Source organism: Pinus tabuliformis, chromosome 8, assembly GCF_031772625.1.
Source record: "Pinus tabuliformis cultivar Carrire ecotype Pingquan chromosome 8, CPIR1, whole genome shotgun sequence".
In the NCBI taxonomy this organism is placed as follows: domain Eukaryota; kingdom Viridiplantae; phylum Streptophyta; class Pinopsida; order Pinales; family Pinaceae; genus Pinus; species Pinus tabuliformis.
Genome location: NC_142294.1, coordinates 1313417898 through 1313489986, shown reverse-complemented (window position 1 = coordinate 1313489986; position 72089 = coordinate 1313417898). Strand labels below are relative to the sequence as shown.

General features: G+C 38.1%; 1 pseudogene; it reads right to left on the bottom strand.

Moving 5' to 3' along the window:
• Positions 1-48573: 48573 nt before the first annotated feature.
• LOC149240303 (mitogen-activated protein kinase homolog D5-like) lies at positions 48574-63301 on the bottom strand (annotated as a pseudogene).
• Between the last annotated feature and the right edge of the window lie 8788 nt (positions 63302-72089).

The following is a 72089-nucleotide window of genomic DNA, read 5'->3' as shown; positions in this document are numbered from 1 at the left end:
TCGCTAGATGTTTCCACATTGGAATCATCTATTTCTCCAGATCTCCAAAAAGTCCTGGACAATCATTCCAAGGTATTTGAGACTCCCAAAGGTCTCCCACCTATGCGTGATCATGATCATGCTATTCATCTGATTCCAGGAAGTGTTCCTCCAAACATCAGGCCGTACAGATATCCCTATGTCCAAAAAAGTGAAATTGAACGTATGGTTGCAGAAATGCTAGAGGCTGGTATAATTCAACCGAGTCAAAGTTCTTTCTCTGCTCCAGTAGTATTGGTGCACAAGAAGGATGGATCATGGCGCATGTGTCCGGATTATAGGGAGCTCAACAAGCTCACTATTAAAGATAAGTTCCCCATTCCTGTCATTGATGAATTACTGGATGAATTGCATGGATCAATTTACTTCACCAAGTTGGATCTTCGTTCGGGATATCATCAAATCAGAATGAAGATTGAAGACATTCCGAAAACGGCATTTAGAACTCATGAGGGTCATTATGAATTTTTGGTCATGCCTTTTGGCCTTACCAATGCACCTTCAACATTTCAAGGTTTGATGAATTCAATTTTCAAACCATTCCTTAGAAAATTTGTGTTAGTATTTTTTGATGATATACTAATCTACAGCAAGTCTTGGAAGGATCATGTTGAACATGTTGACAGGGTGCTACAACTATTGGAGGAGAAACAATTATATGCAAAAAGATCCAAATGTTTCTTTGGAGTCCAGGAGGTGGAATATTTGGGTCATATTGTATCTCATGAAGGAGTTAAGGTAGACCCTAGCAAAATTAAAGCCATTAAGGAATGGAAAATCCCCACATCCATAAAGCATCTGCGAGGATTTCTTGGGTTGACAGGGTATTATCGCAAGTTTGTTAAGAATTATGGGAGAATAGCAGCACCTCTAACAACATTATTGAAGAAAGATGCATTTTCATGGACTCCGGAAGCAACAAAGGCCTTTGAACATCTTAAAGAGGCAATGTGCCAAGCACCGGTCTTAGCTACACCGGACTTCACAAAAACCTTTATTGTGGAATGTGATGCTTCAGGAAATGGAATTGGTGCTGTTCTAATGCAAGATGAAAGACCCATTGCTTTTGAAAGTCGTCCAATCAAGGGAAAGTTTTTAAGCAAAGCTATTTATGAGAAGGAAATGTTGGCAATACTCCATGCACTTAAGAAATGGCGACCCTACCTAATGGGAAGACACTTCAAGGTAAAAACGGATCATGATAGCCTTAAATACTTTTTAGAACAAAGATTATCCTCTGAAGAGCAACAAAAGTGGGTCACAAAGATGTTGGGTTATGACTTTGAAATCATCTACAAAAAAGGGAAGCAAAATGTGGTGGCAGATGCACTCTCAAGAAAGGATGAGGATGTGGAAGCATTGTTGTGTGCCATTTCTATTATCCAACCAGATTGGATAAACGAAGCAAGGGAGGAATGGAAGAATGACGAAGAAGTGTGGGCACTTATTCGAAAGCTACAACAAGATTCCAGTACGTCTGATACATTTAGCTGGAAAAATGATTCGTTATGGTACAAAGATCGCTTATACCTCTGTAAGAATTCCCAGCTAAAACAAAAGATTCTTATGGAATTGCACACTTCTCCCTTAGGAGGGCACTCAGGATTTTTAAAAACTTACCACAGGGTTAAGAAGGAATTTTTTTGGGATGGCCTTAAATCAGATATTCAAAAGTTTGTGGCGGAATGTTTGGTTTGCCAACAAAATAAAGTTGAAACAATTAAGACACCAGGTCTATTACAACCTTTATCCATTCCAAGCCAACGTTGGGAGGAGGTTTCAATGGATTTTATCACAGGTTTACCCAAGTCTGAGGGAAAGAGTGTCATCATGGTGGTAGTTGACAGACTTACCAAGTATGCACACTTTTGTGCATTATCACATCCATTTAAAGCCAGTACAGTTTCTACTGCATTTATGGAAACAATTCAAAAGCTACATGGAAACCCAAAGATTATTGTAAGTGACAGAGATCCCATTTTCACTGGAAATTTTTGGACAGAATTATTTTCTTGTCTTGGTACTCAGTTAGCTCATAGCTCATCTTATCATCCTCAATCTGATGGGCAAACTGAGATAGTAAACAAATGTTTGGAAGGATATCTTCGTTGCTTTGTATCTGATAAACAGACACAATGGGTCAAATGGTTGCCTCTGGCTGAATGGTGGTATAACACTTCCTTCCATACAGCAACAAAAATGACCCCATTTATGGCACTTTATGGGTATCAACCACCATCCATCACATCATATTTAAGAGAAAATTCTAAGGTTCAGGCAGTGGAACATCACATCGAACATCAACAAGTCCTCCAACTCTTAAAGGATAACCTCGTGTTGGCACAAAATAGAATGAAACAACAGGCAGATCAACATCGCAGTGAAAGAAGTTTTGATGTAGGTGATTGGGTATTCCTACGGCTACAACCATATAAGCAAATGTCCCTAAAGCAAGCTAAGAAGGATAATAAATTATCACCAAAGTATTATGGTCCGTACAAGGTGTTGCAAAAGATTGGTACTATGGCATACAAATTGGAGCTTCCTGCAGCTTCTCGATTGCACCCAGTTTTCCATGTTTCATGTTTAAAGAAGGTTATAGGCGACAAGCTCCCAGTTCAAACAATATTGCCAGAACTTGACGAGGAAGGAAAAATTATATTGGAACCGGAAGCAGTCACAGAAACAAGAACTCGACAGCTACGAAATCGATCAATTTCAGAGTATCTTATCAAGTGGAAGAACTTATCCGCTGAAGATTCCACATGGGAGGATGAGAATTTTATGCAGAAGTATCCAGAACTACTCAAGCGTTGAGGACAACACTTTTTTGAAGGAGAGGGGCATGTTGGGTCCCTATAATACTAGTGATTACCCCATTACTATTGTAGTTATACCCCTTATTTATATTGTTGTGCCCCTATTACCCCCATATTGTTATTTCTGTGCCCCATAGAATCCCTCTATTGTTATTTTTGTGGCTTTATATTATTATTGTTAGGTCGGCTGGATTATATTGTGACTCCTTAGACTCCTATATATAGAAAGGAGGTTTTGTCATTTGTATCATCCAAGAATTGTTCATTTATGTAATGTAAAGGAGGTTTCCCCCTTGAAGAGGCTGAATTCTAAGGCGTTGATCTATCTTTTCTATCTTTTCTTGAGCTGGTTTCATAACACTTCGAGATCTCACATAGAATCAGTTTGGACATTTGACGTTCAGGCTTACTAGATGATTTCTTTACTGTGGGATTTCTTCCTCCATACAATCCTCCAATCACAAATCCGTTGGGCCCACTCTTGGTTCTTGTTGCATATGTACCTCCTTTATCTTCAGTTGGAACACTTCCACCCATCCCGTCGATGACTAACGGGTCGTGGGACTTTTTGGACACTTTTGGTCCCCCACCACTTCCCCAGTCGACAGTCAATACCACATCTTTGATGGTGAACCCTGCTATCCCATTTGTCCCAAGTTCAACCCCTAACATGACACCCTCCACGAGTGGAACCCATTCTATTTCAGGTTCAACCACTTTAGTGTCAAACTCTATACCTTTGACAAGTGCTATATACAACACTCCTTATAATGCTCAATATAACATAGTTAGCGTGGGTTCCTTCAACCAACAATATGGTTGGCATCCATTGAAAAGTTCTAACCCGGGCACTCCCAATACGCATATACCAGTTGGGAACGTAACAGTTCCCCCTCCATTTTCAGGCATGCATGGTCAGTCACTGATTGACATGAACACTCCTTATGCTAGTCAAGGACTTATGGTTAGTTCTGTGGTGAGCGGGAATCCTCAAGGAGGTCCCAATCAATCCATGGGGGCACCCTACTCACAACCTCAAATGAGTCAAGGGGGCATTTCTTATCCTAGGGGAAACTCTATACCCTAGCCTAACAATCCCTATGGAAATCCACATTACAATACCATACCCCAAGGCACCTACTATACCACACAACCTGTGTATAATATTGGGAATCACACGATGGGAGGACCGCAAGGATCCTCAAGTCATATGTCATTGCCTTGGTCCGATTCGGGGGCATCACACACTCTGCCTTTTTTGGCAACACTTGATATCCCCAACTTGTACAAACTTACAAATGACCCCATCTATCATAACTCACTCTGGTCGCTAATCCCACATAAAATACCAACAAACATCCCTAAGTTTGAAGGGAAACAAGGGGAGGATCTGGGTACACATATCACCACCTATCATTTTTGGTGTGTTTCTAACTCCATGGTGGATGATATTATTTGGTTAAGTCTTTTTCCTCACACCCTTAGTGGCAACGCAATCAAGTGGTACATCGAGTTACCACGTGCGTTAGTTAATACCTTTGACACTCTAGCGATGGAATTCTTAAAGCACTTCTAGCTACACATCTGCTATGAAACTGGGACGAAAATCCTCACTTCATTATGTCAGGATACCTCCACCCACATCTATGACCATATACATGAATGGATATGTAGGCAGAGGTTAGTCAAAGCTCCCCTCCCAGAATATCTCTTAGCGAATTGGTTCTACAAGTCTCTACTCCCCCAAATTGATAAGGATGTCACTTTAGGTGGTGCGGTCACAGAAGACCAATCCAGACATTGTGCGTAGCACTTAGATCTGATATATTCGCATTCAGACACTCTATACGATTTAATTCCCAATTTCCGTCGCAAATCCATTGCTCCTGCTACTCAACAACATGGAGTGCACGCCGATGGGATTATCGGTGCAACCTCCGGGGCTGTTGTAAAACAACTCAGTGGTCACATTGCCTAGATATCAGTGGACCCCTCTACCAAATCAACTACTCTCCCTACCACCGCGATCAAATCTGTTGATTCTACTCAAAAACCTGGTGGTAAGAACAAGAAGAATAAGAAAAATACCGCTCCTTCTAAAGAGAAGTCAACAAAGAATCAAAACCCAAAGCAGAAGGTTGTTGTGCCCCCTACGATGGAAAGGATAAACCCACCAAATTCCCTTGGAAAATCTATTTCAAAGACCACATGACCTATCACTACCTGTGTCTTCAAGAATGCATAGATTTCATTGCTAAAAAGGATACTGGTAGGACCCCTGCTATCCTGAATAATCCTTTCCCCGCTCAGCAGCAGCAACACCTTATTGTAAACCAACCCCAACCCCCACAAGGGGGAAATGGTGTTTCACATCATCCTTTAGTTGGTGAAGGACCCTCTACTATTTATACCTTTGAAATGGTATATCTACAGACCAGAGCCAAATCTTATGGATCTCCTGTCACTAATGTAAAGGAACCCTCCTTAAGTTAAAACCCACCACCACCCAACGATCTTCATATCGAAAGGCCATTTGTTGACCTTATGATTCTCCCCCAAAAAGGGGCACTTCGACACACAACACACAATACATCTACACGTGCTGCCCAAAACTACAACATTGTAGAAGACTTGGCACAAGCTCCGTCGGCTATGTCGGCGGTCAAAGTATTACACACATGTCTAGCAAAAAGGAAATCTTGCATTTGAAACATGTCACCATAGAAAAGTGTAAACCTCCCTTTCTCACCAGCTTGCATTTCAGGTGCAAATGTTTCCAAAAGGTAAAGGTATACATAGAATTGTCATCGACCAAGGTGCTTCTACCTGCATAATGTCAGCTTCATGTTGGCTCACTTTGGGTTCTCCAACCCTATCCCTGCCATCGAACTCCATTAAATCTTTTGATGGCCACACTTTCATCCCAAAAGGTTACTTGGCTAGCTACCCCATCACCATGTATGGGAAAACGGTAATGGTGGACATCGAAGTCGTAGATAAAAAGCTCGGCTATAATATCTTGCTGGGCCGCAGTTGGACTTATGCCATGATGGCCATTGTGTCTACTGTCTTTCACATCATCCCATTTCCATTGGATGGAAAGGTAGTCACATTGGACCAGTTGTCCTTTTCCACCCTTGATTATTCCCTGTTACTATTACATGGAAAAGTGTCTATGCAGAACTGCGCATCCCACTAAGGTGTGGTAGCTACCTTAGAAACAAACAAAGTAAAGACTACTTTCATTTTCCTTTATGAAAGATAGATGAGAGAAGAATAAAGGAGACCAACCTCTGTCTTGCGCTTGGTTCCTTGCTCGGTTCCTCTCTCTTCTGATAGTCCTTTGCTACTTGCTCCCTCGTATACCCAGCTTCACAGAGTACCTGTAGAATCAAAGCAGCATAAAACTATACAAGAACATGGATCTATTATCATAAACAATCTAGGATCAGATGTAAATTGACCATACAAATGCACAAAATATAGATTACACAAGAGTATGGAGGAAAACTTGAATAGCTTTATTGATAATCAAGAAAGAGCCAAGAGAGTTACAACTAGTTGTTCTGACCCAGCATCATCCTCTCAGCAAGTAAGCCCTTCTTCACCTCATGCAAAGCTTAGATCATCCAACACTATGATGTTACCTCAAGAAACTAACAGCAATTCCTTACAAGATGCAAAATTCCAGCCTCTGGATATCTGGGAGGAGGGATCCATATATAGATATCTATAAGGGAGATGAGTCAGCTTGTGATTTGATTAGTGTCTTCCCTCTGATAGTTCTTGCTTCCACTTGGATATTGATGATCTCTTACTCATCCTTGGTCGAATTCAGAGAGGCAAGTGTCACAGGAGAAGTTCCTGGAAGATTCCATGCTTCTCCACCTTGCGGATTGACACTACCATTTGTCTCTTCTCACCCATCACACCCCGTAGAAGGGATTTTTGAAATGCAACGCACCCACTGAGTGTATCTAGGTGAGATGTATTGCACTTTTCCTATGGAGAAGGTGAAATGATCCTGTTTTGACTAGTTTTGAGTAGTTTTTCATGGGGAACTTCTGGGAGAAGTTGTAATCTGTTGACCTTGTTCCTTTAGGGGTTGGAACAACACTTTTAGGGACTTAGGAGCCCTCGGTTTATGGACATTTTATGCTTGGGGTTGCAGGGCCCAAAAATGTCTATAACAGTTGCCCCCTAAAGCATGAGGTCGTTAATCTTTTTGATGTCGGGTGAAATGCTTTATCATGAGGATCCGAATTTCTTTCAAGCTGGGAGGAGACTTGTAATAAGATACAATACAATACATTATCTTCATAATATTTTCATGACCTAGCTGAGGCGGGCATTCCCATGTTCAGCTTTATAAATTCATTTTTATGTACATAGGACAGATAATCGTCTGAGTGTATACTGATGATTCTGGTAGAGCCATCATCCCTTTGATTGGATGATTATCTGTGCAACAATGATGTACATTTGATGTCTTTATTTTCCTGAATATATATCGCAGCCTGGATGGATGAAACTAGATCCGGGGTCTTCAATCTCGTTCGATCTTCACTCAAATTACAAGTCAATCCATGTGAGAGATGTTCTGGAGTCAAACATGGAAAGACATCACCTGATTACCAGCCAATGATGTAAGTTGTTAACAGGTGCGAAAGGAATCACCGATAATGATAATGACCCTCAAGGTACTGCAGTACAATTCACGTGGCGTGAATAAAGGACTTGGCGTCGAACACCACGTGAAATATTTCGGTCGAAGGCCATTGATGTAAACCTTTCGCTGGAAGTGAGAAACTTGCCATTGAGGCATGCAAGCTTCAAAGTACTGAAGGGGTGTTCCTAGATCGACTTCTTGGATAATGAGCTGATGTCAACAAGAAGCGATCCATCATAGGAGGGCCTTAATGAATCCCACATCGATGACACGGAATGGAGCAAATGATTTTAATGGAGGTGAAAATGGTCTGGTGATATATGGTTCAGGGTGGCGGTCATGAAAGAATGGAGCATAAATGTATTGCAGCGGGTGAGACACAGGTGAATTCTCTGAGTGACTTCTCTTGAACATATCGGCGACACTAACGTGATGGATTGGTAGCATTAACCCCAAATGTGGATGGTGTGACGTGACCATGGTGATGTGACGGGTGAATGAAACAACCCAACCCGACTTAGATGCGGAGTGAAAGTGTAATGTTCAAGAGCGACTTGCTACCAACAAAGTTTCTTCAAGTTTTCTTCCCAATTTTTCCCCAGTCATTTCTGACCAATACCTCTTTATTTTTGTCAAGCTTGAGGAGGATAACATATGCTTGTTCTGCAACTCGCCCTTCGAGCAAACCCATCGCTATGTTTTAACGAGCCTAGCGATAGTGAAACTCGTTCTTGTCTGCTATGGACAAGTTTGTCGCTATTAGGTTTTTTAACGAGTTTAACGACAAAGATAACTCGGTCCTTTTCAATTTTAGAGAGTCTGAAAAGGGACGTAAAGGAAACTCCAAAACTCTTTTTCGTCATCTAATCCCTTAAGTCCGAAAAAGTATAAAACAATACAAAAGGGATGAATTTTAGATACTTTTAACGAGCCGAACAAAACAAGCGCTCGACCTTTTTGTGTAATAATCCTTCAGGTCCAAAAAGATTAAAATCTAAAGGAGGGATAGCATTTCCGGTCACTTTAACGAGCTGGAGAGGCCAATGGCTCAGAAATCTTTTCATATTTTACAAGTCAGTTGAAAAGAGCTTAAAGGAGACTCGTCTTTGAGGAACGAGTGATAAAATTGGGTAGCAACTGATTCCAGGTAAGGTTTGGAATTTTCCAATCACGGCAGTGTTACAAGGATGGCTAATAGGATCACTCTTCGCAGCTGTTCCTCAAAAGGGGTAAACAATCAAATGGAGGTGAATGATCGGCCAATGCAGAGTGGAGGTGATGGTGAGAACACGACCAAGGCTTTAAAGGCTGAAGTACTACATTCACGATGGTTATTTACCTGTTCATTTTTTAATGAGCTTAAACGCAGGAAGAAACATTTGCTCATGACTTATGTTTATTTTTTAACGAGCTTGAACTATGTGCTAAAACTGCTCGATACAATGGTCGCTTCTTGACTTTACCATAAATAGCTTTGTTCTTTCAAAGATTGTACTGCATGCTCAATTGCTTCATCAAACTAGTTAGAAATGAACAATATATGCTTCAAAAATGAGTTAGGACACTAATATTTTACTCGATATACGTAAAAGTAATTTAAAAGTGTTTTTACCTCTCATTTTACCATTTCATTTGAACTTTGGCTTGTTGGAGCTTTGGAGGTGTCTTCCCCCCTTGATTTTCATCAACTAATTCCAGGAGATCCTATGGACAATTTTCAGCGCCGTCTGGACCAGGTAGGAGCTAAACCTAAGCTCTTTCATTTCATCCTTTCCATTTTGCATTCTGAGCCTGATTTCTAGTTTTTCTAAGCCTCTGAGGTTTGAAAAACTCGCCCTGGCTCCATCGCACCCTTTATGTATTGAAAGGTGCGTTGGATGTTAGCCTGTCCACTAGCTAATTGACATGCAATGCACCCAGAACACTATTGTAGGTGCGATGAGCGTAGGGAAGAAAATTTATGCACAGTTTTCAATGGAAATTTTTGCTTGTTTCTCACCAATCAGGATCTAACTCTTCTCTTGTTTGTTTTCAGAGATTCATTGGATCAAGATGACCATTACATGGTGAGCACATGAGCATGAAGAAGATAACATGCTTTCCTTACATGATCCAGTTACTGTAAATGCATTACGGAACTGCGGCTTGTTGAAGTTTTTCTGCATTTCTAGCATGAGACAACAAATCAACTTGCTGCAGTATTTGCTCGATGCTTGGGATCCTACCAGCTAGGTGTTCCAGATTAGGGGCAAATCCATCCCCTTAACTATAGTGGACATCTATTTTTTGACCGGCTTATCGAGGCGAGGTTCCCCTATCTCTTTATCTGGTTCGGCCGGTGGAGGTGAATCTGTGAGAGATTATGTTCATAGGTATTGCAGAGAGGGATCTTAGCTGAGTAAAGAAGGCAAGATCATCATCTGAGATGTCACTGACAGGTATTTGAGGACTATTCTGTTCACTTTTGGTAGGATGGTTGGTGGTGCGGCTCTTCATGTGGCCAACTGATCTTATATGCAGTATGCCTTGGAATGTCTCGAACCGAAGGTGTTCAATTGGTGTGATGCAGTACTCCTTGTGATGAAAGAACAGTTGACCAAGGTGAAAAGTGGGAGATTGGAGAACTTTGGATATGGTTCTATTTTGACTTCCTTCACCTTGGAAAAGATACCACTGATGTAGCCACAGTATATTGCATTTGGTTTACCTCTACCGACTGAACCACGTATGCAGAGATGGGTTGACCATATGTCTAGGCATGCTGGTCAGTCTCAGATTTCCTTTTCGGATACCTTCTTTGGGTGGTTTGATCATCAAGAGATGGTTTATTCCGAGTATCCATATGCTAGTATGGACTTCCGGGTTGACCCAGATTTGGTACTGTCAGCTGGCGAACATTGGGGTGCCATTGGTAAATTCTTTGACCATATTCCTGTTTATGTTTCTCTTTTATAATGTCCTTGTGCTTCATTCTATCAAAACTAATCAGAACTCATGTGCTCGTGTATATGTTGGTCCCATTCGGCCAGTAGTACACCTGAGAGTGCCAGCTGCCACCCCAGCAGGAGAGGCTGTTGGAAGGGCTATCCTTCGCAACCTTGATGTGGCCGAGACTCTTTCAGCATTACAGGATTAGGTCGAGGGCCTCACTCTCGGTATTCCAGATGTGAGGACTGACGAGCTACCTTTGAGGTTGCAACGACATACTACTGGCGTGCCAAGTCGATGGACTAGGATTTTACGCATGATTGCGCAGGCGATGACTTGTTATCACGAGCATCATTAGACTAGGGTGCTCCCTAGCGTTTTGAGTTTTGGGTCATTTGACCGATTTTGTGTTGGTTACAGAACATTATGTGTAAACCATAAATAGTTATATATATTTTTGATTTTCGAAGTTTTATTTTGGTTAAGTTACATGATCCAGATGCAAATATTGATGAAATGCTTCTTTTATAAATGTCGCAAATGTCTATCTAACACATAATTTGCCAATGAGTCGGTTAACATGTTTAAGTTTATGGAAATATGCTGATATTGAATAAAATCAAATTTCCTTTCCAAAATCTTGACCCTTAGGAACATGCGATAAATAGCTGGATTCCAGACAGAGTAGATACTAGTGAGTTGTAGTATGACGAGTTGTGAGTCTAGCCTGACAATCAGTCGGCGTATGCCATGTGTGATGGCATCAGAGAGAAGTTCTATCAACGCGCTATATTCAGTGATATTATTCGTTGATCGACCAATACATACCCCTCTGAAACTTACTAACTTGCCGCTTGGATCAAAAATGGCCCAGGTCGCAGAAGATAGGTTCCTCGAACTATGACTCGCTCCGTCGGCATATCCAACCCATGACTCCAATAGGTTTGACATCTGCAATAAATGTAAAAGGTGGATTACTTGACCAAAACAAATACTTTAGTGAAAACAAAAACGTAACAAAAACATATAGGTTACTGTGCTGAATCACGCATAGTAATGCTTAAGGTACAACCTGTTACGAGGTTGTGCCAGTGGAATCCCGTCATAATCCATTAACTCGTAGGCTCATTTTTCTAACACTCGCTTAACAATATAGGGGCCCATCCATAAAGACTTGAATTTACCTGCTCCCAATTTACCAGATTCTTGGTCATAAAGCAAGACCAAGTCACCTTCTGAGAAGACACGGGGTTTGACATTCTTGTCAAACTACGCCTTGACTCGCTTCTTATGGGCTTCGTTACCCAAAGCGGCATCATGACGGGTTTCATCCAATTGGATTAGTTCCAAGAAACGAGCCTCCTCTTCTGAAGTTCCGGGGAGAAGGTCGATTGTGAGTTTGAGGGACGAGATTTCACACTTAATTGGTAAGATTGCTTCTAGGCCATACACCAGTTGGAAAGGTGTAAACCCTGTTGCATTCCTTACTGTTGTCCGATATGCCCACAAGGCTGAGTACAGGATCAGGTGCCAACTCCATTTGTGAACTCCAATCATCCTTTGCAGTATGCATTTCAGGACTTTTTTGATTGCTTCAACTTGTCCGTTGGCTTGCGGGTAATATGGAGTAGAGTTGTCATGCGACAACCCTAATTTGGAAGCTAATTCGACCATCATGTGATTGCAAAAATGCTATCCATGATCTGTGACTATAGCCTGTGGGACACCGAATCTGGCGACTACATGATTGAAAATTGAAAAAGGGCAGCTGTTTCACCAGTGTTATCTAATGTAGGCATCGCCTCGGCCCATTTGGTAAAATAGTCAACTGCGACTATGATAGAGAAAGAAAAAGGGCAGCTGTTTCACCAGTGTTATCTAATGTAGGCATTGCCTCGGCCCATTTGGTAAAATAGTCAACTGTGACTATGATATACCCATGCCCCATGGTCAAGGTGGGGTTACATGTCATGAAATCGATGCCCCATTTGGTGAATGGCCCAACAACAACTATTGGTTACAGAGTTGCGGGTAGTCTTCTGGTTTTGCTACCAAAAATTTGACAGGCATGGAAACTTCTGACTGCGGTTATGCAATCTTTAAACATTGTTGGCCAGAAGTATCTTGTTTGTAAAAATTTTTGCGATGTAGCGTAACCTGATTGATGCCCCCCACACGCGCCTAAATGGCAATCATTCAGGACTTTTTTGGCCTCCTCATGAGTGAGGCACCTCCTCAGAACGGTATTGACACCACGATGGTAAAGTGTATCACCGATGATCATGTAGTCTTTTGATTGGTATCGAATACGTTTTTGTTCACTTCGTGAGGTATTAGACCTATATTTTTTGGTTTGGAGGTAGATGATTATATCTCCATACCACAAATTGCTTGAAGATATCAGAAATAAATATTCATCCACGATTGTTTCTTCGGATGTTTCATCGTTGGACGACGATGGGAGATCGCATAATAATTCTGCGAAAACAAGGGCTTTATTTGATTTGGATTTTACAAATTCCAGATCAAACTCTTGTAGAATTGCTATCCATTTCGAATATTTTCCCCCCAGCAACTGTTGCGACAATATATAAGTCATGGGGTTGCAATCTGACAGAATGGTAGTTTTTCGAAAGAGGACATAGTGTCGAAATCTCTGTATCGCTTGAACTATTGCTAGTGCTAGCTTTTCAACATAATAATATTTGATTTCTGTATCATTTAAGTTCTTACTCAAATAATATATAGGATGTTCAATTCCGTTGTCTTCTTGAACTAAAACCATTGTGATGGTTGTATCCGCTGCAGCCAGATATAGGTTAAAGTCTTTTTGATAATTGGGAGCATACATTAATGATGCTTTCATTAGAGATTCTTTCAAAGCATCAAAGGAAGCTTGCGCAACTTGATCCCAGACGAAGGGCACTTGCTTTTTCAATAGACGCGTTTAACCTTTAGCAAGTTCGGCGTAATTTGGAATGAACCTCCTCAGAAAGTTTGCTTTCCCTTGGAGTTTCTGAATCTGAAGCAAATTCGAAGGTGGAGGCAAATTTATGATTGCTTGAACCTTACATGGGTCAAGACGAATCCCGTCCTTTGAGACTACAAAGCCAAGTAAACGACTAGAACTGACACAGAACACACATTTGTGTGGATTGAGTCGTATCTTGTAGTGTCGACAACGTAGAAAAATCGCTCTTAAATGCTGCGGATGATCAGTCTGTTTTCGTGAATGAGCCGGAAGGTCATCGAGATATGGTTTAATGATGTTTTTGATGTCATGGAAGGCATAATTCATTGCCCTATGAAACGTTGCCCCTGCATTCTTTAAACCAAAGGGTAATTTTCGATATGCAAATGTGCCCCACGGACAAATAAATGCAGTTTTTGACTGGTCCTGTGGGTGGATATTTATTTGATTATACCCGGAGAATCCATCCATAAATGAAAAGATTTCACATCCGGTGCATTCATTAATTATCTGGTCGATAAAGGGTGTAGGCCAGTTGTCTTTTGGACAAGCTTGATTTACATCCTTATAATCGACACACACTCTAATCGTTCCTTGTTTTTTCATCACAAGAACAATGTTCGATACCCAATCGGTTAGAGGAACCGGGTAAATGAAACCAGCATGGAGAAGCTTTTCAACTTCTGCCTTTATGGCAGCGGCTTTCTTGGGGTGAATCTACCTTAGCCGTTGTTGTACTGGTTTGACATATGGATACACCTTAATTTCGTGTTCAACAATACTCGAGTCAATGCCTGGCATTTCATTATATGACCAGGCAAAGACATCTCTGAATTCGCGAAAAAGAGCATTATATTTTTCCAGTTCTGAAGGAGAACAACATTTGCCAACATAAATATTCTCTACAACATTTGTTTTGGTTGAGATATTTATGGTGATAGCCTCTTCAATGTTGGACAAGTTTCGCTCGGAATCCACCGTGTTTACAGTATTTAATAGGAAATCAAAAACTAAGGGACGATGAAGGTCATCAGGAATATCTTCTTCACAATCCGGAAGAAGGGAACGATGGTGGTAATCTTCCCATGGTGCCCCTTCAATTAGCATTGATTGAACAATTCCTTCGTCGGTGTAATGCACTCGCGACCAAGGATCTGAAGGGGTGCCATATTCCTTAGACCTATCTATCCAAATGCTTGATGAGCATTGCTTTGGGTTTGCCTCCCACGCTAGAAACATTGATTGCTACAATATTTCTATTGGGCTTGGAGGCAATACTTGCGTATGATCCATGTTCATATCGTTTTCTAAGATCTTTTGTATTGAAGATATCATATTGCAGGTTCCTACCGATGCTACTTCTTCCAAATTGATGGGCGGTGGAAGTGCAAAAGTCCCCATTAATATAGGGTCTTTTAGTAGGCCTACTCCGATATTTTGAAGTGAATGTGGGCTTCCATGGATCATTGGAATGCTTCCCGTAACTTGTGAACTATTGGGGAGAAATGTTCGTTGGTCGACGATTGTAATTCCTCCTTGAAAGGGAAATGCAATCTTCCTGAAGTAAGTCGACACAACTGCGGCCATGGCATATATCTAGGGCCTTCCCAGTAGGATGTTGTAATCGAGGTTTCCGTTGATTACTTCAACATCAATTTCTACTGTTTTGCCCCCTAGTTCAACTTGCAAGTTATTTAAAATCCCGTATGGAGTGTATGATCGCCCATCAAATGCTTTTAACATTGTTGACGATCGCGAAAAGGGTGGTGAGCCTAAATTTTTCCAGAAACTCATCGACATAATACATGTAGATGCCCCCTCATCAATAATTGTTCGGTGAACAGTTTTGTTGAGGGCTTTCACTTGAATGAGGAAAGCTAGTTGGGCTGGTAACTGTGGATCGTATCCTTTATGATTAAAGGATACAAGATTGGAATCCTTTGGGTCTATCCCACCGATGGCTAATAATAAAGCCTGCTTTTGGGATGGGCAATTTTGCAGTACCTCAAGTGTCGACATAGCAGATGGTGATTGGGCCAGATCTTCCACTATATTATAATGTTGTGCTGCTCTGGAACGAGGATTAAATGTCGATTTGTGTACTACTCCCTTTGGCGGTTTTATTGTCAGTTCTGGAATGATGGGTGGTGCAGCTTCTGTCGAAGTTGTTGTCGAACTACTAGGTTGATCTTTATCCTTGTTGTTCGACAGCTGTGGTTTTCGATAATCTTTGTTCCTTGTCGATATCAAGGCATCATTTTTCTGTTTGGAAACCGACAACATCAGCACATGACACAGGGAAGCATTTCCACTGTCAACCAGATTTGTTCCTAGGTTCGGAAACGGATCAGTTAATACTGCTGAGGTCTTTGAATTCTTGAATATTTTTTTAAGCTCAGCTCTGTGTGGACAATCTGCTGTCCAATGATCTTCATCGCATATAAAGCATGGACTTTTTGGTTTCCTATTCCCAGAAGGGTTTGTAGAAGATTTTTCAGGTGATGATTCTTCCTGTTTTTTCTTCTTCCCTTTGCTTTTCTTCTTGCCTCCTGGTTGCTTGGTTTCTTTGCCTTTATCTGTCGAGACGGCATTTACTTCCGAGGCGAGAAGTTATTATTTTGCATTTTGACTGGAAATCTTACGGGCCTTTTTAGATGTAGCCCTTGTCAACTTCGTGTCTGTCGTGCCAATCACGTCGTTGCCGACATGAGAGTCATTGTTCGATTTAGGAGGAGGGGGGACCGAAAATTCTAGTCTGGGATCGTCAGGTATTTTATCGTAGAGCGTGCCAGACTGAGTATAAATAAAGTCTAAATATTGTGCATGAGCAATAACCTGCTCTTCGGTGATGACTCCCCCTTTTTCCACATCTTCTGTGATGGAAGGCAACAAAGACTTAATAAACCATTCAGCTAAAAGTTGATCAGGAACATATGTTTTTACCATTCTACGACGACGTCGCCACTCATGAATATGATCAAATATGTGAGTGGCCGTTGTTTGTTTGAAATTGGTAAGAAGTTTTGTTCCCATTTCGTACCTTATCGGTAACTGAAAATGGGTTAAAAAGGTTGTGGCTAGGGTACTGAAGTTGTCAAATGAAGCTCTAGGCAATTCGATATACCATTTTGCTGCCAGACTAGTTAATGTCCTCTGAAAAAGGCGAATCCTAATCGAATCATCATTTAGGGTGTTTGATGAACACCACAGATGAAAGGTCATCACATGATTTGACGGATCTTCACCCGGATTTCCATTAAATTTAGGAATATCTGACGGAAGTTTATGCGGAAACGCGGGCCACCAAGGGGCATAAGCGATTGGATCGTTTGTTAACCGGTTTAGATCCAGTAACTCTAAAGTCGCCACGAAGGGCAACTGTTGATTCAGGTTAGGCGAAGCATACCCAGGATAAGATGGAATCTCCTGAGCAGTTGGTCTTTGTATACCAGCATAATGCATTTGATGCTGGTAACTTTGGTAAGGTTGGTGGGAATAGCCATTGTAGAATTTGGTTTTGGCCATTTTGAATATACAGCTGCCCACTATTTGCAAATATTTGTTGCTCAGATCCTTGGCATACTTGTTGGAATTGTGGTTGTTGGTATTGCACCATCCATGGTTGTGACGCCATGTGTTTTTTCCCGATACTAACTGTTTGACCAAGATGAGGGGTAATTGTACACGTTTGGGCCTGTGTCATTCCACCAGTCGACGATTGTGGTTCAGTCACAGGGTCAAGAGGCTGTTGCATTACAACCTGAGAAACCTGAGGTTGGCATACAACAGGCAGCGCTTGTAATTGCGACACCGTCACAATAGCTGGTGTAGTTGGTATATTTGACATAGGTAAACATTGTTGCATTGAATATACAACTCTTGGTTGTTGAGGTAGTATCGGTACCCAACCGCCAGATGTAATTCCAGCATAACCTGAATTTTGTTGTGAACTCCCGTATGATTGTCCTCCTGGAGGAGACAATGAAAGGGTATACTGCCCCCCATACGGCGGTAATCCGGTACTTAAAGGAATGGTTTGCCCTTGAGGACCGGACTGCCCAAATTGACATCCTGAAAGATCAATTTGTTGAGACCCAACATAAGAGTTTCCGGATACTATTCCGGATGAACAAACAGGAACAGACCATACTGTCGAAACAGCCCCTGAGTGGGCCCCTTCTAGCAATTGAGAGCTAGTGGGATAGATGGTATGCCGGCGAACATTGTTGCAGTGACAGTAGGAGGTTTTGCCGTCGCCGTGTCAGATGACATAGTCCTAGATGTCGATGGTCGTTCAGACATTTCTATTCTATCCAAAAGATTACCTTGCGATTCTACAGGAGCTTCTGATGGCGGTAGACTAATTTCTGATGAAGAAGGATACAGAGTGATCCCGACTCCAAATTGCGATGGAGTACTAGATGGAGGATCTTCCACGATCTCTTCTATAGCAATCAAACCAGGTGGAAGAGGTAGACCGTCAGGTCCGTAAAATATTTGTGGTGCCGAAGAAGGTATGGAATCTGCAGCGACAGATGTTTGGAGAACAACACTCTCCGAACCGGTTGTAGATGAAACTGGTTAAGTAACACAAGTGTTTACCCTCAGATTAGGATCAGTACTACTGTCCTTCGGTGGCTGTTGAACTTCTTTTGTAAAGGCAGGGATACCAAAAATGTTCGGAGTAACCGGAGTCTCTGATGTTGTTGGAACACTTGTTCTAACTTTACCAGGAGATTTGGAACCAGTTAAACGAGTTCTCTTTGTCCGTAATAGTTTTGATTCCGGAGACAAAGACGATTGACTCGTAAGCCTCCGCGAACGATGGGGTTTCAATTGACTTTCTTCCACGATTGCGGATTACTCGATCAACTAAAAATCAAAGGGGAAGTATATTTCTGAATTAGATGAATTTTAGACGCTTTGACACAACTTGTTTCTTCAATTTTAAAGAGTCGAGAAAAAACAAAAGATGACTCTAGTCGCCTTCGATTTTTAATGAACCTGAAGTGACAAGTGCTCAGATGGACCTTTTCCGTTAAGGAGTCTGAAAAGGAACGACGGGGACTGCTCTAGAAATCTAGATAGAGGGATTACCAAACCAATCACAAAACTGCAGAATACTTTTTACGGTATGGCAGTCAATCTTCCTGAATGCTGTGTTCAGTGCATTGCGATCGATAGGGCGTCAGACACGGCTTCCTATGGATAAAGGATAAAGCCTATTGTGGTCTCCCAAAATATACTCGACGATACGTGGGAGCACAAGTCCGTATTGGCACTTGTCGTTTCAAAGTGGAGGAATCACCCAACCAACAATGAAAGCAACAGTTACCACGTTTTATGACGTCGAAACACGTCTCTAGCCTAGACTTCTAGATGTTGTGCGTTAGGTTCCAAAGCGTTGTTAGATTCATTAAATTTATTTTATAGTTGATCTTGCTTAAGAAATTTGCCTTTCAGGTTCACCGCATGATGTATATATACAATTCCAAAAATGCAATCTAAGATGATAAACAATCATTTTATCTTCTTTATGCCATGAAAATCCTAGCTACTAAGGAAAGAAAAATGGCGTTCTTTCGACAAAGAGCAAAGAGCACACACTATATGCACTGTCCTAAATCAAACCAATCAAACAGTCTAAATGCAAATGCACATGCATGTATTTGTTTTCAACTTTCTTAATATGTAGATGATAAAAAGAAATCTTATGCGCAAATCTGAATTACTTTTAAAGCGACAGTACTTAACAAATTTCTTTCCAAAACGAAGTGAGGGTAAGAGAGACACTTGGCGATTTTGAAATGAAATATTGCTTTTCGACACTTTAAAACTCACAAATTCAAATCATATGCAATAGTAACTCGTATAATCGACTACCAAACAAGGGGATTGTCTTCTATGGCTGAAAACGACAGCTACGACACTTTCAGATCAAAGAACGACAACTCGATTATGTTACTTTTTTGCAAAGGAGAACTGAAAATGACTTAACAAATACACAAAAACATTTACAGTTCTTTGCACAATGGAGGCGGAATAACAGCAAGGAAAAGGGTTTCAAACAGAGGTGTACTGATTACAGGCAGCAAAACTCATGAATAGAACTGAAAAGAGTGAACACAGAAACCAAGATTCAAGGACAAGGCCTAGTCTGATCAGCGCACCTGTAACACAGTGAAACTGAAATGCAGCGCACCTTCTACACTCGGGAAGTGCGCTGAATTTGAGATTCACAGAACAGAGAGTGCGATGGACCAGGGACGAGACTTTGAATGGGTTCCGGGTCACAGTTTACAGTTCAGTTCAGGGATTTTGGCCGTGCAAGTGGTAATCAGTAAATCAACAACAGGGGTGGATCTAAAGAGGTTACTAAAGCCACCACAAGGGAAATTAGAGAGCTTGTAGATCAAGTGTTTAATTCATAAACGAAACCTGAAGATTGACTGAAGCAGCATTGATCTACTTTACATTCGTAAAACAAATGCAGTTTGAAGGCTAGCTGGCTTGGCTTCAGGCTCTGTTTGTAAGTTTATAAAGCAAAAAAATGCAGATAAACAAACAATCTAGTCTCTCCCCAGCAGAGTCGCCATTTTGTTACAGGGAAAAGTGTCTATGCAGAACTGCTCATCCCACTAAGGTGTGGTAGCTACCTTAGAAACAAACAAAGTAAAGACTACTTTCGTTTTCCTTTATGAAAGATAGATGAGAGAAGAATAAAGGAGACCAACCTTTGTCTTGCGCTTGGTTCCTTACTCGGTTCCTCTCTCTTCTGATAGTTCTTTGCTACTTGCTCCCTCGTATACCCAACTTCATAGAGTACCTGTAGAATCAAAGCAGCATAAAACTATACAAGAACATGGATCTATTATCATAAACAATCTAGGATCATATGTAAATTGACCATACAAATGCACAAAATATAGATTACACAAGAGTATGGAGGAAAACTTGAATAGATTTATTGATAATCAAGAAAGAGCCAAGAGAGTTACAACCAGTTGTTCTGACCCAGCATCATCCTCTCAGCAAGTAAGCCATTCTTCACCTCATGCAAAGCTTAGATCACCCAACACTATGACGTTAGCTCAAGAAACTAATAGCAATTCATTACAAGATGCAAAATTCCAGCCTCTGGATCTCTGGGATGAGGGATCCATATATAGATATCTGTAAGGGAGACGAGTCAGCTTGTGATTTGATTAGTGTCTTCCCTCTGGTAGTTCTTGCTTCCACTTGGATATTGATGATCTCATACTCATCCTTGGTCGAATTCAGAGAGGCAAGTGTCACAGGAGAAGTTCCTGGAAGATTCCATGCTTCTCCACCTTGCGGATTGACACTGCCATTTGTCTCTTCTCGCCCATCGCACCCCATAGAAGGGCTTTTTGAAATGCAACGCACCCACTGAGTGTATCTAGGTGAGATGCATTGCACTTTGCCTATGGAGCAGGTGAAATGATCCTGTTTTGACCAGTTCGGAGTAGTTTTTCATGGAGAACTTCTTGGAGAAGCTGTAATCAGTTGACCTTGTTCCTTTAGGCGTTGGAACAACACTTTTAGGGACTTAGGAGCCCTCGGTTTATGGACATTTTATGCTTGGGGTTGTAGGGCCCAAAAATGTCTATAACAGTTACCAAGCGGCTTTGTACCATTAGTGGGTGGTGTACTTGACTCTTATGTCAGTATCGGTACCAGTCTACTGAAGGCCTCTTCGCTGATGGGTTGTTACCCTCTTCAGCTACCAGTGGTTCCACAGATAGTCAATATGGTTTCATCCATTCCTCATGCACCAACCGATCCTTGGATCCTATCGGCCTCTTCAAACATTAACACCTATGGAGAACAAATGTTGTTGTCACCAGCTGAATTGGCCTACCAAGCCATTCAATATGCATATGAATCTCTTGTCACTTTGGTTATGGCCAACGGTACCACTTCCCCTCCCATAATTGCTCCTTATTTCGATCCACTCGGTCAATTCCTACCTATGTACGAAGCTATTAGAGAAATCATGAGTTTAAAAGAGCGACCTTGGGGGGAATCACACCATCGCATTTAGATATATGATTCGGACATGATGCCTCCTCAAATCCTGTCACCTGACACACCTGAAATCATTTCCTCACCATATACGACTATCCAAACTTTGGACACGGAAGGAAACATGGGCAATATTTCAAAGACATTCCTCATCAATATTTTTGTCACGATAGGCATCGTGAAAAACATCCAGATTAGAGCAGATTGCAATCCTAAGGAAATTGCAAGCTTCACCTACCCTTTTAAGGAATTTTGTGATGTATTTGCTTGGTCTTACAAGGAAATGCTTGGCATAGATCTGTCTATTGTCGAGCATGAGATCAAGATATACAACAATGCTAAACTTGTCTGCCAAAGGCTTCAACCAGTTCGCCCCCGAAAAACAGCAGCCATCAAAACTGAGGTAGAAGAGTTGTTTCATGGTGGTTTCATCTATCATGTTCCCTTAATATAATGGGTTTCCAATTTGGTTCCTATCGATAAGAAAGAAGGAACCATCCATGTAAGTGTAGACTATCGAGACTTGAACTCCTCGTCTCCCAAGGATAATTATTCGACACCATTCATTGACTAGATCATCAACAACTGCACTAGTTGTGAATCATTTTCATTGATGGATGGATTCTCAGGTTACAACCAGATTGCTATAAAACCCAAAGACCAACACAAAACCGCCTTTGTTTGCCCATGGGGAATATTTTCCTGTCGAAAACTCCCATTCGGTTTTAAGAATGTTGGAGCAGCATTTCAAAGAGCCATGGAATACACATTTCATGATATCAGGCATATCATTAAAGCTTACTTGGATGACCTTCCAACCCATTCCAAGCAGCGAACGTAGCACCTAAATAATTTAAGAGCCATTGTTCTTAGGTGTCGGTTTAATAACATACATCTGAGCCCACATAAATGCATTTTCTTTGTCGAGTCTAGATGCTTACCTGAATTCATTGTCTCCAAGTACGGGATTAGGGTTAATCCAAACAAGGTAAAGGCAATTAGTCAATTTCCCGAACCATAATTTGTTCTGCAGCTCCAACGTTTGCAAGGGAAAGCAAACTTTTTACAATGGTTCATTGTAAACTATGTTGAGTTTACAAAAGGATTTATGCACCTACTTAAGAAGGGAGTGTTGTATCTGTGGGATGATTAAGCTCAATGATCATTTGATGCCTTAAAAAAGGTGCTTATATCAACCCCACTCCTTAGCGCTCCCAATTATGGTCACGACTTTCTTCTATACCTATCAGCCTCGCCATCCTCTCTTGGAATGGTCTTGGTTCAAACTCATGAAGACCAGAGTGAACATGCGATATATTATTTGTGGAAAGGCCTGGCTGGACCCGAACCATATATTCACATGTGGAAAAGTTGTCATTGGTAGTCATCTTTGTTGTCAACCGCTTCCAACACTACATACTGCTGCAACAGACTACTGTCGTTTCCTTGGAGAATCGCATGAGACACATTTTGTCTCATCAAATAATTGGAGGGAAATATTCAAAATGGATCATGATCCTCCAACAATTTGATTTGGTTTTCACTGCTACCAAGGTGAAAAATTCTTAGTCTTTGCTAAACGTTTGTCGGATTTTCCCATTGTCGATCCTAACGAGATAGCCCACGATCCTCTTCTGGATGAAGCTGTCTATATTAGCGACACTACTGACCCTTGGTACGGTGACATTCTTGTTTACCTCCAAGTGCAATGGTTCTGCCCCGATCTATCGTCAAGTGACCGTCATCACATCCGCCACCAAGTGCGACACTATCTAGTGCTTAATGATACGTTATATCCTCATGGTGTAGATATAGTTCTTCAAAGTTGCCTTACTCATGAAGAGGCAGAACACGTTTTAAATGACTTCCATGCTGGGGAATATGGCGGTCATCTTTTTGGAATATCTACTGCACATAAAATTTTGCACGCAAGCTACTACTGGCCAACCTTGTTCAAAGATTGTGTCGAGGCAATCTGGCAGTGCCATCCTTGTCAAGTGTTTACAAAGAAAATGTGTGCTCCTCCAGCCCTACTGCACCCTGTCATCTTCATCAACCCCTTTGCCAAATGGGGGATAGAATTTGTAACTTGAAATCCCGTTTTCTCTGCTAGACACAACTATATTATTGTAGCTATGGACTATTTCATGAAATGTGCTGAAGCCCTTCCCACCTTCCGGGCCGATGGGGAAACCGTGGTGCTATTCCTGCTTAATCGGGTCATATTTTGCTTCGGTGTACCCTGCATGATCATTACAGACCATGGGTCTCATTTTTAGACTCACATGATGTCTGACTTAACATCGCTGCTAGGTTTTCACCAAGATCAATCATCCTCCTACTACCCCTAAGCTAATGGTCAAGTAGAGGCTGTCAATTGTGTCTTAACAACCATGATCTGTAGGTTAGTAGGGAATCATAAAACTCAGTGGCATCAAATGCTATATTCGGTGCTATGGGCATACCAAACTTCAGTTAAAACTGCTACGGGCTTCACACCTTTTCAACTAGCTTATTGACCTGCAAGCAATTTTACAAATTGAGTGTCAGATTCCTTCCCTACAAATCACTGTTGAACTCTTTCCCGACACTACTGACAGAGAAGAGCACTTGCTATACCTAAATCAACTGGATGAAACTTGTTGAGATGTCAAATTGGCACTCGAGGCCCACAAGCACTGGGTAAAATCTCAGTATGAAAAAAAGGTCAAGCCTCATTCTTACCAAGAGGGAGATCTTGTTTTTCTCTACGATAAAAAACATGACCTATTTGGGGCAGGAATGCTTCAACCCTTATGGCTCGATCCGTATGTCATCAAAAAATCCCTCTCAAAATGGGAATATGAACTTCAGGACTGGGAAGGAGTCTCGCTCGCTGAGCCCCGAAATGGGCTCTATTTGAGGGAGTATTATGCCTAGTATTGCACTAGGCATGTGCTTTGTAATTTTATGTATTTTCAGGTTTTGCTTATTTTTTGATGTGATTGGATTGTTTTGGTATTTATTGAAGTATTTGTCTCATACATATTTCTCGTAATGTAGATGCCTTCATTACCCTTAGCATACAAAGGATACGCAGATGGTGCCAGCCATCACACACGTCACATCGCATCAGCTACTTGGGTCTTTTACACACCTAAGTTGGAACTGTTTTGTTTTGGGGGAGTCTTTCTTGGTACTGCCACCAACAATATTGTTGAATACATGTCTATAATTTCACTTCTCGCGGAAGCATCATTGAGAGACATCTCCAATCTAGTGGGCAGGTTAGACCCTCAGCTTGTTGTTATGCAATTGACAAATCATTATTGCATTCATAATCCAACCTTGTTACGTCATTATTTAATGGTACGACTCTTGGAACATCAATTTGAAGTTATCACATATAAGCACATTCCTAGAGAATTTAATATAGTTGTTGATTCATTGGAAAACTATGTGTTAGATTGGAATCTATCTCATTCACTATATATACATGTATGAAAAGTAAATGTTTATAGAGTTGAAAATTTACAAAAAACACTTAAAAAAATTTACATCATAATACCAAAATGTCTGTATATATATATAGATAGAATCTAGTCTCTTACATCAAAATATTCCAAAACTTGGATGCTTTAAGCAAAAAATTGCTACTAAGCTTAGCTATAAACACTTGTTGGCTATGCCAAAACACTTGCTAAATAGAGCCTACTACTCCTGAAATTCTAAAACTATTCTAGATATCCTCCGAAGAGGAACCAAAAACTACTCAGGCACACCGACTATGTGCCATTGCATATGAGCGGGGATCTTCCTCATAGGAAGGGGGTTCACACCCGTGCTCAAGCCCTCCAGGTTCCTCAAAACCTCATGAAGACTGTCAGAATTACCCCCCCAGCAGGTAGTTGGCCTCCCCGCCTCATGTGGTAGGGTTTGCCTATAGGTTGTAATGGTGCCACATCTGTGTTAAGCAAAAATCTTCATGCCAGTACTTGTTCACCCATAAAAACAACAAAAATATAACATAAATATTCAAAATCTCAAAAATACTTTAAGTACTCTAAAAAATCATTCTCAGCTTGAGGACCCCAGTTGGTCCCGGGAGGCAGGATCAAGTCAGGGTCATCGGTGAAATCCATGCCCTCATAGGAATAGTCGTCAATCATCACAATATGGCCATGAGGCAACTCAAAGAAGTGTTAGATGGGTCCTCCTCCTATGCGAGGATCAAATGATGACCATCGCCCCTATCTCTGCTCCCTCGGATAAAAGGGACCTAAGCTCATCCTTGGGTGCATAACAGGTACCCTCTCAAGAATGAATGAGACAATAATAGTACCATACCCAAAACTATGTTGGGTTCGAGTCTTGCATGTGGTCAACTCTACCTTCAATGGGCAAAGCACTGCTTCACACCAATTGAACATCTGAGACTGGACACAGTCCACTGCAAGAAAAAGTTGGGCCTTTGTTGCAACGTGGGGACTCTTTGACCCTGCCAAACGAACAATCAACCATAAAATGCCCCTCATAGACCTCGACCTAATCCTCTCTATGGGGACTCTGTTGCTGACAAGTCCACTCTCAGGGATGCAGTAGGGTTGAACCATCTCTAGGGTTGATCGAGGATCAGGCCTACCCCCAGTCAAGTTTGCTGGTGTTCCTCGGCACCACAAACCCCCAGTCAAGTTTTCTTGTGCTCCTTGGCATGACAAACCAGTCAAAAAGTAAATGTCATCACGGTCAATGGCTAGCTCATGATCCATAATCCTGAACACCTACTCAAGTTCATCCCAGCGCTGGATAATACATCTCAACAAATCCTCCTACCCTTTCATCAGCTCCAACTTTGCATAATTTAGAAAACCTAGATGCAATGAAAATATGCATGCTGGATCATTTTGCATCAACAACTCCTGGCTGTCATGGGCCCGTTCTATCCATAGGCTAGTCATTATGGCCTAAAACCTGTGCAAAACAACCCAAAAATTAGTCAAAATGGGGCAACAAAGCTTTAGGAATCACTGCATGGGGTTTTAAACTATGCCCTCAGGCTTTAACTCTCCCCCCAATGGTACATAGGGAGGATTAACACCTTCCAGCAGGTCGTAAAGGGCATTTGACGCTCCCTTTAGGCATGCTAGAGGGCATTTGTGCACAAATACTACTTTAGGGCTCCCCAGATCTGCAAGAATCCACCCCAGAAACTGATAAGAAAGGTTAAGAAAAGAATATATCAAGGTTTTGGCATCTATCTGGGACTGACGACACATCAAATTGTCGCCTGGATCTCCCGCAATCATTCATGGAAAATTTGCTCCTCTTTGGCTCCAAAACACTCTCGCAATTCTCAAATATTGAAAATGGTGAATGTGAAAGCTCAAAGAACTTTCTTATATTTATTTTTGGAGACATGATTTATTGAAATCATTAAAGAAGAAGTAGTCCATTCCCCATGATTTTTTATCATGCATGACCCCATATGGATAGGAATTGTTGTATTTCTATGCTTTTTTCTGCTTTTTGATGAAAGTACTTTCAAGAATGAATGGTAGTAATCACTGCATGCAATTCTCAATGAGTGCTTTCTTTTATGGGATGTTTTCTCGCTCTAAAACTTAAAAATCCTCGAGTTTTTCATCGTTGGGATCGTTTAACACATACGAAGACGGTCCAAGAATCTTTTTTTCGCTCTTTTTCTAGCTCATTAAAGTGAAAAAGATCATTAAAGCATTCTTTTTAGGCATTTTTTTCTCACTCATAAAACTGAAAATATCCCAAGTTTTTCTTCAGGCTCATTAAAAACATTATGAAGAGGAGTTGAGCATTCTTTTAGGTACTTTTCTCGCTTGTTAAACTGAAAAGTCCTGAGTTTTTTCCACTGGGCTCGTTAAAAATATACAGCAACAACAAGAGCACTTGCTTTCTTGGGACCATTTCTCACTCTTAAATCAAAAAATCCCCGAGCTTTTCCCTTCTTCTGGCTCATTAAATCTACAAAGAAGGAATGAGCAGTTTTTTTACCTCTTTTTTCTTGCTCAATAAACTGAAAAAGATATGTTGAGTTTACTTCATTTGACTCATTAAAATTTGATGAAATAATTGAGTTTGTCATCATGTGACTCATTAAAAATTCATGACGAATATTGAGTTTAGTCCATCTCCTCATACTCATAACAAAATGAGGTCAACATCTATTAAGCATAGATTTCTCTTTATCCAAACTCAGTAAATTAACTCATGGAGAAGTAGTTGATCCGGGTATACTATTAAACTTTTTTCGCACTCAGTTTAAAACTATGACAAAGGGACCACCCTGGAGTCATTCTTTATGATCTTTTCAGACTCTCTAAATACGAAAAGACCACCGAGTTGTCTCGTCTGGACTCATTAAATACACAGACGAGGTGTAGAGTCACTCTTTTTCTGATCCTTTCCAGACTCTTAAAACATGAAAAGATCGACGAGTTTTCCTGTCTAGACTCATTAAACTAATCATATAGGGCATAGAGTCGCTCTTTTTGTAGTCCTTTTCAGACTCTCAAAATATGAAAAGATCGATTAGTTTACCCATTTAGACTCACTAAACTAATCAAACGGGGAAAGTAGAAAATACAACTATGTTCAGTGTTTGAAAGCGTGGTTTGGCAACAATCGTTCCCTTGAACATGGCACACCCTCAGATAAACCTTCCTTGTGATGGCCTCTCAATATGAATCTTACCATCCTATGAGTTTAGCCTAAATACCCCAATGTTCTTGCATCTCTGTATCCTAACACTCTTTGGTGTTCATGAGTCTAGCGCTGCATGGTTAAAATTGTTGTCATGCCTTCTATTGTTCAATGGCTAACCTTTTTTTTCCTCCATCAACCCATGAAGCATATCCTTTCATCACGCCCTCTGTCGTTTTGACCCTATGCTCAAATATTCCTGAAAAAACAAATCATTATTTTCCCGTTTTGTGTCAATTGATGTAGGACACATTATTGCCTACCTCTCGACTAGTCTCTTCCTATTGACTTCAACACTCTATCTAGGAAGACAACCTAGAAACACATTTAGTGCCTTGGTGCTTGCAGACATTAGTGGCAGGTCACCTTGTGTTTAATCAGGGGTTCTCATTATTGGCTCCTGGTTAAGCGATTTTACGAGTGTTCGATGACAAAAACACTTTTCACAATCGCTAGATTGTATTGTGCATCTTGGAGACCATCACCATTAATGGTGGCCTTCCGCGCATCTGTTAACGGTCTCCATTATTGACTGGTAATCAGACGATTTCATGCATGTTCAACATCAACACAAATATTCACATGCACCAATCTATGTTGTTTGGTGAAGCAAAAATAAATACCTTAGGTAGAGGCTTTCATCACTCAGCCTTGTTTCCTCTCCCAAGTTTCATATATTGTTTTTTGGAGATAGCTCATGAGAGTGGTCCTATTATGACATCATTTCCGCATTGTGATTATTGGCAGCCAGTATCGTCATATCTCTTTTATGAGAAAATCACTCTGACATAGCTACTGAGTGTGGGAATGCCCAACTCAGGACATGATTTTAGTTGTTATATATATATATATATATATATATATATATGTGTGTGTGTGTGTGTGTGTTGTATCAGGTTTTCCGTACCGCCTGAAGCTCCGATCCTCTCTCTCCTTTTATCAAAGAAGACACATAATAGTTAAGTAGAGTATTTTAACCATTGTCACAACCTCTGATCTCACACTTTAGGGGGCATCTATTATAGAGCAAAATGACCTCCTTATTAGTTTAGAGGGGAAAGACATGATGGCTAAATCAATGACCAAGTTCACAAGCCTTGTTTCCAAGCTAACGCTACCTATACACTGAAAACCTGCTTTATAAAGATTCTTTGCAAGCCTAAGGGAGCGTTAGTGACCCCAGTAACTCTATTTGTTACTTTGGGGACAGCGTTAGCGAACCCTAACGAGGATCTAAGGGTCAAAGGAGTGAATTGATTAAGAAATATCACTACATTCTCTCCTAAATCTACTCAAAAAAGCAAGGAAACATCAAAGTTCGACCTATTTGAGGGATTTCTAATCCTAATGAAGAAGGCAAATGGGAAAGAGCTCAAAATAATGGCAACATCATTGCTTTTACCTAAGGAAAATCATGGAGAAACTTGGCAACCCTAACCTCGAATGCTACATAAGCAAAGCTAGGGCTATTGTGATAGAGGTTAGATCATTTGAAAGGATAGCTTACTTGATTGTTGAGCAGAGTCTCAGACCTAAGCATAAGAAGTTGGTAAGAAGGGAGAGAGAGAGGAGTTGGAGGGGTAAGGGAAGGTTGATGCAACCGATGGTTGTAATCACTCTTTCGACATTAATATAGAACTGCAGTTGTACTGTCTACTCCATGATGTTGGTACTATAATTCATTTATATGTTTCTCCAATCTCTTTTAGAATGAGTTGCGTAGTTATGTGCAACTATATGTCTTTTTTATATTCATGCATTAATTGTCAAGGTTTTATGATGTGATTACATTTGTCTCTTCTATGTGGAGGACTTGATCTAGAGTCAGCTCAGGGGACTTCCACCTAGCTGCATTGTGCTCTCCAGCAAATCCACACGGAGACTCGAGGTAATGAATTTGTTTTGCTTTGATAGTTAGTTATTGAGTATGCACATGCATGTAGCTTTGTGATAGCTGTAGATGATCTTACAATCTGCCAAGGGTCCCGGAAAGACCCTTGAGGGTTTCTTCATTCTCCATACACCATGCATTTAATCCTATAGCACGATGTTACATGATTAGGGCATACCATTATACTTATGGTTTGAAGCATGCAACACAACTGTTTATTTGTAGAACATAAGCCCTCATCAAATTCTCGGGACTTGGTACATTGGAAGAGGATTTCTCAAGGAAGAAACTAGATGTGGCACACTTTAGGATCTTTGTTTCATCAGTCTACTTCCATGTTACCAAAGATGTAAGGAAAAATATAGATCCAACAACAAAGTTGGGAATATTTTTGGGGTGCACTAATATGCCTCACAACTATCAGGTATATCTTCCAACCAACAGGAAGATAGTGGTTCGCAGAGATGTAAAATTTGATGAAGATAATGTCATGAGATGTTCTCTTAAGAGGGAGCTTCAGCTACATGCACTTGAGGATATTTTATCTCCTAAGGGGGAACCTCGGGATGATGTGGAGCATCCACATGTAGAGGAGCAAGTAGTGGAGACACCGGCTCATGCAAAGTATTCCAGAGATGGGAGAAAGCAAATGAGTGAGGTTGATAGGTTATCACATGATGCTAGAGAGAATGTGGGAGCACCCACATCGCAACGTAGACAGATGAGTTCAACAAAGAGGTACACTGGTTACATGGCTCAGATGAGCGGATGTGTAGAGATTGAGCCATCCTCTTTTGATGAAGTTGTGCAACAACTAGTTTGGGTTGAGGCCATGGTTGAGGAGTATGAATCCAATGTCAGGAACATTTTTGGGATGTGGTCCCAAGACTGGAAGACAAGTCAGTGGTGAGTCTCAGATTGATTTACAAGGTAAAGAAAGTAGCAGATGGTAGTGTGTAGAAACACATGGCTAGGTTTCTGGCCATAGGGTTTTCTCAGGCGAAGGGGATTGATTACAATGAGACTTTTTCTCCTGCTACAAGGTACTCATCAATTAGTTCCATTCTAGCACTGTTGGACCAGATGGGATGGAAGATACATCAGATGGATGTAGAGACAAAATTCCTCAATGGCATGATTAAGGAAGAGGTGTATATTGAGCATCCTGAAGGATTTGAGACCTTCAACAGAGATTCACATGTGTGTCAACTCATGCAAGAGTTGTATGGACTAAAACAAGCACCTCATGCTTGGTACACTAGGATCGATAGCTATTTCACCCAGTTGGGCTTCACCAAAAGTGAAGTAGATGTGAACATTTACCATATTGTGGTTGAAGGTAAATTGTTGATTATTGTTTTATATGTTGATGATTTGATTCTGACAAGTGATGGCAAGTTGATCAAGTCTTGCAAAGAAGATCTTGCAAGAGAGTTTGAAATGAAGGACTTGGGGCTCATGCACTACTTTTTGGGGATGGAAGTATGGCAATGTGATGAGGAAATATTTGTCTCTTAGGGAAAGTATGCCAACTCGATACTCAAGAGGTTCCACATGGAGAGTAGTAAACCCATGGATACTGCTCTAACTGGTAACTAGAGGAAAGAGGATGCTACTTCCGGTGAATTAATGGAGGCTACTATTTATAGATAACTTGTGGGTTCACTCATGTATTTGGTGAGCACATGACTAGACATGTGTTATGCAGTTAACCAGCTTAGTCAAACAATGGTTAAGTTGACGAAGTTGTATTGGAAGCCATCCAAACATGTGTTGAGATACCTCAGGGGCACTACTCAATATGGTCTTTAGTAAAAACAGACAAAGGGAGTAGAGCTTCAAGGCTTCACCGATGCAAATTGGATAGGGAGTCCATTGGACAGGAAGAGAACATCAGGTGGGATCTTCAGTATTGGGTTAATAGTTGTCTCTTGGTACAGTAGGAAACAGAGATCAGTTGCACTCAGTTCAGTAGAAGCATAGTACATGGCTATTAGTCAAGTAGCTTGTGAGGCTATTTGAATGAGAAATATTATAGTTGGTTTGTTTGGTCAGCAGATGGATCCAATGGTGATTTAATATGACAATCAGAGTTGTATCAAACTCTCCAAGAATCCAGTTTTTCATGATCGGTCCAAGCATATTGATATTCAATATCATCATCTTCGAGATTGTGTGAAGAAGAGAATTATGTTGTTGGAGTACATTCCCACATAGGAACAACATGCGAATATTTTGACAAAGGCCTTGTCAAGATGCAAATTCGAGTTTCACAAAGGAAACATTGGGGTAGAAGATAATCCCTTTCTTGTTCAGAAGGATTGTTAAAAATAGCAACAAGAAATCCTAATCTAATGTTTTCTTGAATTAAATTAGGAATTAAATTATAATTCTATTCTCATAGCAACTTGTAATAGTTAATTATGTTAATTTGACTTACTTAGTTCAGTAAATTTGAGTTAGAAGTCTATCTAGAGTGATGTAGAGTGATTCCTAAATTTTAGGGGTCCATATTGAGTTATTTTTATTTGTAATTAATTAACTTAGTCTAACTGAGTTGAAGTCAGTTAAACTAGTTCAAATAGTTGGAGTAAATAGTGGGAGGTCTAGTAGTGGGGACACACATCAATGTAGCTTCACTTCTCCACCAATTAACTAAAGATTCACTCATAGATAACTCATGCATGTCAGTTCTTAGGAAGACCTAGTTGATATTAGAGTTTAGGGATAGTGTACAATTATTTGTATAATTTTTTGAGTGTTACATATGGTGCATGAAATCAGTTGAAGGCCTATGGATGGATTGTGCAGTTATGGAGAGAGAATTTCCCAATTAAATATGGGCTAATTCTCTCAGGAATTACGCAAGGAAGTACGGGCTTAACAGGCAACATAATTGGCTAAGTGTTGGCTTGAGATGGTCTGTGAAGTAGAGAGATAGATTCTACTTGTGCAAGAATTTTTTGGGTTGAACACACATTTTATTTTCTTCCCATATCTTCTAGTTAATGCAATATAGATAGTCTGGGTTTTGAGCAGTTGCTTTACCTAGAAAAATATTGTGTTAGGTGCAATTGAAAATCTTCCTTTTCTTCTTAGTGTTTTCATCGTTCAATTTTGTTTCTATTGATCAGTAGAGTAGATTCATGTCTTATGTTTTAGAATATCAAATAAGCTGTTGAATATACAAGTAAAAATATAAAATAATTATTAGCCCAGATATCAAAATTTAGTAAGTGGTCAATGGTAATATATTGATGGAAAGTTAGGAATGTGAATGTGTAGAGACATTAAAGAAAATACTTCCTGAAGGGTACAACATTACCACAAGAATAGGATGAGTTTTGATAAGACCATGATCAGTGAAGCATAGGTTTGACTTGGGCACAATGGATAGTGTAGAATTGGAAATGACTGAAATAAAGTGCCATGATGAAATTTCTTTATTAAGATTGTGATAATAACTAAAAGAGTTATATATGCATAGGTCATAGTGACAAGAGTTGTATAGTAAAGTTGAACATGAATAGGTATCCAAGATATCTTGACAACTAATGCATGTAAAAAAATGACGAAAATAACAATATAAGATACAGGTGGTTGGTAAAGGAATATTCATCATGAGAAAACTATAAAATGGGACAATGGTGTTGACTGAATTCTGTGACCTATAAGAAAAAGGAGAAGGAAATTTTTTCTAAACCTTCTCTCTCTAATAAACTATAAAACATTTTATCATATACATGTGTGAAGCATGAATTTCCCTTGGTGATTTCCTGCTGCTTGACAACAATATGTTGTATTATTTACACAATATATGATATGAAGACTAATCCAATAAGTGTTGATTCCTTAAACATATCTTATTCCTTTTTTTGTGCTATGATTACATGAGTTAAGAATTATAACTCTTAAGAATAAAATGTTGTGAGTGGACTATTGGATTTATGGGCATGATTGATTTGTAATCAAATATCATAAACTCGGGATTTGATTTGATAACTGTAGCATTGAGGATGTTTTTGGGTTCTCTAAAGTGAAAGATAAGGATAAAGTAAATAAATAAAGTGGTGCACTGACACGATTACATGATGGAAACAATAGCATGTTGGTTGCTAAATTGGTACATAATTAGGATACTAAATAATAGTACTATGCAAGGTTAGCAAATACTGAGGGTACAAGGGGTTGAATACCAGAACTTTATGCAAGATTATATACAGGTTTGGTTACAAAAATATCGATGGTACAACCAGTAATAAATGATAATATGTTAATCAATTAACAACTATGAAAAGGATAGGCATATAACATTTTATAACTAGATGTGATCGCAAATACCATCTGGATGTCATAGGTACCATAACATGTCATAGAATTGACAGGTTTATAATCACTAGATTACAAAAGATTCATAATAGCTATATGGAAGGTTACCATAGTTGGGTTTGTCATCTGTGGGTGACCAGGTTGCAATGGGTTATATGGAAGGTTACCATAGTTAGGTTTGTCATCTGTGGGTGACCAGGTTGCAATGGGTTGTGATAGGTTATATCGAGTATATTACAATTTTAATAACATGTTGTCACAAGTAGGTGATGGGTATATTACAAATTGTAACAAAGTGTTACAAGTGGATTGGGTGGTTGCAATATTTCTTACAGGTTTAATACAATATTGTCACAAGTAGATTACAAGTATATTTAAAAGTTGTGACAGAGCATTATATGTAGGATGCTCATAGGTTGATATCAAAATTCCCTACATATTAAGTATAGGTAATCACATATTTTGTCACTGGTAGTAGACATAATCATTACAGGTTACAACTGAGGAATTGGTCAGGGGGGGTAAAACGGTGTATAGCAGGTTCTATGACATGTTTGTGACTGAATTACCATAGATGATTACATATCAATTACCAAAAGTTTGTCACGGGTTGATAACATGTTAATGTTAGGTTTTCACAAATTTTGTGGAGGTGGATGACAAGGACATAACAGGTTATAATATGTATATAACAAGTCATTTGACAATCTTGTATACAGGTTGCATCATATCTACAATAGATCTTCTAATTGGCTTTGTATGCAGGATATGATAAATCATTATAAGTGTGACGACAAGAGAAACAAGCTACTATTTATGAAAAAATATGTATAGAAATGATCAAACTAGTAGGTATGTGACAAGTTGTAATGACTGATGAAAAATTTGGTACAACTTTGGCAATAGACTTAAATAAAGAAAATAGATAGTTTAGTAGGGAGTTGGAGAGACAAATGCTGGAACTTGAGCATAATGACTGGAAAAAGTTCAAACTTACTAAATTGCACGAGGAAGAAAAATGGATTTTTCCATTCAAGTGCACTAGAAAAAAGAAAATGTTGGAAGATACATAAATAAAGGAAAATTGGATATATAATTTTTTTAAAAATATATTGAGACACTAAGAGAAGCGAGAGATGGAAATAGTCTGAAAACAGGATAGAAGCTTTAAAGAGTGAGCTACAAGATAATAACGGTGAAATGGAAATCCTATAGGACATGAGCCAACAAGAGTAGGGAATTTAGAATGAAACTATTAGGGCCTAAATCTACCTCAGGGTGAGAAAGGAAAAATCTAGGGTAACATCATACCACACTTAACCTGGTAGCTAGCCCTACTAGGTCGGGAGAGGGCTCTCTCCTTGTCAATCTCAGGAAAATATGATAACTAAAGCTTGAGATGACTGATGTAAAGACTAATTTTAGGCTAGGTATTTGCTCGAAGGATTTTGATTGAATTTGATGATATTTTTATGGCTCAAATGTGAAAGGCAGATTTGGGTCTGGGGAATGGACTTAGTTTTGTAGAGGTTTCTATGAAGCGAGGTAGGCAAATGGTTTAATACTTCAATTTGAATGAGATGGAGAGTCTTAGGACTGGTGAGGAGTTAGAAAGGGCATGAGAGTCTCAGGGATCCCCTTCAAATAGTAGAAAACATAAATAACCAAACAAACCCTAGGTAGAGCACTGCAATTTCAATGATTTCTACCTTTATCCTTGATTCATTTAGTTCAGCTGAAAAAGAGAGAAAATGGCATACATAAACACATGTAAAACTTGAATTACAAAAGAAGGCACTATACCAAATCGATTTGCCACAAGAATCCCACAAAAGGCTGCAAACCTTGGTCTATTCCTTTGCCAAACTGTAGAGATGAATGTACAATGATGCTCAAAGCTTTCACGAAAGTCCAACCTTGAAAAATGACTGAAAAAGTACTAGATATAGACAACAAAAAAATCATGCTAGGCTTTAGGGGTTGAATTCATGAGTTTAGGAGTTGTTCCAACAAGATCTAAACTAAGAACTGAAAAGTAGGCAGTGGAACAGCTTGCCTCTAAAATCTAGGAAACTGATTCATTCAGTTCAAAACTACCTTTTCATGATGTATCTACCTCCATGAGTGAAATTTTAGCATATTTACATCAAATTTTATCAAGTTACATCAAATTACATCATGAGTTTGACTATGAAAGAGAGAAAAGTCAAACTGAGAAAAAACAGGCAAAAAAACAGAATTTTGGGCAAAAAAAACTCAATTTTCCATCGTGTGTGCCATGCCTTGACCGAAGTGCGCTGCCTTTTTGTAGTTGATTTTGGAGGCCTTCCTGTGCACCAAAGTTGCTCCAAGTAGGCTTGTTGGAAAGGTCTGTCTGTCTACTTTCTAGAACAAGTGGAATTTCTGAATTTGGAGTCCATTTTACCCTTCCAAAAGTGAGTTTTCCCAATATTGCTTCCTGTGTGGCCAAAATGGAGCAGAAAGGGCATTTTGAGGTGTTTTTGACCCTTTTGAAAGCTCAAAACTTGACAAAATTTCTTGGCCATTTGTGGGAATTCATATTTTTTCTTGAGGAATCCAAAAGTGATAAGTTTTCCTCCAAAGTAGGTCCCTAGCAAAAGCACGCGCCAAGTGGCGCAGCGCATCAGGTAGAAAAACCTGTTTTTTGCTCCAAAAATTCAAAATTGGCAAAAAGTATCCCAAATTTCTTGAAATTTGGGCTGAGTGTCCTGCATCAAGTGCTATGTTGGGCTAAGGAAGCCTAAGCCAAAATATTGAGCTTGTCTTGCTCTTTCCTCTTCCTCAAAGCTTTCCTCAACTTGGCCTTCAAAATCCTAATTCTTGCTCTGCAAACTTTGTTTCTCGCCAAATAGTGACAGGCCATGTGCCTTAACATATTTTTCTCTTTGTTGGCCTTCTCTAGTATCTTTTCCAAGTACATGTTTACTCTCTCAAGCCAAGATTCATGATCAACATCAATTTCTTGTTCAAGTGGTGTCAACTTGACTTTCCCCCTCTTGGTAGCGTGCCAGTTTTCTCTTATGTTTTGGAGCTCCATGATGGTTTTTTGATCCTCTAGCTATTCGTTCCTCTTCTCAAGATATTTGATTATCCACTTGGCTCTTTCAAGGTTGAGAGACAATTAATGAATGTCAGCTTGTTGTTCCTGAATGATCTCCTTGAGCTTTGAGCTTTGGGAGCCCAAATCGGTGTCATCATCCTAAATGAGAATCAAATCTCTCTCTTGACCTTTTGAAGGCCCCTCATCATACAATGGCTACTTACCTTGTCCTATACCTACTTTCTGTTGAAGGAAACGAGACCCCTTCCACCTCGGGTGGAGATAATACTTGTTTTGTTACTGCAAACAATCCCCTTGTTCCCTTTTGGTAAGTGACAAACACTGGCACACTAGTGGTTTGAGTCTCATGCATCTCTTGTTGATGTGAAGGCTCTCCTACCTCATGAAAAACTTGTGGGGGTACTTGAGAGCCTGTGAAGACCTCATGTGAAATGAGATCCTTCCATGAAACATTCAGTAAACTAAGCTGATGCAAAACCACAATCTTGATTAATGCAAAGTGATAGATGCTATTATACTGTTGATGAGGAGGTTTCCTTTGCACTAATGTGGTGATTTTCTCGATATTCTGGCATATGAAATAGGGGAGGTTCATCATCCTCACCCTAGTAAAATGCATTAATAAACTGATGTGGTAGGTATACAGGCGAGAAAATCTGCCTTCACAGCTGAAATATTTAATTATGAGCTTCATCAGTGGAGCATATGTGTCATGAAGATACCTGAAAGGGAAAACTCTACTAATCTGCCTTTGAAAACTAGCCTTGATATAAGGCTCATAATGTTCTATGTCCACCAGTTGTATCTTTTTCTACTGTTCACCCACATTCGGAATACTTGTTGCTTCAGCGATAGATTCTGATGTCAAAGTGAATGTAACACCTACCAAATTGACCTGACCGTTGTGAAGATGGAGGACAAACAATCTAGCCAGCTCATGAAGGTATTTGACTCTTTCCACGATCTCACAAAATTGATAGCAGGATTGATGTTTGAAGCATGCTACAACCATTGGGCAGGCCAACAACCCAGTAAGTGTAGTGGGCTCCACCCTTGTGAGGTCTTCTTGGTGCATGAATTTCTTTGGAGGATTCACTTACTATTTCTTCATTTCTGTCATAAGAAGAATCTGAATCCATGTTTGCCAATGCTTGATTTTTCTTAGATGAGTATGAAAAGATTTTATAGTTTCAATAGGTACTTATTGCTAAACAACAAGGATTGATGATACAGATTGTGAATAGGGGTTTTGGGATGCTTCTTGTAGGGTTATTCGAAATTGCAGGGTTTGTGGAATGATGTTTAGGGTTTTGGGCTATCAATTTAGGGTTTGGGGTAGTGGGATTAGGGATTAGGGTTATTAGTTTTAGGGATAGGGGGAATAGGTAAGTGTGAGTGAAAATGGGAAGGAGGAAATAGGTGAATGAAATGGTAGTGAGGGGAAGTGAAATGGCAGGGGTGAATAGGACAAAAAAAACTATAATTTGTAAACCCTAGGTAGTTTTCTCAATAGAACTGTGAAAGGAACTAGGGTTTAATTTTTTGTCCCTATTGAAACACTATAAACACTGATGGAAACTCATACATCGGCAATATGCGGGTGTCAACTTACTTGTGAAATGAAGAATTTGTGATTTGTGAGCTTTGGAGGAAGATTTGGATGATTTTGGGCCTTGAAGACTGATGCATTGTGCACACTCATAGGGGCACCATGCCTCTCTGGTGCGTCACGCCAGTTAGAAACCAGTGCAAATTTTTCTCTGTGTGTGTCGCGCAGGCCAGGTGCGTCGCGCCTCCAAGTTTTCACTGTTTGGATGCAAAATCGCTCCTTTGGCTCGAAAACACGATTTTCACTTGCTCTCTTCTCCTTTGGCATACAAATGATCTTCCTTTGACATGAAAACACTTTATATATCAATGATTTTGATTTTTCACTTATGAAAAGTTTGTATTTCACTTATGAAAAGTTTGTATTTCGCTTGTTTTTTAAAACTCTGTTTTGGGCAATTTTTCTTACTTTTTGCCTTTAATGGACTAAATGCTTTGAAATTTTGACTCTTTTGCAGGGGAGGGAATGGAGGAGCTTGGCAAAGTTACCAGGGCTGAATCTCGAAATTATTACATATAGGAAAAATGAAATTACACAAAATTTTGTACATAAAACATAAAAAAACTCTATTTTTCCTCAAAACAAGGTTTTGAGGAAAAATCAATCACTGAGCATGTGATTATTGAAATTTTTGTTGCTGAGACTTTATTTGACCTCCTCATGTGCCTGCTGACCATTATTGAGCTTTTACAAGACCTTGAGGACAAACCCTAGACCTAATGAGACCTAAAACCCTAAAAATGACTTTTTGCAAATGTAAAGACAAAAATGACTGTAAATGACCTAAAAATGGGCCAGCAGGTAAAGATCATGAGGGAAAAATTTATAAAATTCCACTGCCATCAGATGATCCATGATCCTAATGGAATGCAGCTGATCAGATGAGACACCTAAAATGCAATGCAACAAGATAATTTTGATCACTGATGGAGGGATGAAGATACCGACACTAACAAAAACAATTGGCATCAAAGAATAGATAATTGTTTGCATAAAGTTATCTGTAGGGCCCATGCTTGTGATTAGAGAATTTGAAAGCTATCTTTGACTTTGGCTTTTCACCTTATATGAAATTTCATTCTTCATAATTCATATTTGGTTATGATTGTATATATTTGATTGTTGCTACCCTTAATGAAAAGAGAAAAATATTTCCATATATATGTCTGTATATGTATTTATGTATGTGAGAACCAACTGTGGATGTCATTAATGTTATGGTTTTGATGTCTTATATGTGTAATGAGTTTGAGAATGTGGAAATGGTATGCTCATCAACATGGGGCAAGTATCTTCAGATCTGCCAATGTGCAAATGGAACTAGGAAGTAGAAGATGCCTTAGGATGAAATAATACATGAAGACATGGAATTTACATAATGGATCCAACTTGTGGGAATAAGAGGCACTGAGGACATTGCATAAAATAAGGGGGGAGGAATGTAATACCCCCACCCATTTATAATGTAGATATATGTACTTGTTATCAAAATGATGAGTTGATGTATATTGCAGGCTTGTGTGACTATATGTTTATAATATGTGGCCTGAATACCCATATAGATATGTTATATATTATGGGTCCAGCATGACCGAGCATATGTGTGAGTCTTGGTTAAGTGGCCAGAGGTCCCAAATTATAAATATGATATAATTTATAAAAAGATTAATAATAATAAAAAGAATAACTACAAAGCCACAACATGGTAAGAGTATTAGGGGTGGTGCAACTCCATGGTAATGGGAAACAAAGTGTTGATGACATATTCCATTAAGAAAGGCACCTGGGGCCCATGTGGCTTCAAGATCATGACTTGGAAAAAAGAGTCATTCAGTGAGAATGTGTGTGTGTGTGTTTGTGTAATTTCTACGGACATTATTATTCAATATCATTTTGATCATGATCATCACTCTAAAGAGGATGATGGTTTTGGACTTTAGTCCAAAGAAACTAGTTGGTAAGCCTTGAGGTTGTCTTCTGAACCAGCTAAGAGTTCTATTGGTTTGGTGGCCTGGAGGGTGCCTGGAGCCCTATAGTGGCATGGTTGTGGATTGGCACCTTAGCCGTTAGCCTAGAGGGTGTCCAGAGCCATGGAAAACATGGATGTTAGGTTGGAACCTTGGTCATGGATATATGGTTATTTTTTGTTATTATTTCCTGTGGAGTTTCATCCTCAGCTCAGGGGTGACCCGTAGTTGAAATTGATGAACTATGCAATCTATGGGAGGGATGTGGAGATCTTATATCCAATCAATAATATATGCAGAAAGATATCCATGTGCTTTACTTTTCTAAATTATGAATGCTATGAAGAAACCCTAATTTTGGGGGTTTTGTGTTTAAAATTTTGTAATTAATTGGTAATTTGTTTACATCCCTAGTTTGATATTTACGTGTAGTTTCATTGTACACCCTAGTTTGGGATTTTGAGCACTTTGTGCATTTCTTGGTTTTCATATGTATTTATATATTCTTATGTGCTTCTACTGATAAAATTACTAGTCTTAGTACAAGAGCTCTTGGAAATTATGACATTGATTTAGATATAATTGGGGAAATTTTTAAATTTTTTGAAAGCCTCTACTTAAGACCTTTAGAAACTAACAAATTATTAACAAATTTATATTGAAATTCTTCTAGCTACCAACATACACAATTCTCATGTTAAGCACAATCAACATGTTCTTAAAATACAATAGTACATTGTTACAAATGGCCTCAAATTTATTTCATAAAAAAATTAGGTATGGAGGTTAGCCCACCTTATTTTAAGGTTGAGGGTAAAAAAATAAATTTAGCCCACCTTATTTTAAGGGGAGGGTAAAAATAAAAAAATTAGTGCACCTCATTTTGAGGAAGAGGGTAAAAAAAAATTAGCCCTTGAAATTATGAGTTATAGCCTTCCATATACTGCTCCTTCCATCTTCCAAGTTTGCATCTGTTTAGTGATAATCATATATGAGGGATGTTTGCAAAGTTGTACAATCTGAATAGTGGTATAGGGTTGTTCGCAAAGTAGTGAAATTTGCATTAATATGTCAAGGATAAATGTACAATGGTACAGGTAAGTCTGTGTTTTAATGGATTTTTGGTATATATAATTATTAATTTTCTAATATATACTTGCCATTTTCAAATATTATTTAGATAATATATTTTTTGAATTTTCAATCACATTAAAATAATTGATGTTTGATTATTTCTTTTTACTTCCACCCATCGTTAGTGAAATTTGAATTAATATGTCAAGGATAAACATGCAATGGTACAGGTAAGTATGTGTTTTAATGGTTTTTTGGTTTATATAATTATTAATTTTCTGATATATACTTGCCATTTTCAAATATTATTTAGATAATAGATTTTTTGAATTTTCAATCCCATTAAAATAATTGATGTTTGATTCTTGCTTTTTAGCTTCCAACCATTGTTAAGTCAATAGCTGTGAAAAATTTAAAAATCTTTATTCCAAAAAAGTAATCCCTTACAATCCAAAATCAATACAACCCAAATTCCATCATTTATTTTGTTACTTACCCTTTAACAATGTAGACTTTGAAACAGGAACTGTAAACTCAAAATGAGAACTCTGCCCCAAAACCCCGAAAAAACATGAAAAACAGTGCTAAAAACAAAGAGTGTGTATATTAGAATAATGGTTTTTTTTGGGTCAATTTTGAACATGTTTTTAAAATAGCAGTGAGAAGGATTTTTTTGTACAAAAATTGTGCAAAAATCAACCTGAAAATGAAATGTGCTAATAATGGAACGATGAATTTTTTTTAGGGTCAATTTCAAACATTTTAAAAAAATGCCAGTAAAACCGATTTTTTATGTGCAAAAATTGTGCAAAAAAAGCCCTCAAAACTAAAAGTGTTTTTTAGGTAAATTTTCAACATTTTAAAATAATGGTGTAAAATATTTTGTTATGACCCCGAAAAACATTAAAATTTCAAAAAAAATAATGAAAACATAAAATTAAAAATTAAAACAATGAAAAAAACACAAAAAAAAGTTTTGAAAAATACCACAATGTAAATAAAAATATATATTAAAAACAAAACAAAACCAAACAAAACAAAATTAACCTATAAAATATAAGAATTTAAAAAATGAAAAAAAATTAAAGAAATAAATATTAAGAAAAAACATATTTTCAAGAAAATAATATTTTTTTAATGTGGTAAACCATAAAAAAAATTTGGGAAAAAAAAATAGAAAATACTCTAAAATTAAGTATAAATAGAAAATTTTTAAAAAGTATTAAGAGAAACTAAAAAAAATTAAAAACAAACTAAATTAAAAAATAATAATAAAAAAAATTAAAAACTACAAAAATTAAGATTAAAAAAAATTTCAAAAAACCCTAAAAAAACATAAATATGTTGAAATTAAAAATAAAATAAAAACTCGAAAAACAATTAAAAAAAAAATCTAATTAAAAAATAAAATAAAATAAACATTTAAAATTAAAAAAAACAAACAAACAAACAAACAATATTTTTTGATTTTAAAAAAAAAAAAAAAAACATTTCAAATTTTATATTAAAAAATTTAAAATTTGAATTTGACAATGGTTTAAAATTTGGAATTAAAAAAAAAATAAAAACAAAAAAACATTAAAATTAAAAAAAGCTAAATATATTTTTGATATTTTTCTAAAATAACATTTTAAATATATATATTTTACAAATATATATAAAATTGAAAAAACATTTTATATATATATATACAATAAACATATTTAACAAAATTTATTTTTTATTAAAAAAAAAAACAATTTTATCGGCCATCACCCCCATGAGCAGTTGGGCGGTGGTTATTTGATCCGGAGAATCGAATAGCCACTTCCCGGCCGCCCCCATGGTATCCGAGTGGTGGCTATCCGATTCTGTGAATCAGATAACCACCACCTGTCCACCCCCATAAGCGGTTGAGTGCTAGCTATCTAATTCCAAGAATCGGATAGTCACCGCCCAACCGCCCGTGAGGGTGGCCCAGAAGTGGCTATTCGATTATCGGAATCAAATAGCCATCGCCTGGCCAGTTGTGGGGGTGGTGACCCATAAAATTGTTTTTTTTAAATAAAAAATAAATTTTGTTTTTTTAAATGCAATAAACATATTTAACAAAAAAAAAATTCTATTTAAAAAAAACAATTTTATCGGCCATCGCCCCCATGAACGGCCGGGTGGTGGCTATTTGATTCCGAGAATCGAATAGCCACTTTCTGGCCACCCCCACGAGCGGTTGGGTGGTGCAGCCGCCTGTGGGAGTGGTCGGGTGGTGGTTATCTGATTCTCAGAATCGGATAGCCATCGCTTGGCCACCCCGGAACGGCAACCGAGAGATGGCTATCCAATTCTGAAAATCAGATAACCACCACCCAGTCACCCGGCCACCCCCACAGGCAGCTGAGTGGTGGCTATCCGATTCCGAGAATCGGATAGCAACTACCCAACCGCCCGTGGGGGTGGCTGGGAAGTGGCTATTCGATTCTCGGAATCAAATAGCCATCAGGCCGCTCGTGGGGGCGGTGGTCCATAAAATTGTTTTTTTTAAATAAATTTTCTTGTTTTTTTTAAATATAATAAACATATTCAACAAAATTTATTTTTTATTTAAAAAAATAATTTTATCGGCCACTGCCCCCACGAGCAGCCGGGCGGTGGCTATTTGATTCCAAGAATCGAATAGCCACTTCCCAGCCACCCCACGGGCAATTGGGTGGTGGCTATCCGATTCTCGGAATCGAATAGCCACCACTCAGCCGCTTGTGGGGGTGGCCAGGTGGTGGTTATCTGATTATCAGAATCAGATAGCCACCGCTCGACTGCCAATGGGAATCAGATAGCCACTGCTCGGCCACCCCCACGGGTGGCTGAGCAGTGACTATCCGATTCTGAGAATCAGATAACTACCACCTGGTCACCCCCATAGGTGGCTTAGTAGTGGCTATCCAGTTTCAAGAATCGGATAGCCACCGCCCAATTGCCCGTGGGGGTCGCCGAGAAATGGCTATTTGATTCTCGGAATCAAGTAATCACCACCTAGCAGCTCGTGGGGGCGGTGGCCGATAAAATTGGTTTTTTTAAATAAAATATCAATTTTGTTAAATATGTTTATTGTATTTAAAAAAAACAAAATTTAATTTTTATTTTAAAAAACAATTTTATCGGCCACCGCCCCCATGAGCAGCCGAGCAGTGGCTATTTGATTCCGAGAATCGAATAGCCACTTCTCGGCCACTCCCATGGGTGGTTGGGCTGTGGCTATCCGATTCCGAGAATTGGATAGCCACCACTTAGCCGCTTGTGGGGGTGGCCGGGTGGTGGTTATCTGATTCTCGGAATTGGATAGTCACTGCTCCGCTATCCGATTATGAGAATCGGATATCCACCTCAAGGGTGGTTAGGGCATGGTTATCCAATTCCGAAAATCGGATAGCCACCGCCTGACTGCCGGTGGGGGTGGTTATCCGATTTTCGGAATCGAATAACCATCGCCCAACCGCCAATGGGGTGGCTATTCGATTCCGAGAATCGAATAGCCATCACCCGGATGCCCGTAGGAGTGGCTATCTGATTCTCGGAATCGAATAGTCATCGCCTGGTTGCCCATGGGGGTGGCTATCCGATTCTCAGAATCAGATAGCCACTGTCTAGCCACCCGTGGGGGTGGCTGGGCAATGGCTATCTAATTCTCATAATTAGATGGCCACCGCTTGGTCGCCCGTGGACGGGGCTAGGTGGTGGTTATCCGATTCGGAGAATCGGATGGATAGCCACTCCCACGGGAAGTCGGGCGGTGGTTATTCGATTGCGAGAATCGGATAGCCACCGCCTGACTACCCATTGGGGTGGTTATCCGATTCTCGGAATCGGAGAGCCACCGCCTGGCCGGTGATGGAGCTGCGTGCAAATATATTTTTTAAAATTTTAATCGTAAATATATGCTTTTTAAAGCTTTAAATGTTTTTTATTTTTAAAAAATTGAAAATATATGTTTTTTTTAATGGTTTTTTTTTTTTTTAAATCATATATATTTTTTTTAAATTTAGAATGTTTTTAAGTTTATATATATTAAATTTTAATTGTTTTTTAGATTTTTTTTTTTTAATTTTTAATTTGAGTATATTTTTTTTTTTTTTTTAATGTTTTTAATCATTTTAATAGTTTTTAGATTTTTATTGGCTTCTTTTTTTTTTTTTTTATCTAGTTTATTTTTTATTTGTTTTGGTAGTTTTTTGTTAATTCTTTTTAAAATTTTCTTTTTTTAGTTATTTAATTATATATATATATATATATATATATATATATATATATATATATATATTGCCAAACTTTTTTTTATGGTTTACACACACATATATACATTATATGTTTTTTTTGTCATATATCTATATATATATATATATATATATATATATATAAATAAAAAAATTGACATGAAAAATTTAAAGTGTCAAGATTTGTTAAACTTAGAAAATAATTATTTACATTTCATATATTAGAAATTTTAAAGTCAAAAAATAGGTCTTTTAAAAAAAGGGTCTGATGTAGAATCAACATTTTTTTAAATCAACATGGATATTACTAACATTATGAAACGTAATGTACATAAAAAAATTTAAAGTGCTAAAAACTATGCTCTAAAAAAATATATATGTGTTATGCATCCCCCTTTTCAAAATCTGGTCATTCTTTTGCTATCTCTACGAAATGGGTAAAAATATCAGTTCCCATTTCAAAGTTTACATTGTTCTTTATCTTCAATGTACACTATGTAAATTAAGTTTCTACAGAAAAATGATAAAATAGTTGTTACTATTTGAATAGCAAGGTGCTAACAGTTTGAAAAACTCTACCTGAAGAATGTTTGCTAGAAGACACTCTAATAAAAATCAAATTTTGCTAAAATCGTTTAAATTTTATTGATTACATTTCTACTAGGAATTGATAAAGTAGTTGTTGTTATTCTTGGAAATGATAAAGTAGTTGTTACTATTTGAATGCCAAGGTGCTGACAATTTGAAAAAACTCTACCATAAGAATGTTTGCTAGAAGACATTATTAAAAATCAAATTTTGCTAAAATTGTTTAAATATTATCATTACGTTTCTACTATGAATTGATAAAGTAGTAGTTGTTATTCTTGGAATAGTAAGGTGCTCGTCATTTGAAAAATTCACTTGGAACACAATTGAATGGATATTTGAAGACATATTATTAAAAAAAATAGATATATTTAAAATAGATGTATTATCAAAACAAGGACTTTGAGTGGATGTCTAAAGACATCTTATTAAAAAAAATTAACGAGATATATTTAAAATATATGCATTATCATAACAAGGACTGTCATACAAATTTTCAAGATTGAAATGAAAAAGGTTATATTAAAATGAGAATTTAAAAAACTGAATAATAAATTGAAAACTGTTTACTTCAAATAAATTTCATTAGCAAAATGAAGATGGAGGAGATATTTTGAGTCATTTTATATGCATAGATGCAGTGAAACTTTTATTTACTGGGAATCCATAGACATCAACAATGATTGACATCCTATTCATATTTATGGTAGCCACGAAGACAAGAGAGATTTAACATTTTGAAGACATTAAAAAATTACATGTGGTGTGTGTGTGTTAGTTACAAATCTATTAGGTTTCTCGAGAGATTAACTAGCATTTGCATGAGATGTTGCAAAGGAAACGTAGTAAGTATTTCCAATAACACTTACATATGTGTTTGGCTTTTGCACAAGTTGCTGAATTCTAATCTCTTATTCCAGTAATTAATTTTTCATTTTCGTTTCTAGTATATCACTTGTTCCATTCATGCTCGCCCATAGTCTTCCATCATGCGTTGGAAATGCTCCTTGTAAAACATAATATTTGATTTAGAGTGCAATGGAGAAAAAAATATTGTCGATAAACTAGATAATCAAAAGCTAAAAATCCAAAACTGACGAGATTGGGGAAGAAAGCAAGAATTTATTTTATTCATATTAGTACACAACAACCAGAGGTCCAAGTTCATCACTTATCTGAAAGGAGAATTTGAAAAAATACCATATTGAGAATATATAGTGGCAAACTACCAGACTCAACTTTTCTTCACTTACATTCTAACAAAAATTATCTTCATACAACCCCTTGAAGTTTTAAGATAAATAAGAATAATCATAATACAGTTTTACCATTGCGTTCAGGTCTATGACTCATACATGCACAATGTATCCCACCAAGTTGTAGCATATGAGGTTGACATACTCCAATATAAATTCTTTACACCCCTTCAATCATTATCTCCCTTACAACTTTCCTTGGACTCAAATGTGGTTTTAATACACATATTTACATTGCTCCCAAAACTCAATAAATATTTATAACACTATGACTGCTACAAATAAGAAAATAACCCAGCGTTCAATTTTCAAAGTTGTAACCACTGTCAGCACAAAATGTTACTTTATTGTGCATACCTTGGATTAAAAACCACAGCCTCTCTATAGATCAACTCTTTCATCTCATCCTTTGTTAAGGTGTGGTACTCAAGATCAAAGCTAAATGACATGGCACAAGTGGGTTCATCACTGTTATCATGTAGATTTGCCACGTATGGGTGGGAAAGTGCCTCTTCCACTATTCCAAAACTAGCAAACATATTTCTTTAACAAATTGGACCTAGAAAATCAGTTGTACTCCCATCCAAAAGAACAAACAACTTTCATTGCCATAGAAAATAATAGCAACTAAAATTTTTCTTCAAAGGATATCAAAAGAAGATATTCATATAACTCTGTTAGAATTGGATCTACATTACCAGTGCTGGGAAACTGTGCTCATGTGCTAGCTTTTGGCCTCGATTTAAATGGTATAATTTAAACGGGTGTTTTCTTAGAGACAACTGCTAAAAGTTGCATGGGTTTAAATCGGTAGAACTTAAATCTATACAATAGGGCCTTCTCGAGTGTACATATTTTTTTCTTCTTATTTTAAGGTCACAACCATGCTAGACACGAAAATGGTGTTGTAAAACATAATATTTGATTTCAAGTGCAATGGAGTAAAAACTATTATAGATAAATCAAACAATTAAAAGCTGAAAATCCAAAACAGACAAGATTGGGGAAGAAAGTAGGAATTTATTTTATTCATATCAGTACACAATAGCCAAAGGTCTAAGTTCATCACTTATGTGAAAGGAGAATTTGACAAAATACCATATTGACAATACGTAGTGGCAAACTGCCATACTTAACTTTTCTTCACTTATATTCTAACAAAAATTATCTTCATACAACCCCTTGAAGTTTGAGGATAAAGAAAAATACAACATAATATAGTTTTATCGTAGTGTTTAGGTCTGTGACTCATACATGCACAATGCATCTCACCAAGTTGTAACATATCATGTTGACATACTCCAATATAAATGCTCTACACCCCTTCAATCGTTATCTCCCTTACAACTTGCCTCGGACTCTAATGTGCTTTTAATACACATATTTACATTTCTCCCTAAACTCAATAAAGATTTATAACATTATGACTGCTACAAACAAGAACATAGTCTAGATTTCAATTTTCAAAGTTGTAACCATTGTCAACACAAAATGCTACTTTATTGTGCATACCAAGGATTAAAAACCATAGTCTCTCCATAGATCAACTCTTTGATCTGATCCGCTGTTAAGGTGTGCTGCTCAAAATCAAAGCTGAATGGTATGGCACAAGTGGGTTCATCATTAATATCATGTAGATTTTCCAGGCATGGATGGGAAGTGCCTCTTCCACTATTCCAAAAACAAAAAACATATTTGTTTAACCAACTGGACCTATAAAATCAATTGTACTCCCATCCAAAAGAACAAACAACTTTCATTGTCATAAAAAAAAAAAAGTAGCTAAATTTTTTTTGCAAAGGATATCAAAATATGATATTCATCTATTTTTGTCAGAATTGGCTTTGCATTACCATGTGCTAGGAAACTTTTACCAGTTTCTTAGATTTAAATGGGTAGAACTTAAATCTATAGAATAGGGCCTTCTTGAGTGGACAATTTTTTCTTCTTCTTATTTTAAGGTCACAAGCAAGCCAAACACCAAATTGGTGTATAATACCCCCTTGTTTGTGGGACAAGGAACAAAAATTGATCTCGATACTAGATGTCAAATATTGTGACATAAACAGCCATAATCCAAAAAGGATTACTCCAACTTATACAAGGATGAATTAAAAAGTTCTGCTTTAGCAAACCAATAAAGTAATGACTAGTCAACGAGAAAAAGAGGTAATGTTGTGCACCTGTGATCCTCTGATTTGGATCAAATGCCAGCATTCTTTCACAAAGATAAATTGATAATGCATGAACATGAGGGAATTTTTGAGTAAATGACTGCCTTGGATACTGTGGCAGTTGCCCAATAAATCTTCTTAGCATTATCACTTCGAACAAATCCAAGGTCAACCTAAGTTGGAGTTCGAATCAACTACAAAGGCATTAAATTCTTTCTCACCGCACTGGCATTATATTTAAATTATAAACATAACTTCAACCATTCAACCAAAATTGTAAAATGTCTTTATGTCCTTTAACCAGAGACAAGATATGAACAAGAAGCATGGCTCAAACTTCAATAGTATTAAAAGTATACAACCATTATACATGGCAAGCCAGAGTAGGAAAATATTACAATCTATGGCCTCTACCTATATCAATAAACACAACTGATGCATATGATCCCTTCCAGTGAATAAGGGTTGTTTGTTCATCAATTCCATGAAAATACAACCTACTAACCATACATCAATGGCTATAGTATAATCCGATGAATTTAAGAGCAATTTTGGATCTCGATACCATCTAGTAACCACATATTCAATCATGAAATCAATTTCACAAGTAATCTGAGCCAGACCAAAATCACATATCTTTAGGTCACAATTTGCATTCAATAGAAGATTGTTTGGCTTCAAGTCCCTATGAAGGGCATTTTCAAAATGTATATATTTCAATCCTCACAAAATCTAATACAGAAAGTGTTGTAATAAACAATCCACGTACAAAAATTAGCCTATAACAAACAGTAGTCGAAGGACCTCATTCATATAAACTATGGCACAAAAATGCATATTAGAATGTAACCAAGAAAGAACAATTCCTACATTTTTTCAAGCATCAACTTCTAAGGATGTTTCTGAATGAAACCCTACTCTGCAGGTGGTGGGAGGTCAAACTCATGCACTTGATAGGAAACTTATCAATCATTATAAGCTTGTATTTCAATACTACATGATAGACAAAGAAAGAAGGGTTGCCATGGAAACTTGTATTGATTTAGTTCCCTAGAAGTTGTCTGAGTCTCTAACCTCCATGAGAAATCAACCATAAACAACCATAATCCACAAAGGATTAGTCGAAATTATACAAGGATGAATTAAAAAGTTCTACTTTAGCAAACGAATAAAGAAATGACTAGTCAACGAGAAAAAGAGGTAATGTTGTGCACCCGTGATCATCTGATTTGGATCAAATGTCAACATTCTTTCACAAAGATGAATTTCTAATGCATGCACATGAGGGGATTTTTGAGTAAATGACTGCCTTGGATACTATGGCAGTTGCCGAATAAATATTCTAGCATTATCACTCTGAACAAATCCAAGGTTAGCCTCAGTTGGCGTGCCAATTAACTGCAAAGACCATAAATGCTTTCTCACCACACTAACATTATATTTAAATTATAGCCATATCTTCAACCATTCAACAAAAACTATAAAATGCCTCTATGTCCTTTAACCAGAGACAAGATATGAACAAGAAGCGTAGCTCAAACATCTATAGGCTTAAAAGCATAAAACCATTATACAGGGCAAGCCGCAGTAGGAAAATATTACAAGCTGTGGCCTTTACCTCTATCATTAAATGCAATTGATGCACATGATCCCTTCCAAGGAATAAGGGTTGTCTATTCATCAATTCCATGAAAATACAACATATTCACTAGACATCAATGGCTGCAGTATAATCTTATGAAATAGGAGCAATTATGGAGCTCTATACCATCTAGTAACCACATATTCGATCATGAAATCAGTTTCAGAAGTAATTCGAGCCAGACCAAAATCACATATCTTCATATCACAATTTGCATTCTGTACACGATTGTTGGGCTTCAAGTCCCTATGAAGGACATTTGCAGAATGTATATATTTCAATCCTCACAAATCTGATACAAAAAGTACTACAATAGACAATCCACATGCAAACATTAGCCTCTAACAAAAAATATTTGAAGGACCTCATTCATATAAACTATGGCACAAAAATGCATACTAGAACGTAATACCAAGAAACAACAATTCCTGCCTTTTTTCAAGCATCAACTTCTAAGGATGTTTCTAAACAAAACCCCACTTTGCGGGTGGTGGGAGGCCAAACTCATGCACTTGATAGGAAACTTATCAATCATTATAATCTTGTATTTCAATACTACAGGACAGATGAGGAAAGAAGGGTTGCCATGGAAACTTGTATTGATGTAGTTCCCTAGAATATGTCTGAGTCTCTAACCTTCATGAGAAATCAACCATAAACAACCAGTCAACGAGGAAAAGAGGTAATGTTGTGCACCTCTGATCCTTTGATTTGGATCAAATGTCAACATTATTTCATAAAGATAAATTACTAATGCATGCACATGAGGGAATTTTTGAGTAAATTACTGCCTTCTATATTGTGGCAGTTGCCGAGTAAATCTTCTAGCATTATCACTCTGAACAAATCCAAGGTTAGCCTCAGTTGTCATGCCAATCAACTGCAAAGACAATAAATTCTTCCTCATCACACTGGAATTATATTTAAATTATCGCCATATCTTCAACCATTCAACCAAAACTGTAAAATGTCTCTATTTCCTTTAACCAGAGACAAGATATGAACAAGAAGAGTGGCTCAAAGTTCAATAGGCTTAAGAGCATACAACCATTAGATAGCACAAGCCGCAGTAGGAAATTATTACAAGCTATATCCTTTACATCTATCAATAAACGCAACTGATGCACATGATCCCTTCGAGGGAATAAGGGTCGTCTCTTCATCAATTCCATGAAAATACAACCTATTGACCCGACATCAATGGCTACACTATAATCTGATGAATTCAACAAAAATTCTGGAGCTCTATATCATCTGGTAACCACATATTCGGTCATGAAATAGGTTTAAGAAGTAATCTGAGCCAGACCAAAATCACATATCTTCATATCAAAATTTTCATTCAGTGGAAGATTGATGGGCTTCAAGTCCCTATGAAGGACATTTGCGGAGTGTATATATTTCAATCCTTGCAAAATCTGGTACAGAAACTACTGCAATAGACAATCCATGTACAAACATTAACCTCTAACAAACAATATTTGAAGGACCTCATTCATATAAACTATGGCACACAAACACCTACTAGAATGTAATACCAAGAAATAACAATTCCTGCCTTTCTTCAAGCATCAACTTCTAAGGATGTTTCTAAACAAAACCCCACTTTGCAGGTGGTGGGAGGTCAAACTCATGCACTTGATAGGAAACTTATCAATCATCATAAGCTTTTATTTCAATACTACAGGATAGATGAAGAAATAAGGGTTGCCATGGAAACTTGTAATGATGTAGTTCCCTAGAAGTTGTCTGAGTCTCTAACCTCCACGAGAAATCAACATTTATCTTTAAATAAGTTGCATGCTAATTTTCCTGAGATGGCCAATGACAATGACAAGTCCCCAAGATTGGACAATTTCTCTTGTGAGTTGTGTAAATCCTAGGTGTTATGTTTTCTATGTGAAAAGGGAAAAAGGGAGCCGAGATGAGATGAGTGCAAGAAAATGCTAGATAAACGAATGGAATACCATGGTGGAGGTGTCGAATGAGACATTTCCTACACAAAAACCCTATCTGGCAACAACAAGCAGGAAACTTGCAAAACAAGAGGGCCAATCATATACAAGGCAAGAAGTCTGGTCTAGAGTGCATCAACTATAGGACCATCAAGCTCATAAAAGGTATTAAGAATTGCAAATTGGGCTTCTAGGGTGGCATGCACTGCACTTCTGAGAAAATGAAACATGTAATTGGAGGAGTCTATGAGTTGCAATCATTCGGGCAGATCTTTTATATGCAATTGGGGCATTCCAGGAGTGCAGGGGATTATTTGATCCATTTACCCATTTGTGAAGCAATTTTCATCTGCAGAAGAAAGTAATATGATACAAAGTAAGCTCTCTCTTTGTAATCTAGAGGGGGTTAGAAATTAGAACCCAAAATCAATGCAGTGAAAAAACAATGCAGGTGGTGGGAGGTGAAACTCATGCACTTGGTAGGAAACTTATCAATCATTATAAGCTTGTATTTCAATACTACAGGATAGATTAAGAAATAATGGTTGCCATGGAAACTTGTATTGATGTAGTTCCTTAGAAGTTTTATGAGTCTCTAACCTCCATGAGAAATCAACCTTTAACTTTAAATGAGTTTCCTGCTAATTTTCCTGAGATGGCCAATGATAATGACAACTCCCCAAGATTGACAATTTCCCTTGTGAGTTGTATAAAACATGTGTGTTTTGTTTTGTATGTGAAAAGGGAAAATGGGGAACTGAGATGAGATGAATGAAATAAAGTGCCAGATAAATGAATGGAATACCATGGTGGAGGTGTCGTATGAACACCATGGTGGAGGTTTCGTAGAATACCATGGTGGAGGTGTCGAATGAGACATTTCCTTATTCTAGTAATTAATTTTGCATTTTCATTTCTAGTATATCACTTGTTCCATTCATGCTCACCCATATTCTTCCATCATGGGTTGGAAATGCTCCTTGTAAAACATCATATTTGATTTCCAGTGCAATGGAGAAAAAAATATAGTAGATAAATCAGACAATCAAAAGCTAAAAATCCAAAACCGCCGAGATTGGGGAAGAAAGCAAGAATTTATTTTATTCATATCAGTACACAATAGCCAAAGGTCCAATTTCATCACTTATCTGAAAGCAGAATTTGAAAAAATACCATATTGAGCATGTTAGTGCCTAAATCTACCTCAGGCTGAAGGAAGGCAGGTCTAGGGTAACATTAAACTACGCTTAACCTGGTAGCTAGCCCTACTAGGTTTGGAGAGGGCTCTCTCCTTGTCCATCTCAATTAAAATATGGAAACTAGGGCTTGAGATGACTGAAAGTAAATGTTGATTTTAGGAGGGCATATGAAGCTATGAATCTTATTCAAACAGTGAAAACATTGAAAAATAAATGAACTCCAAGGACAACGCACTATAAATCTAGTGTATTCTGTCTATTCACCTTGATTCATTTAGTTAGAAGAAAGAGAGAGATGTGGATACATATAAACATTAGAAAAAATCATTACAAAGAAGAAACAATACACAAAACTCACTATCACAAGAATCCCACAAAAATCGCTGTGAAACCTGGTTTTATTCCTTGCCAACTGCCAATACAAAATTTTCAGTGAGTCCAACACTTCTGCCAAAGTCCAACCTTTACAAATGAATAAAAAATTACATGATATAGGCAAGAAAACTACTCAAGCTAGCTATCAGGGTCGAATCCATGAGAAAAGGGGTGGTTTCAACCATATCTAAACTAAGAACAGGAATATAGGTAGTGGAACAACTTGCCTCTAAAACCAAGGAAACCAATTCATTCAGTTCAAAACCACCTTTGACTTGATGTATCTACCCTATTAAGTGTTTTAAATCCATAATTACATCAAATTACATCATTCACCATGATAATTTCACCAAGAGGGCAAGAAAAAGTCAACTGCAGAGAAAACTAGGCGAAATCTGGAAAAACAGGCAAAACTGGCAAAATTCCTCCTATGTGCAGCGCCACTGATCCTATGCGCAATGCTTTTTCTAGGCCACTTTTGGAAGGCTTCCCGAAGTCCAAATCAAGTGCACGATAGCTCATTGGAAAACTTGGCGAGTCTAATTTTTGGAACAACTTGAATTTCTAAATTTTGAGTCAATTTACCCCTACAAAAATTGAATCTCCTAAGACTGCTTCTTGTGTGGCAAAAAAGTGGCAAAGAGGGCACTTTTTGGGTGTTTTTGCCATTTTGGAGACCTAGAACTTGTCCAAAATTCTCAGCGATTTCTGAGCATGCATAGTTTTCCCTGCTGATTCCAAAAATATAAAATTTTTTGCTAATGGATTGCCCCAACAAAAGCACAGCGCCATCTGCTGAAAAAACCTATTTTTTGCATTAAAAATTTCAAAAATGACAAAAAAATGCTCCAAATTTCTTGAAATTTGGCATGAGTGATCCTTGTTAGGTGCTTTGCTGGGCCAATGATGCTTCAACCAAAATCTTGAGCTTAGATTGCTCTTTTTTGCTCCTTAAAGCTCTTTTTAGCTTAACCTTTAACCTCTTCATCCTTGTTTTGCAAATTTTGTTCCGGGTTAGGTAGTGATAAGCCATATGGTGCAACATTTTCTTCTCTTTGTTGGCTTTCTCAAGCATCTTTTCTAGGTGAATGTTTTCCCTCTCCAACCATGATTCCCGGTCATCCTCAATTTCTTTCTCAAGGGAGGTCATCTTGATCTTTCTCTTCTTTGCCATTTGTCTATTCTCCCTAATCATTTGCAGCTCCATAATAGTTTGTTTATCTATCAGATACTTTTTTTCCTGTTCAAGAAAATTGATGATCCATTTGGCTCTCTCAAGATCAAGAGATAAGGCTTGTATTTCAACCTCCTTCTCTTTGATAATCATGTGTTTGAGTTTTGAGCTTTTAGAGCCCAAATCAGTGACATCCTCCTCAATCAAAACAAAATCCCTATCTTTCCCTTTAGTAGGGACCTCCTCATGCATCCTTTGCTTCCCTTTGTCTTTGCTCTTTGATTGTTTACCAACCTATATAGCTGGAGAAGAAGGAAAAGCCCCTTTCACCGCCAGTGAAGGTAACATTTGCCTGTGGTCTAATGAAGAAAACGAGACCCCTTCCACCCCTAGTGAAGATAGTACTCACCTAGAAGCAGCAAAAAGCCTCTTGGTGTCTCTCTCATAGGTGACAAATACTAGCACATCTGTAGTTTCAGTCTCATGAACACTTGGTTGTCCTGATGGCCCTCCTTCCTCTTGAGGCACTGATGGAATCACCTGAGGGCCTTTGAAAATCTCATGGGCAATGAAGGTATCCCATGGTATGTTCAGCAAGCTTAGCTGATGCAAGACAACAATTTTAATTAGGGAGAAGTCGTAAATGTTGTTGAATTGCTGAGGAAAAGGTTTCCTTTGCACATAGAGAGCCATATTCTCAATATTCTTGCATATAAATTATGGAAGGTTCATCATCCTCACTCTTGTGAAGTGCATCAACAATCTGACATGATATGTATATAGGCAGGAAAAGCTTCCTTCACAGGTGAAATACTTGATGATGAGTTTCATCAGAGGAGCATAAATGTTCTGCAAGTATTTGAAAGGAAAAACCCTGCTGATTTGCCTGTGATATCCAGCCTTCATGTAAGGCTCATAAATCTCTCTGCCCACATGTTGCCCCTTATTCCATTGTTCATCTACATTAGGGATGCCTGCTACTGTTGTAATAGTTTCAGGTGTCAAGATGAAAGAGACACCAGCGAGGTTCACCTGGCCATTGTGAAGATGAAGAACAAACAACCTAGCAAGCTCATGATGATATTTCACCCTCTCTACCATTTCATAAAACTGATAACAAGACTGATGTTTGAAGCAAGTTACAACAAGAGTGCAAGCAAGTAATTCTGTGAGAGTAGTGGGGTCCTCCTAGATGATTTTCCCCCTTTGTGTGGCTTTCTTGGTACATGAGCTTCTCTAGAAGAATCACTGAGAGTTTCCTCTTCCCTCTCATAGTCTGAATCTGTCTCCATGCTTATGAATTTGGGGTGAAAGTAGATGAGTATGAAGAGATTTTGAAATATGAGGTGAAAGGGTTTCTTTTAGGGAATGAGTGGAGTGAATGGTAGTATGAATGTGAAATGAGGGGTTCGATAATGAATTGAATGTAGTGAAGGAATAACATGTGGGAATTAGGGTTTGGGAACAGGGTATAGGGCTAGGGTTTGGGAATAATATGTAGAAGGGTTTATATGTGGAGGCTTAGAGTTTAGTGAAAATAGATTAAGGGAATGGGGTTTAGGGAAAATAGTTTAAGGGAATAAGGTTTAGGGAAAATAATTTAAGGGAATAGAAACAACAGAAAACAAGTACCCTTTGCAAATCTATGAGACAGTTTGGAGGATAGCTAGGGTTTAGTTTTTTGAGACATGAAAATCACCACAACTAATGAAAAACCCTTGCTAAACTAGATGAGAAGCTTTACTTACTTGACCAGAGGCCAATTAATAAATTTGAAGTGAATTTGGGTGGCTCGAATCATTTTGGAGCTCAGTGGACAGGTGCGCAGCGCCAAGAAACAGGTGTGCAATGCCATGTAGGTGTGCAGCGCCAGACCAAAATGCAGTGGAAAACTTGTAACAGGTGTGTAGCGCCAACAAGATTTTGGGATTTTTCATCTGTTTTTGCCCTCTTTTTTCAAAAACATGATTTTTATGCTTTTGGCTCTTTCAATTGCAACAATGAAGACTCAAACAAATGAATTGGCTTTTATATCCCTCTCTTTTAATTTTTCATTAACCATACCCACTTTTCTAATGTTTTGCTAGCTTTTTCACAAATGCCCTGTTTCACTTACATTTTGACTTTTCTTTTTGTTTGCAGGTGTGATTTTACATTGATTTTTTTTTTTTTGTAATGGCAGGAGTTGAATTTGTCACCAAGTCACCAGGAACAGCTATTGGAACACGTATTACATATAGAAACATTGAAATTACATGAAATTTGTACAATAACAGAAAAACTCTATTTTAACCCCAAAAGAGACTTTTGAGGTAAATATATATATATATATATATATATATATATATATATATATATATTGAGCATAACATAAGTAAATTTATGATTTTATGAACTTATTTATCCTCCTCATGTGCCTGTTGACATTTTTATTCAAATAGGATGACCATGATGAAAAACCCTAAGACCTAGTGAGGGCAAACCCTAAAACTAATTTTTATAATTGAAATGAAATAAGATGATAGTAAATGACTAAAAAAAATATGTAAACAGGTCAGCAGGTGAATGTCATGAGGGAAATTGACATGAAACCACTACCATCAGTTGATCCATGACCTAATGGAATGTAGCTGATCAGATGGGACAACTAATATGCATGAAAAAAGAGCAATTTGATCACTGATGGAAGTGTGAAGATACTAACACTAACATTGGCTCCAATGGGGATGGTAGCTCCTGGGAGGTGCTAAGAACCACAGATCTCTGGAAAATCATATAAGTGCCTTCATCCATTGGGCAATATGGAGTGAATAACTTCAAAACACCAAAATAAAAACCTTGACTCAAGACTCATAACTAAATTGACTCAACTGGGACTAGCGCAAACAATTGACACTAAATAATCAAAAAATGAAACCAGACATTCAGCTTTATAGCCTTCACTTCAGGCCCCAAGCTAAATGAATGCTGACAGTGCAAACTTTGCAATGAAAGAAAAAAAATGGTATGTACAATGATAAATGTGATAGTAGAAAACTTCTCAGAGATAGTAACGTTTCAGAAGTCAACCATTTACCAGCCCTCCTGGACAATCTTCCCCATTCATTTCTTTAAGTAGAAAAGCATTTTTCCCTCTATATGCAGCAATTCTATATGGCCCCTTCCACAGGTTCTCAAACTTGTTGTGCTTGCCTTTATCCTCATTTCTAACATCCCACCTTAGCACTATGTCTTCAATCTAAAATTTGTCTACCTTTGCCTTCCGATCATAAATCTTTTTAATTCTCTCTTGCATCCTGAAGGTATTCTAAAAAACTTCCTCTCTCATCTGTAAATGGATCATTTGGCTTATTCTCCGCTGAAAATGATCTTCCGCGTTGCCAGCTTCCTGTAGAAGTTTAACAATCGAGACTGCGAGAGATGTCGAGAACATTGTGTCAATACCATATACAATCTCGAACACAGACATTCCTAATGACTTCTTTTGGCTTACTCTATCTTCCCATAGTGCATTAACTGATTTTTTATGCTAGCTCTTCTTATTGGTTTCCAGCAGCTTTTTAATGATGTAGACCAATGATTTGTTTAAAGAAACAGCCAATCTGTTACCTTTCAGATAATATTCAGTAGAATGTCCCAAGGTAATTTTGTATTCGCTGCAAAAGTCAATCATCTTTTTGGACTTGAAAGTGGCTGCATTATCTGTGATAAGTTTGTTAGGACAGCCAAAACGTGACAAAATATTTGTTTCAAGAAATTGAATTATTACCGAGTCTGTAGCCTGCCGAGTGGGGATCGCCTCAATCCACTTTGTGAAATAATCTGTCGCTATTAAGATCCACTTGTGCTAAGCTGAAGATGTGGGATGAATCTCTCCAATAAAATCTAGGCCCCATTGCTGAAATGGTGCACTAACTTCAACTGGCTTGAGAGGTAGAGGCTGCAACTTTCTTCTTCCCTAAAAAATCTAGCATTCATGACAGCTTGTGACAGTTTTATAAACATCAGCAAACAAGGTAGGCCAATAGTACCCTGCTCTCAAAATTTTGTTAGCCATCATCTTCCAAAATAAGTGACCTCCACAGTCTCCCTTATGGAAATCACTCATGACCTATTGTGCTTCCTCTTCGGTAAAGAAATTTAACAAAATGCCTCCAGGATCCTTCCAATAAAGTGCATTATTCAAAATACAAAATCTAGCAGCCTTAAGTTTTAGAGTTCTACCTTTATTTTTAGCCATCCCCGATGGCGGGGAAAGGTGCTAAAGCACGTATACAATATCTAAATACCAAGGAGAATGGATAAAAATTTCAGATACTTGAATCAACGAGCTATCTTCGTCTTCTTTAGACATGGCTGCAATCAAATTTATGTCCAATGCATGTAAATTGGACTCGGTCATTAACTTTGCTAGACCCTGTCCCTTGATTAGCTTTGTTGGCTTTATCTCCAAGTCATATTCTAGCAATGCTACGATCCATTTTCCCCACCTTCCTTCCGGATCTGTTTATACCAAGACATCTTTGACTACTGCGTTAGGGACGTAAGCAAGGATATGAGAGTGCAGAATATATACCCTGAAATCTTTCAAAGCTTTCACCAAGGCAAAAGCTTGCTTCTCAATGATGTTATATTTCAAGGCTGCATCTCTTATTGTCGTACTGAAAAAGGCAATTGGTTTTTTTAGCTGATCTCTTTTTTGCATTAGAAATGCTGCCATAGTATGTTCAAAAGTGAATGAAAATAATATGAAATCTTGTGAATAATCCGAACTGATTAAAATCGAAGCTGAAGAAAGAGCCAAATTTACCAGGTTAAAAGACTTCATAGCTTCCTTAGTCCACTTGACCACACTATCCTTCTTCAACATATTTGTAATTTCCCTCAAGTGTTCAGCTAGATTAGGCACAAAACGACGTAAGAAGTTCATCTTACCGTTAAATGCTTGGATCTCTTTCTTATTATGAGGAAAATATATCTTCTGTATAGCTTCCACTCTAGCAGGATCAATGTGGATTCCTTCCTTTGATATTATGTGGCCGAGAAGCTTTCCCTCATCCATTGAAAACAAGCTCTTTTTGGGATTGAGTGATATTCCATATTTTCTGCAATGTTGAAAAACAATTTTCAGATGGTAAAGATGCTCTTCATCTGAATTTGAAAATATAGACAAATCATCAAGATACACTACTAAAAACACATCTTTTTCATTTGCGAAGGCGATGTCCATGGCACGCTGAAATGTTTCTCCAACATTCTTTAAACCGAACGACATCTTGGCATAGTGGAATGTCCCCCAAGGAGTGGTGAATGTTGTCTTGTCCCTGTCATCTTCATGGACCAAAATTTGATTGTAGCCGGAATATCCATCGAGCAGTGACATACGAGATGCTCCAACTACTCTCTGGAGAATGTGGTCCATTTTTGGCAATGGGTAGTTATCTTTCAATGACACTTTATTCAAATTTCTGAAATCTATGCACAATCTGATCTCACCTGTCTTCTTCCTCACAGGAACCAAATTGGAGATCCAATCTGAAAATATGATCGAAACAATTATACCAGCCTTGTACAATCGATTTACCTCCTTTTCTATTGATGGCAGCAACTTCGGATTTATCCTTCTCAACTTTTGGTGAAATGGCTTCTGATTTGGCTTAATTGGAATGATATGCTGAATTATACTTTTGTTGTACTCCTTTAAATCTGTATAGTCCCAGGCAAATACATCAGAAAATGAAGACAATAAACTAATGTATTTAGCTTTTACCTGAGGAGGTAATGCCTTTGACAACTTCACCATCTTTGGATTTTCTGTTGTTCCAATATTTACATCTTCAACACCCTTCTCAGTCAGCACTAAGCTTGGCTTTCAGGCTACATCATCTTGATCAAATAATTCCTCTAAAGGTATAAGGCCTTTAGGGATGAAATTATCTTTCAACTGTAAGACTTCCATCTGATTTACCTCTATTTCTGGTTCACCATCATCTTGCTCAACATCTATGGAAGTATCTTTATACTGGCCTTCATTTTGCAGAAAATCATCAATTTCTTTGTCATCTTGAAACACTTGCCAATATCTTAGATTATCAGGGACAACTGGGCAATGCTTCACATGAATTTCAAACTTATTGTTTGAATTCATTGGGATCTTTAAGTTACTTGCAGCTGTAGCAAGAGAATCTGCAATAACATTTTGTGTACGAGGGACACATGCCAAGGTATAATCTGAAAACAACCTCTAAATATTTAAAACTGCATTACGGTAACCCCTCATTCGTGGATGTTTGGCTTGGTATTCATCCTTGACTTGTTTGATTACTAATTCTGAGTCACCATAAACTGAAATTACCTTTGCATTCAACTTCTTGAGTATCTTCAACCCTACAATAAGTGCCTCATATTCGGCTTCGTTATTAGAACAATCGAAAGCCAATTTATATGAACAAATTCTTACATTTCTTGGGACCTTATTTTGTAGGAAAACAGGGTTGCGTACCCAAATCCCAATTCCAGCACCATCCTTACCTACTACTCCATCAAAATCCATACTCCATAAACCAGCTTCTTCCTCCAAGTGCTAGAATTTTGCGTGCTCTTCTACCTTTGGCTGTTGTCCATCAATTTTCTGTTGCTGGTGGAATGTAGACTGCTCAACGATACTTTCAAGCCTTTGTCTCTCTTGATCAAGTACTGCCCTGAAATTTTTTGTTATCTCTGGAACATCTTCCACTTCAACTAGCTAGCTATTTACATCGTTAAAACCACTATCTAAATATAGAACAAAATATTCTAAATCTGTATGTACATAGTTAATTGGATGATTCAAAGGTTTCTCCTTGCTTGTGATCATATAATTCATCTTCTTCTCTCTATATAGTTTTCTCAGCTAACCAAACACGGGAATAGTGGCATAGGAGAAATCTAATTGCAATGTCCCTTTCAATTTTGCACCCCACGACCTAAACAAAAGCATGCCAAATCTAGGGGGAATGTCGGCCACAACTACATCCATGAGAACATTTTTTGCTGGAATCTGATCTAAAGTCACAACCAAATCCTTAATGAGACCAATACATTTGACCCTACCAGAATCAAAGAAATAAAGATCATGATATTTGCGAGTGATGTCGAGACTCAATTTTTCCATAATCACCTTTGGCATCAAGTTGTGAGATGCTCATGAATCCAACATGGAATTGTGCAAGACATAATCATGCAATCTAAGGTTGATTTAAAATGAGGCTACTTCACTATCCTCAGATTGGCCTTCTAATGCCAGACCAAAAATAAGCTCAGGTTGGCCATCTTCAATATTAGACATATTAGACAAGGGATCTACATTCAAAATCTTTAACACTTGACTTTTATAACTGTTTTTCTTCATTAATTCAGTCAGAGGTATCGACACTTTTAACTTGAAATCTCATTCTCTAAGCTAAAGGCTGTAGTTTCATCTACCTCTTTGTCTAGAGAATCCTTCTTTTCAGACTTTTCCTTAGTTGTACTTGGCTGATTTGTCTTCTCATTTGTAGATTGTACTTTGCTGGAGAATCATTCTTTGGTTGTGTTGCTTCCTTCCGCTTTTGAATCAAATTGATGGGTACATCCCTGCTCCTGAGTGAACACTGTATTTTCTGCACTGTCAGTGCATTCATATATCCCCTCTGATATTCATCTGAATCTTCTTCTAGGACTGTTTCATTGGCTAGTATAAAATCCTCATGTTTTTGTATATTTGGGCTTTCTGAATATTCCTCATCCTCCGTGATATAGATAGGAAAACCATCTGCTGTAAAAAGGAGATTCTCCTCTCCTACTGGATTCTCATCATCTTCTGATTCCGGGCCATGCACATAGTTCTGCTGTAGAGGTGTTTTGACTTGCTGCTGTGCTGATTGATCTTGTGCTCTTTGCTCTTGCTGTTTAATCCTAAACTGTGGTTGCTGCTGACCACGGAAATTTGGATTTCTGATTGGTGTCTCTGGCTTATCTACAATGGTGAATCTATCAAACATTTTCTCAATTTTACGAAGCAAATGATCCAAGGAAGAAGCTTCTTCCTTTATGGTCACTTTCTTCTCGGTCTTCGTCCTAGCTCTCTTAGCTAGCAGATTTGCCTCCACACTCACTGCAATTTTCTGCATATCCTCCAATGTAGCAGGATCTCATTCTCTCAATTGGTATGCCATGTCAGGATCAAAACCATCGGGGAATTTTATCAAAGCCAGCCCCATCGGTGGCTTGATATCAGTTGGAATAGCATTATAGACAATATTGAATCTTACACAATAATCCTGAACACTTTCACCAACATTCCTCTTTATATTTTCATACTCGGAAAGAATTTGGAGTGGATTTTTCTTTACCTCCCAATGATCCAGAAATTGTCTATGAAGAACTGGCAATGTATTGATAGTCCCCATGGGAAGTGCTCTGAACCACTTTCGCACCTCACCTCCAAAACTTTGCACAAATAATCACATGGTCACATTCTCTTCATCTATCTCATGAAGATCAAAGAAGTCGTTCATCCTGTCAACATGCTGCTGCGCTGTGATACCTTGGGTAGCATCAAACAATGGTATTTTACTTTGGTAATCAGCAGGCATAGCATCCAAGTTCTGTGGCAAAACGAGAGGTGCATATCTGGCAGCCATTGCTCGAGGTGGATTGGAAACTGGCCTTGGAGAAGAGATGATAGATGTTTGAGGTGTTGAAGGAGGAGAAGAGATGATAGGTGTATGAGGTGTCAAAGGAGGAGAAGAGATGATAGATGTTTGAGGTGTTGAAGGAGGGGAAGAGATGGCAAATCTTTGATCATATATGGTAGGTTGCACAGGAAGGGTAGGAACAAACTGAGGTTGAGAATGAACCTCAGAACTAGACAAGACAGTAGATGAACCAAGAGTAGGAGATGTTGATAATAGGAGATTGAGAATATTGGTAGCCATAATAGAGGTTTTAAGATTCAAAATATAAGCATCAATTGATCTATTCACTCTTTCAGTTTCAAGATATTGGACAAATTACCGATTTAAAACAATATCACCAATTGCACTTTTAGATTTAGTTTCAAACAATGATATATCAAAGTGTTCATTGAATGGGAGATCTTCAAGATATTGAAATACGACGGGGCATGAATGAGATCTAAAAATTGGTCTTGGACTCAATGAACTTTCTTGCCTGAGTATTATTGGAATGAGATTATGATTTTCAAATACGGGAGGTGGATTAGGATCAGGATTGGCCCTGGTGTATCTTCTTGAAGCCAGTGTGTTCAATTTTTCCCCAAAATTCAAATGAACATTACAATATTTTCAGCCTAATGAATTCTAAACCTATCATCAAAAAGTCTAGAACTGTTTTAAAAGTACTAGGGTAATATTTTTCAGTTCTTCCCCAGTATGGTCACCACTATGTTAGTGCCTAAATCTACCTCAGGCTAAAGGAAGGTAGGTCTAGGATAACATCAAACCACGCTTACCCTGGTAGCTAGCCCTACCAGGCTGGGAGAGGGTTCTCTCCTTGTCAATCTTAATTAGAATATGATAACTAGGGCTTGAGATGACAAAAAGTAAATGCTGATTTTAGGCTAGGTATATTAGGTCAGAGGATTTTGTTTGATTTTGATGGTTGGTTGTTGGATCAATTGGAGAAGGCAGCTTGGATCCGAGAAATCAACTCAGAAATACAGTCATGTCCTATGGGGCAGGGTAGACAAGAGCTTATGTACTAGCAAAGGATTGAGATGGTAAAGCAAGATAGTTGAGGAGTTGAGGAGGGCATAAGAAGCTATGAATCCTCTTCAAACAGTGAAAAAATTGAAAACTAAATGAAATCCCAAGACAAAGAACTGTAAATCTAGTGTATTCTGTCTATTCACCTTGATTCATTTAAATTAGAAGAAAGAGAGAGATGTGGATACATATAAACATTAGAAAAAACTCATTACAAAGAAGAAAAAATACACAAAACTCACTATCACAAGAATCCCACAAAAATAGCTGTGAAACCTAGTTTTATTCCTTGCCAACTGCTGATACAAAATGTTCAGTGAGTCCAACACTTCTGCCAAAGTCCAACCTTTACAAATGAATCAAAAAGTACATGATATAGGCAAGGAAACTACTCAAGCTAGCTATCAGGGTTGAATCCATGAGAAAAGGGGTGGTTTCAACCATATCTAAACTAAGAACAGGAATATAGGCAGTGGAACAACTTGCCTCTAAAACCAAGGAAACCAATTCATTCAGTTCAAAACCACCTTTGACTTGATGTATCTACCCTATTAAGTGTTTTACATCCATAATTACATCAAATTACATCATTCACCATGATAATTTCACCAAGAGGGCAAGAAAAAGTCAACTATAGAGAAAACTAGGCAAAATCTGGAAAAACAGGCAAAACTGGAAAAATTCCTCCTATGCGCAGCGCCACTGATCCTATGCGCAACACTTTTTCTAGGCCACTTTTGGAAGGCTTCCCAAAGTCCAAATCAAGTGCAGGATAGCTCATTAGAAATCTTGGTGAGTCTACTTTCTGGAACAACTTGAATTTCTGAATTTGGAGTCCATTTACCTCTCCAAAAATTGAATCTCCCAAGACTGCTTCCTGTGTGGCAAAAAAGTGGTCGAGAGGGCACTTTTTGGGTGTTTTTTTCCCTTTTGGAGACCTAGAACTTGTCCAAAATTCGCGGCCATTTCTGAGCATGCATATTTTTCCCTGCTGATTCCAAAAATATAATTTTTTTTTGCAAATGGATTCCCCCAACAAAAACGTTGTGCCACCTACTGAAAAAACCTGTTTTTTGCATTAAAAATTTCAAAAATGACAAAAAATGCTCCAAATTTCTTGAAATTTGGCATGAGAGATCCTTGTTAGGTGCCTTGCCGGGCCAATGATGCTTCAGCCAAAATCTTGAGCTTATCTTTCTCTTTTCTTCTCCTCAAAGCTCTTTTTAACTTAGCCTTTAACCTCTTCACCCTTGTTTTGCAAATTTTGTTCCGGGTTAGGTAGTGATAAGCCATACGGAACAACATTTTCTTCTCTTTGTTGGCTTTCTCAAGCATCTTTTTCAGGTGAATGTTTTCTTTCTCCAACCATGATTCCCGGTCATCCTCAATTTCTTGCTCAAGGGAGGTCATCTTGATCTTTCTCTTCTTTTCCATTTGTCTATTCTCCTTAGTCATTTGTAGCTCCATAATAGTTTGTTTATCTATCAGCTTCTTGTTTTCCTGTTCAAGAAAATTGATGATCCATTTGGCTCTCTCAAGATCAAGAGATAAGGCTTGTATTTCAGCCTCCTTCTCTTTAACAATCATGTCTTTGAGTTTTGAGTTTTGAGAGCCCAAATCAGTGACATCCTCCTCAATCAAAACAAAATCCCTATCTTTCCCTTTAGTAGGGACCTCCTCATGCATCCTTTGCTTCCCTTTGTCTTTGCTCTTTGATTGCTGACCAACCTATATAGATGGAGAAGAAGGAAAAGTCCCTTTCACCGCCGGTGAAGATAACATTTTCCTGTGGTTTGGTGAAGAAAACAAGACCCCTTCCACCCCTAGTGGAGATAGTACTCGCCTAGAAGCAGAAAAAAGCCTCTTGGTGCCTCTCTCATAGGTGACAAATACTGGCACACCTGTAGTTTTAGTCTCATGAACCCCTAGTTGTCCTGATGGCCCTCCTTCCTCTTGAGGCACTGATGGAATCACCTGAGGGCCTTTGAAAATCTCATGGGAAATGAAGGTATCCCATGGTATGTTCAGCAAGCTTAGTTGATGCAAGACAACAGTTTTAATTAGGGAGAAGTGGTAAATGTTGTTGAATTGTTGAGGAAAAGGTTTCCTTTGCACATAGAGATCCATCTTCTCAATATTCCTACATATAAAGTATAGAAGGTTCATCATCCTCACTCTTGTGAAGTGCATCAACAATCTGACATGATATGTATATAGGCAGGAAAACCTTCCTTCACAGGTGAAATACTTGATGATGAGTTTCATGAGAGGAGCTTAAATGTTCTGCAAGTATTTGAAAGGAAAAACCCTACTGATTTGCCTGTGATATCCAGCCTTAATGTAAGGCTCATAATGCTCTCTACCCACATGTTGCCCCTTATTCCATTGTTCACCTACATTAGGGATGCTTGTTGCTACTGCAATAGTTTCAGGTGTCAAGGTGAAAGAGACACTAGAAAGGTTCACCTGACCATTGTGAAGATGAAGAACAAACAACCTAGCAAGATCATGATGATATTTCACCCTCTCTACCATTTCACAAAACTGATAACAAGGCTGATGTTTAAAGCAAGTTACAGCAAGATGGCAAGCAAGTAATTTTGTGAGAGTGGTGGGCTCCTCCGGGATGATTTTTCCCCCTTTGTGTGGCTTTCTTGGTACATGATCTTCTCTGGAAGAATCACTGGGAGTTTCCTCTTCCCTCTCATTGTCTGAATCTATCTCCATGCTTATGAATTTGGGGTGAAAGCAGATGAGTATGAAGAGATTTTGAAATATGAGGTGAAAGGGTTTCTTTTAGGGAATGAGTGGAGTGAATGGTAGTATGAATGTGAAACAAGGGGTTTGATAATGAAGTGAATGTAGTGAAGGAATAGCATGTGGGAATTAGGGTTTGGGAATAGGGTATAGGGCTGGGGTTTGTGAATAGTATGTAGAAGGGTTTATATGTGGAGGGTTAGAGTTTAGTTAAAATAGATTAAGGGAATGGGGTTTAGGGAAAATAGTTTAAGGGAATTGGGTTTAGGGAAAATAATTTAAGGGAATAGAAATAACAGAAAGCAAGTACCCTTTGCAAATCTATCAGACAATGTGGAGGATAGCTAGGGTTTAGTCTTTTGAAACATGAAAATCACCACAACTGATGAAAAACCCTTGCTAAACTAGATGAGAAGCTTCAATTACTTGACGAGAGGCCAATTAATAAATTTGAAGTGAATTTGGGTGGCTCGAATCATTTTGGAGCTCAGTGGACAGGTGTGCAGTGCCAAGAAACAGGTGCGTAGCGCCTGGTAGGTGTGCAGCGCCAGACCAAAATGTAGTGGAAAACCTGCAATAGGTGCACAGTGCCAAAGCATAGGTGCGCAGCGCCAGCAAGATTTTGTGATTCTTCCTCTATTTTTGCCCTCTTTCTTCAAAAACAAGATTTTTATGCTTTTGGCTCTTTCAATTGCAACAATGAAGAGTCTAAACAAATGAATTGGATTTTATATCCCCTCTTTTAATTTTTCATTAACCAGACCTACTTTTCTAATGTTTTGCTAGCTTTTTCACAAATGCCTTGTTTCACTTACATTCTGACTTTTGCTTTTTGTTTGCAGGTGGACTTTTACATTGATTTTTTTTTTGTAATGAAAGGAGTTGACTTTGTCACCAGGAATATCTATTGGAACACTTATTACATATAGAAACATTTAAATTACATGAAATTTGTACAATAATGGAAGAAATCTGTTTTCACCTCAAAACAGAGTTTTGAGGTAAAATATATCTATATATATATATATATATATATATATATATATATATATATATATATATATATATATATATATATATATATATATATATATATATATATATATATATATATATATATATAGATATATATATTTAGCATAACAAAAGTAAATTTATGATTTTATGAACTTATTTATCCTCCTCATGTGCCTTCTGACCTTTTTATTCAAATAGGATGACCATGATGACAAACACTAAGACCTAGTGAGACCAAACCCTAAAACTGATTTTTATAAATGAAATGAAATAGGATGACAGTAAATGACTAAAAAAAATGTGTGAACAGGTCAGCAGGTGAATGTCATGAGGGAAATTGACATGAAACCACTACCATCAGTTGATCCATGACCTAATGGAATGCAGCTGATCGGATGGGACACCTAATATGCATGAAAAAGAGCAATTTGATCACTGATGGAAGTGTGAAGATACTGACACTAACATTGGCTCCAATGGGGATGGTAGCTCCTGGGAGGTGCCAAGAACCACAGATCTTTGGAAAATCAGATAAGTGCCTTCATCCATTGGGCAATATGGAGTCAATAACTTCAAAACACCAAAACAAAAACCTTGACTCAAGACTCATAACTAAACCGACTCAACTGGGGCTAATGCAAACAACTGACACTAAATAATCAAAAACTGAAACCAGACATTCAGCTTTATAGCCTTCTCTTCAGGCCCCAAGCTAAATGAATCATGACAGTGCAAACGTTGCAATGAAAGAAAAAAAATGGTATGTACAATGATAAATGTGATAGCAAAAAACTTCTCAGAGATAGTACTGTTTCAGAAGTCGACCATTTACTGGGCCTCCTGGACAATCTTCCCCGTTCATTTCTTTGAGTAGAAAAGCATTTTTCCTTCTATATGCAGCAATTCTATATGGTCCCTTCCACAGGTTCTTGAACTTGCCGTGCTTGCCTTTATCCTCGTTTCTAGCATCCCACCTTAGCACTATGTCTTCAATCTAAAAATTTTCCGCCTTTGCCTTCTGATCATAAATCTTATTAATTCTCTATTGCAGCCTGAAGGTATTCTAAAAAAATTCCTCTCTCATCTGTTGTAAATGGATCATTTGGCTTATTCTCTGCTGAAAATAATCTTCTGCACTGCCAGCTTCCTGTAGAAGTTGAACAACCAGGACTGTGAGAGATGTCGGGAACACCGTGTCAATACCATATACGATCTCGAACGGAGACATTCCTATTGACTTCTTTTGTCATACTCTATCTGCCCATAGTGAATTAACCAATTTTTATGCCAGCTCTTCTTATTGGTTTCCATCAACTTTTTAATGATGTTGACCAATGATTTGTTTGAAGATGAGGCAATGAAATAGCTTGCCTCTAAAACCAAGGAAACAAATTCATTCAGTTCAAAACCACCTTTGACTTGATGTATCTACCATATTAAGTGTTTTACATCAATAATTACATCAAATTACATCATTCACCATGATAATTTCACCAATAGGGCAAGAAAAAGTCAACTACAGAGAAAACTAGGCGAAATCTGGAAAAACATGCAAAACTGGCAAAATTCCCCCTATGCGCAGCGCCACTGATCCTATGCGCAACAATTTTTCCAGGCCACTTTTGGAAGGCTTCCCGAAGTCCAAATCAGGTGCAGGATAGCTCATTGGAAAGCCTGGTGATCCTACTTTCTATAACAACTTGGATTTCTGAATTTGGAGTCCATTTACCTCTCCAAAAATTGAATCACCCAAGATTGCTTCCTGTGTGGCAAAAAAGTGGTAGAGAGGGCACTTTTTGGGTGTTTTTTGCCCTTTTGGAG